This window comes from Telopea speciosissima, chromosome 7, assembly GCF_018873765.1.
Source record: "Telopea speciosissima isolate NSW1024214 ecotype Mountain lineage chromosome 7, Tspe_v1, whole genome shotgun sequence".
In the NCBI taxonomy this organism is placed as follows: Eukaryota; Viridiplantae; Streptophyta; class Magnoliopsida; order Proteales; family Proteaceae; genus Telopea; species Telopea speciosissima.
In genome coordinates this window covers 9,609,895-9,663,969 of record NC_057922.1, presented here as the reverse complement: position 1 = coordinate 9,663,969, position 54,075 = coordinate 9,609,895, and the positions used below count along the sequence as shown (strand labels likewise).

General features: G+C 39.0%; 6 protein-coding genes across 11 annotated transcripts; 1 reads left to right on the top strand and 5 right to left on the bottom strand.

Moving 5' to 3' along the window:
• Positions 1-3,008: 3,008 nt before the first annotated feature.
• LOC122668192 (MDIS1-interacting receptor like kinase 2-like) lies at positions 3,009-4,359 on the bottom strand. The gene is made up of 2 exons (XM_043864786.1): positions 3,729-4,359; positions 3,009-3,370 (listed from the first exon to the last, which is right to left on the bottom strand). The coding sequence occupies exons 1-2, from the start codon at positions 4,357-4,359 to the stop codon at positions 3,030-3,032; spliced, it is 972 nt and encodes a 323-aa protein (XP_043720721.1). The 3' UTR covers positions 3,009-3,029.
• Positions 4,360-4,725: 366 nt separating this feature from the next.
• LOC122668191 (probable leucine-rich repeat receptor-like protein kinase At1g35710) lies at positions 4,726-6,522 on the bottom strand. Its single transcript, XM_043864785.1, has 4 exons — positions 6,067-6,522; positions 5,829-5,913; positions 5,397-5,685; positions 4,726-5,284 (listed from the first exon to the last, which is right to left on the bottom strand). The coding sequence occupies exons 1-4, from the start codon at positions 6,520-6,522 to the stop codon at positions 4,726-4,728; spliced, it is 1,389 nt and encodes a 462-aa protein (XP_043720720.1).
• Positions 6,523-12,062: 5,540 nt separating this feature from the next.
• On the bottom strand, positions 12,063-17,302 carry LOC122667518 (chloroplast processing peptidase-like). 4 transcript variants are annotated; one of them, XM_043863801.1, is made up of 6 exons: positions 16,534-17,298; positions 14,960-15,028; positions 14,791-14,859; positions 12,858-12,944; positions 12,306-12,373; positions 12,063-12,184 (listed from the first exon to the last, which is right to left on the bottom strand). In XM_043863801.1, exons 1-6 carry the CDS (start codon positions 16,759-16,761, stop codon positions 12,127-12,129), a joined length of 579 nt encoding a protein of 192 aa, XP_043719736.1. In that variant the 5' UTR covers positions 16,762-17,298; the 3' UTR covers positions 12,063-12,126. The 4 variants fall into 4 exon arrangements, with proteins under 4 accessions (XP_043719736.1, XP_043719737.1, XP_043719740.1 ...); XM_043863802.1 differs by lacking the exon at positions 12,306-12,373 and having other exon boundaries at positions 12,068-12,184; positions 16,534-17,300; XM_043863803.1 differs by lacking the exon at positions 14,791-14,859 and having other exon boundaries at positions 12,092-12,184; positions 16,534-17,301.
• Positions 17,303-21,334: 4,032 nt separating this feature from the next.
• LOC122668190 lies at positions 21,335-23,497 on the top strand. The gene has a single exon (XM_043864784.1). The coding sequence runs from the start codon at positions 21,344-21,346 to the stop codon at positions 23,495-23,497; it is 2,154 nt and encodes a 717-aa protein (XP_043720719.1). The 5' UTR covers positions 21,335-21,343.
• Positions 23,498-24,161: 664 nt separating this feature from the next.
• On the bottom strand, positions 24,162-32,337 carry LOC122667515 (probable glucan 1,3-alpha-glucosidase). The gene is made up of 6 exons (XM_043863796.1): positions 30,654-32,337; positions 29,380-29,653; positions 29,013-29,148; positions 26,356-26,566; positions 26,025-26,231; positions 24,162-24,685 (listed from the first exon to the last, which is right to left on the bottom strand). The coding sequence occupies exons 1-6, from the start codon at positions 32,253-32,255 to the stop codon at positions 24,317-24,319; spliced, it is 2,799 nt and encodes a 932-aa protein (XP_043719731.1). The 5' UTR covers positions 32,256-32,337; the 3' UTR covers positions 24,162-24,316.
• Positions 32,338-34,583: 2,246 nt separating this feature from the next.
• LOC122667517 lies at positions 34,584-53,802 on the bottom strand. Of its 3 annotated transcripts, XM_043863799.1 has the most exons (11): positions 53,784-53,802; positions 51,983-52,419; positions 49,996-50,093; positions 49,873-49,918; positions 48,009-48,091; positions 47,777-47,841; positions 46,473-46,534; positions 45,253-45,312; positions 44,949-44,981; positions 34,961-35,026; positions 34,584-34,859 (listed from the first exon to the last, which is right to left on the bottom strand). In XM_043863799.1, the coding sequence occupies exons 2-11, from the start codon at positions 52,412-52,414 to the stop codon at positions 34,815-34,817; spliced, it is 990 nt and encodes a 329-aa protein (XP_043719734.1). In that variant the 5' UTR covers positions 52,415-52,419; positions 53,784-53,802; the 3' UTR covers positions 34,584-34,814. The 3 variants fall into 3 exon arrangements, with proteins under 3 accessions (XP_043719734.1, XP_043719733.1, XP_043719735.1); XM_043863798.1 differs by lacking the exon at positions 53,784-53,802 and having other exon boundaries at positions 51,983-52,465; XM_043863800.1 differs by lacking the exons at positions 34,584-34,859; positions 34,961-35,026; positions 53,784-53,802 and adding an exon at positions 41,701-41,725 and having other exon boundaries at positions 51,983-52,465.
• Between the last annotated feature and the right edge of the window lie 273 nt (positions 53,803-54,075).

The window sequence follows — 54,075 nt, the reverse complement described above, 5'->3', positions numbered from 1 at the left end:
GATCAACAAAATAAAATTTATAACAATTTATATAATTACCACCACTACTACTACCACTACTATATACATCAATGACTATGATATATTATTGATTTTGATTTTGTATCGTTCATGAAAGATCCCACATTGTAGTATTCCAATCGAGGGCTACTTATCGATTTTGTATTTCCTTTTGTGTCTCGTGCTCAACAGTTTTTTCATGGTTGCAAAAAGGACAGTTGAAGACAGTGTCGAGCTTTGGCAACTTCTTCTTGGGAGGTGGAATCTTCTTTGACATCCTCTTCCCTATGTCTCAAGCTTTCAACACAAACTTCTAATTACCTTGGATTCAGTATAAATCAAACAAATATGATCCTAAGTTTCTATACTCGTTCTGCAAGTGCTTGAATTGCAATATCTCATGATAAAGTTTGGAAGAATGATAAGCAAGGAGTTGCCATAATAATAATTACAAGATACTGTAGTTTGGGCCAACTTCTTTGCTGCTGGAATGGGCCTGGATATAAACTGACATTGTGATAATGATAGGTTTATCATGTTGGGTTTTGAATTGTTTAGAAGTGAAATCCGAGTCTGCATCAGATTCTTAAAGAGTTGAAGATATAATCAGAGGGAAAAGATCAGCAAAATTAAATTTTATATATATATATAATGTGTGAATTAGGGGTGTCAAAAAAGCCTGACCAGCCCTCAACCTGAAGAGATCTTGGGCTAAGCATTTCAACCCGTAGGGAAGGCTTGGGCTGGGATTTTCAGGCCTGATGTCGGGCTGGACTGAGCCTAGGCTGAGGCCTTGTACTGAACCCAACACAGCACAGCCCGACTCTATGTATACAATAAATGTATTTTATTATAGCACAAGAGAACACTAACTGATCATGTAGCCCTAACATCAGCCCCTTAGCTAATAAAAGTGCACACAAAAGTATTGGTTTGGATGCGATATTCAATTTTACTGGGGTTTAAACGGTTTTTTGCACACAAAGGCATTGGTTTGTGTCTAGGAACAGAAACCATGCTAACCACGAGACCAATTAGCGTTCTTTTTCCCTTTATTAAATTAAAATATTAACAAATAAAATGCCATATTAACATACACAGTAGTTTAAAATGTTTCCATTTACCACCAAAACTTTTTTTTTTTTTTTTTCATTTTGATTCATGTGTTATATGTAGCAATGGTTATTAACCCCCCCCCCCCCAAAAAAATGTAGCGAATAAGGTTTTATTTGAATACTTGAATTCACTCTTTGTTTATACCTTATTTTTGGTCTATTTCCATCAATAGACAAATATACCGAAATCTATTTATGTCAAGACTGACTTGTTAGTGAGTAACCAGAAAACGGTTGATGACTGAAAACAGTCAGAAGCAGTCAAACCGAAAATGGTTAGTTCGGTCAAAAACAGTCAATGACCGAAAACGGTCAATGACCAATAAACAGTCAGCAAGATGGTTACAACCAACTCTCAAAAAAGTGGGTAGTTGTGAAACTACCTGGTATGCCATGAAATGGGTTCCAATGAATTTGAAAAAACAAAGTGGGAAGGTGGTGTAGGAGGTTATGAACAGTTGCGTAACCACCTAAAGAGTTCAAATTGAAAATGAGTGAAAGTTGCTGAAACTACCCACAACTCAACATTTTGCTAGTTTAGTCTATATATAAGATTTTCATCTTTTACTTAAGGGAGATTGAACATTTGGAAGAGGCATCCTGTTCTTAACATCAGCAGGCTACTTAACATCATATTGACATCTGTAGGCCAAAAACGAAGACATCATGTTATAGCATTAGTAGGCCAAGGCAACCATGTGATCTACCAACATCTGTAGGCCAGGGGCATCATGTTATCAACATTAGTAGGTTTGAAACACTGGGTATCATGTTCAATATCAACAGGTCATTGGCACCATGTTATCAACATTAGCAGGCTAGGAATGGAATATTGATCTACCATTTTCTTTTGTTATTTTTTTCTTTTTCGTTTCTAAATCAATATCAATATCTTTCTATCTTCGTCTTCTTCTTCCATTGCAATTTTCACTTTTTAAAAGTCCTTGGATTTAAGGCACTTTAAGGCACTGGTAGAATCCATCTTTGCCTGCAACAATTTCTTAACAGTTTCCTCATCTAAAAACGGTCTCCAAACCAGAAGAAATTGGGGGAAACACTCTTGTACATTAATTAGTACTCCTTCAGTCATTGAAACTCCAACTCTGCTGTGAATGGTAATTTTGTGTAGTTATTGAATTCCTCCTTGTGGATGGTTATATTTAATAATTAAAATGTAGACCACTTGTGTAGTTTGCTTTTATGTGGGAGTCGTATGGAATTTGTAAATTATGTTTGCATGGGTGCTTGAATTACAGTTTTTAATGAGATTACTGGATTGAAACCAAACTTAATTCCCTTTATTATGGAGGTATTATGAATCTCAAATTCTCTGAGTGCTTGAGTTGAATGTGTTTCTAAGTGTGAAATGAATTGTTTCTCAATGAAAGTGATCTAACTTTGTCTCAATTATATCTTGGTCAATGCGATTTACTCTATCGTATAAGGGTTTGTTAGTTAATTCAAGTTTTCGAAATCCAATCATTTTTGTGAAAGTTATTTGACTACTGTATTTTTCAACAAATAAAATCTCATTTTTTTGGGGGTTGATAAGGTTTAAATGGTCACCGTTAATAATAAGATTCACCATTTGAAATCAAAGAATTCAATAATTTGGTGGCTGCCAAAATGGCCTAATTGTTAGGTCTTGAGATTTCAAAGAGGTCTAAAGTGTGCATTGTTAGCACAACAAGGGGGGATTGGATCATTTCATAAGGTGGCAAAGATGATAAAAACATACAAATTTATCACAACCTCACATAATAGGAATTTTCACAATAATTAATGTGTTTAAGAAGCATGACAAACAAACTGCCTTCTTCATTACATACTAGGCACAAAGGAAGGAAAAGGGGTACACGGGCTTAAGCAACACACAAATTCTTCATCTCTTTGACTAAATTCACATCTTAAGATTCAATGCGAGGAGTTGCTTTGGAAAACACTGCAAATTGATAGCTCTTGAGACACATGTTGCATGCTTGGCCGAGATTGTGGATTTTCATGCAAACAAGAAGAAGCCAGCTTCATAATCAAAGCCAATTTCTCATTAACTTGATTTATGGGGGGTGAGATGCGCTGGTCAATTATATCCTTCAATAGTATGTTTTGTTCAGAAGATGGCAATGCTGAATAGGATAATGATGACAAAGTGGAGATGATTTCTCCTGGATGCTTTCCCATCATCACTTCAAATGTTACTACACCAAAGCTATAGACATCACATTTTTCGGTCACCCTCATTGTGTAAGCAAGTTCTACAGAATAAGTAAAACAAATGAAATTAATAAAAATAAAAATTGGTTTCTCACACCAACAATATGGCTATTTTATACCATGTGGAGCCAAAAAAAATGGCATTTGAGATTTGGATAGATCTGTTTACTACCTTAGGTGTAACATGTAGCAAAAATAGATAATGGTTCATATTTATTTTGAACTTGTAAGGATTTGATGACTCATGAGTAGACTCGGGAGTCACCAACTCTACTTTCGTCAATAGACTTAAAGGTTGAGAGAGTTTCTAGGTATTGATGCATTCTAAAGTTTTTACACAATGATTGAATTGTGTGTGTGTGTGTGTGTGTGTGAGAGAGAGAGAGAGAGAGAGAAAACCTGGGGCAAAATATCCATATGTTCCTGCAAGAGCTGTCAAATGGGATGAATCAGGCTTTAGAAATCTACTTATGCCGAAATCTGAGACATGAGGCTCAAAGTCTGAATCCAACAAAATATTGTTGCTTGATATGTCTCGATGAATTATTGGTGGTGAGCAGTCATGGTGCAAGTAAGCTAGACCCTGGGCTACACCTTTAACGATATTAACCCTTTTAGTCCAATCCAATTCTACCGCTTCTTCGTCCATGCGTAGGATCTTAGACAAGCTTCCTTTCTCCACATATTCATACACCAAAAATGAGTGTCGTACATGGGAACAGAAACCATACAACTTCACGATATTTCGATGTCGCACTTCCGTCATCATAAGAATTTCATTTCTGAAAGTTTGTTGATCAGAAATCTCGCCATCTGAATAAGAGGTGATCTTCTTAATAGCTACTAGTTGACCTGTTGACAACTCTGCTTTATAAACACTTCCATGTCCTCCCACACCAATGCAATACTTGGGGTCAAATTGTTCGGTTGCATCAATGATGTCTTGGTATGCTATCTTCCCATCATAGTTCCATATAGTAAATAGATCTCTACGTTGTTCGTTTGTAATTGCGTCCTCATTTATGCTCATTCTTCGGCCAAAAAATAAAAAAGTTCCCCCAAGAAATGCAAATAGAAGAAACAACAATACTGCTATGAGAGGTATGATAAGATGCATGGTTTTGTGGCTCTGTTTTGGGATTTGTTTTTTGGTCGATGATGAAGAAATGCAAGGTCGTCGCAAACCTGTTACATTGCCGCACAAACCTTTGTTGTGAATGAAAGCTTCCATTGAGGCATTTTGAAAGGCTATAGTATCAGGTAGAGGACCCTCTAACTCGTTGTAGGATACATCAACGGTTATCAAGCTGAGCATTTCAGAGAAAGTAGATGGAATGGAACCAAACAACTTATTATGAGAGAGATTCAAAATTGTTAGCTTGTCCAAGCTTCCAAGCTACTGAGGGATCTCTCCAGTGAACAAGTTATCACTAAGGTCAAGTAGGATCTGTAAGGAAACTAATTTACCAATTTCACTTGGAATGCTGTCGTTGAATCTGTTCTTGCTCAAATTCAAGTAAAGCAGGTTCTTGCATTTCCCTAGCTGTTTTGGAACTGATCCCCTGAGATTGTTCATTGAGAGGTCAAGATGCTGAAGTTGGGAAACCAATCCCACCTCCTCAGGTACGGCTCCAGAAAGTAGGTTATCGTTCAACTTTAGTATCAACAATGAGCTATGTTTCCCCAATTCTCTTGGAATCGGGCCTACGAGGAAATTTGAAGAAAGATCAATTCCTTGCAGCTGAGTTGATGACTTTCCAAGAAGCTCAGGTGGTATTCGACCAGAAATCTTGTTTCCTGATATTTTTAGGTTTTCCAATTGTGGGCACTTTACCCAATACACTGAAAGCTCACCAGACAATTGATTGGAGCTAAGATCAATGTAAGTTAAATTCGGGTAAACACCGAAGACTTCTGAAATGTTCCCCGTAAGATGGTTATTGTCAAGACGGAGTCTGGTTAGGCTCGTGTAGTTTCATGCTTCTGGGAATCGGGCCTGTGAAATGGTTATCATTTGCACAAAATGTTAGGAGTGACCCATTATTGCATATATGTTGTGGTAAATACCCAGTAAAAGAGTTATTTCCAAGCTGCAGGTATTGCAATTTTGTAAGATTGCTGATTTCCTGAGGTAATTGACCGGATAATTGGTTATTCACAAGGAATATACCAAAAAGATTGGTCAAATTTCCAAAAGAAGTAGGAAGTGAACCACTGAGACTATTGCTTGACAAAATAAGTACAGATAGAGATCTCATGTTTCCACTAGAAGCAGGAAGTGAACCCCTGAGACTATTTTCACTCAAATAAAGTCGGCCAAGATATCTCAAGTTTCCAATTTCTCGAGGGATGGAACCTGTCAGAGAGTTATCCGACAATTGTAGGTCAACGAGATTGGTCAGGTTTCCAATTTCCATGGGAATGGAACAGAGAGTGAATTTGAATAGAGGTACAAGTTGTTCAGCTTCCCCAAATTTCCAAAAGAAGCAGGTATTGAACCTGTCAAATAGTTTGTGGACAAATCAAGCTGAACAAGAGAATCCAACCTCCCAAGTTCAGGTGGAATGGATCCAGATAACATATTCTGGAACAACCACAAAAAAGTGAGATTATTCAAGTTGCCCAGAGTGGAAGGGATGGATCCAGATATCTGATTCTGGAACAACCACAAAAAAGAGAGATTTTTTAAGTTGCCCAGAGTGGAAGGGATGGAACCTGATAGATTGCAATTTTGCACCATCAACACTTGGAGCTTCGTCAAGTTTCCTATCTCCATGGGAATTGATCCAATTATTTGATTATTCCCGAGACCTAGAAAAGTCAGGTTGTTCAGAACACCTAAAGCAGCAGGGATTGAGCCGTTAAGATTGTTATTGTAGAGATCAAGGTAGGTGAGTTGAGAAAGGTTGACAATCTGTGCGGGGATGGAACCAAAAAATGAATTGTTACGGAGATCAAGATGGATGAGATTAGGGAAGGATGAGAAACTAAAGTCATGGAGAGTACCTTGCAAATCCATGCTGCCGAGGTTTATTATGGTGACCACTCCTGCAGCGTCATTGCAAGTAATTCCCTCCCACTTGCATGGATTGTTGTTGCTGCTTCCGTTTGCCAATTTCCTCCATGAAGGGAGTAGTAGCTGGGAATTGTTATTCTGATGAAGGCTGGCCTTCCATTTAAGGAGAGCCTCCATTGCTTCTGGTTCATGGAAACCATAATTATTGGAAGCAGGGGAAGGAGCAGGGGCAACTCCGAATGAAGAAGAAGAAGAAGAAGAAGCATTAATGGAGGTGGCCAAGAGAAGGAGCAGTAAGTGGAGGAGGCAGAGTAGTAGTAGTAGTAGTTGTTTCTTTCTTCCAACAAAGGAAAAGGGTAGCAGTAGTGAAGAATTAGGTGCAAACATGTTTTCCAAGTAGTAAAACACACGTACACAACCGATTTTGCTGGTCCTTCCTTGCTGGGTGTTCCAAACTTGCGGCTCCAGATCCTTTAAAAAGATGCAGGTGGGCCATACCACTAAATATCCATTGGTCCTTGTATAGATGTGGGGCCACTAAAAATATTCGGGGAATCGGAGAATTTGATTTCTAAAACAACAAATACAAAATGAGAAAATGGAAAAAGTGATCATTTGATGAAATTTCCTTCTCGTTGATGTGAATGTGATTGGCCAACCTGGCTCTCAGCTAATGTGAGAATGATGTGTGGCGATGGATGTAATCTGCCGTTAGGGCTACGCAATTGGAGACAGATCTGACCTCAATTGGGTTTTACACCCTACCTCGCCCCATGAAAGGGTCAGATTTGTCCCCATCCGTTCCCATGTGAATAGCTGGCCAAGACTTTGCAACTGGGCAATCGTTTGACTGACTTCCCCTGTACTGATTTAATATATCGACTTAATGTATGATACCCCATCCCATCCCACACCCCCATTGTTGAAAAAGATTGATTTAGACTTGAAGCAAGGTACCTCACCAATAGAAAGAAATGACAGTTCACATTTTACTGCAATGTGAGAGCTGTGGTCCAAAACTTAGAATATGGTGGGTTATGGGCAAGAGTGAAAAGAGTTATACAAAACTGGTTGTAATCGATGGATGATTTGGTAATTATGTAACTGAGCTCCATTAGAAATCCATATAATTTGATGGGATTGCAATAAGGAGTCTATCCATTCATGGGCTGGATTGTTAAATACACTTCACAGAATGGTAAGGTTGTTAATTAAAGAGCAGAAATGTCTGAAGTACATATACTAGATCTATTACATCTGGCCTGAACAGCTAAATTATGAACAAGAAACACAAAAGCGCTATTTTGTTTACATAAGTTAAAGCTGTGGAAAACTCCCAAAAAATGCTTAATGTCCCAAAGCAGAGTAAACAGTTCCCCTGGCCATTCATTGGTAGATTGGGTGAGCCATTGGACTAGGTCCTTCCTTCTTTGTTTTCTATACTGTTAGTTTTCACTATTAGTAATGAACCTCAAAGTTGTTCGTCCTGTATTATTGTTGGGTCTGCTATTTTTAAGATTATTAGGTGGCGTTGCTATCTAGGTTTTGTTTTCTTGGGTTGATTTTGATTTTGCTCAGTCTGTTTGAAGTTGCCAAACGGCCAATCTGGGTTATATTTATGTTGTATGTTTCTGTTTTTCCTTTTTTTTTTCCCTATTAAGATTGATTGGATTGATTGTTCCTGTGGATATGGATGGAATTTGCTTAAGAGTGGTAACATCCCTTTCTTTGATGGTGTATTTTTTTTCTTGCCCAAGGCTGTACACTGTGGAATGAACCACTGAGAATGCCCAGCCCATTCAATATTCCAGAGTCTAGTATCATGCAACTTCCATAGAAGAACCAAAACTTTGGAGTTTGTTATAATATGAATAATATAATAGTGGACTAAGCACAGATTCTTGAAATTTTTGCAGAATAGAATTCCATCTCCTTGCTAACCTTTCTACAGGAATATATAAATCAATGAACAAGTGAAAATTTAGAACAGGAATGGTCAAACTGCTATACTTTAGGTCACATATTCTACCCTTAGAAATCCTAGACATATAAGCAGAATTGCTTTTTCTCAGATCTGTTCTCTTTCCGGCTTATTACTTTGCCCTTTTGTTTGATGTTGCAATATAAGTTAAATCTTGTCCATTTGTTTCTGATTCAACTGCCTCCATTTTATGCCATGTATTATTATTAAAATTTGTAAATGATTTGATTTTGGTTAAGTAAGTTGTGTCAAAAGTCAGTAATCTATGTGCATTCTGATGCCACAAACCTTGTTTCAAAACCCAAGAAAGAAAAAAGAGTTTCATGATTCATGGGATAAAGGAATTTGATACTTTCACAAGAAGGTTTATACAGATAGGTGAGTCTTTAGCTTAAAAAGGAAGAGCACCTGGGTTTGTTCCCAGGAGATGATGGTTCGAACCCATCGAGATTCATACAGTGTCATGTTTGGTTTATTTCTTTCCTTGTCCGATTAGGTTTGATTTCTACTTTCGAATTATATGTATTCCTCAGATTTGCCAAAGACTAATGGTACAAGGCCTTCCGGGAACAACAGTTTGTACTGGCCATTTGATGTTATCCATAAAGGGACCAAGCCTGGTTTTCCTGTGTTTTGGTTTGATATACAGATCATGTTTTGCAGAAATGAAAGACAAGAATTGGATATAATTTTTAGACAAATACAAAAAATAAAAGAAGAAGAAGAAGAAGAGAAGTAAATTCAGAGGCCCTTGCATCTCAACTATAGCTCTCCCAAACCTTTTTATTTTTTTGTACAATTACTATGGATGAAAGGGGCTCCAAAACTAACCAGTTGGTTAAACAATCATCCAATTCATACGCACAAAGCACTACCACACTGGTGGCAAAGAGAAATCATCACAAAAAATGATCAAGAAACATATTTCAAATTTCACTAAACATGCAAGACCATAAATGGTGTTTTTATTCTCAGCAATACTGGTAAAAGCTTCATTACAACCCATATTGGAGTAATGACACCCTCAACTACCCCATGAAAGATAAAAGACGAGAAGTTCACACAAACAACCCACTTAGAACTTCAACCACACAAAAGTTAAATACAAAAATCTCACAAAATGAGATTAAATCCACATCTCATCATACACCAGAGTCATAATATATGCAAATTCTTTAGCTCTCAGAAGCCATATATCTTGATCTGTTCTTTCTTAATAATGCCAGCCTTGGTATCACTTGGGGAGTTGAATAACTTTGCCCCCCACCCCACAACTTCTCGTCCGCCACAAGATTACCATCATAGCAAAACTCCTTCTTGAGGGCCTTGAGTATCTTCTCAGAATTATACTCCTCTTTCAGCCTTTGCACTGTTGTCAAGCTCTTCTTTCAATTCCTCTGTTGTATACTGATGTGTACGTTATCCTTTCCCCAAGTGGAGCCAGTCTTTAGCCTCAGCAAATGGATTAAAAGAAGGGATCTCCACGTCGAGTTCAACCATGTACTTTGAATGGTGAAAGATTTGAATCCTGTGAACATAATCGACACATTACATCTGTTAATATCAAACACAAAGGATTTGCACACTTGAAAACCATGAAAGTTCTCAAGGCCAAAAGGAAAACCAACCAGGCCATATAGCTAATTCGCTTGATCATCAATTTTTTTCTTTTATTTTGTAAAGGATTCAACAAGAAATCAAATATGATAAGCAGTAAGGATGGCAATGATCCACTAATCACCCAATGGACAAGTCCATACATATAACATTATTTTTTTTCTCTCTTAAACCCAAGAAATACCAGAATCCTCCAACTATCTTGATATTCATTTCTCAAACCCACTGGGCAGAATGGATTGGTAAAACAAATATGAATAAACAACCAACCAAGCCCATCTCCATCCACATCCACATGAACAATCAATCTTAATAGGGATAGAAAGGAAAAACAGAAACATAAAACATAAATATAACCCAGATTGGCCGTTTGACAGCTTCACACAGACTGAGCAAAATCAAAATCAAACCAAGAAAACAAAACCCAGATAGCAACGCCACCTATTAATCCTAAAAATAGCAGACCCAGCAATAATACAGGGCGAACAGCTTTGAGGTTCATTACTAATAGGGAAAACTAACAGTATAAGAAAGCAAAGAAGGAAGATCGAGTATGAGAGAGAGAGAGAACAGAGAGATAGAGATAGAGACACACACAGAGAGAGAGAGAGAGGCTTACATTATCATCTACACACAAACAGAGAGAGCGAAGCTGGGTCTCTCCCACAGTACAGAGCTCCCCTATTTCTTCTTCTTTCCCAGATCCAGATCAGGATTTTTGAATTCGAGGTTCGCCAGCAGAATTTCTTCACGTACACGACTTCGACCTTCGCCAGAACAGAGGAGGTAAGAGAGTGCAAGAGGAGGAAGACGATGGGGGTGGGTTTCTTCTGGGTTTTTGAATCCGACCTTCGAGATTCGCCAACAGGGTCTCTTCACAAAGTGGAAGACGATGAAGAGACCTATACGACTTCGACATTCGCCAGACCAGAGGAGGTAAGAGAGTGCAAGAGATGGAAGACGATGGGGGTGGGTTCGAACGAGGTGGAAGAAGAGAAAGCTTAGGGTTTTCAGATTTTGAAAATGGGACGATGGTTCCAAATCGTTTCATTTGTTTAGGTTGTAGACCGGTCCGGCTTGGCAAACATAGACCGGTTCGGTTGAGTTTGTCATATAGCTAAACCGTATTAACTCAAAGTTTTTAAAAATTACCGTTGGATCAACTTTACACGTGTCACGCTCAAATCACAGGGCCTGTTAGATCGCTGCTATACATGGCCGTAGAGGATCTGGATCCAGGAACGACAACAGACCCATATTTTTTTTCCGGGTCGTTGTCCGGCCTTTAAGCGGCTGCAGCTGCACAAGCACCAGCACCAGCACCAGGGCCAATGTCAAGCATAAGGAACGATAAACGTCTATGCAATTTTTCTATTTCAAAGAGGGGGGCAATGTGGTATTTTTGCACTCTTGCGTCTAAAAGCTGGAGCCACTTAACAATGTAGCATTCTTTTTCCCTTATTCTACCCAACCAAAAAAAAAAATCTTTTTCCCTTATTTTACTTATATCTGTTGAATAAAAGTTACAATATTTAATCAAAAATTTTCATACCACAAAAAACAATAAAACAAAAGCAAAACCAATAAAAAACCAGAACTTTATTCAATTCAGAGCCAAACCAAGATGAACACCAGAACAAAATCTACGACTCAGCTCAATCCAAGTCAGGCTGGTTGCCCCCCTGAAAATCACTTCTTTCTTCTAATGTGCGTTTCAAAGGCAAAAAAAACTCAAAAAATGGGTACAGGATTGATGTACATTAATTCCTATACAATTTCCCGAGTAGGGCAGAATCAGCTATGAATTGAAATGATATCAAACTCCTATTATTTACAAATCAACTCTTCCCAAGTTAGTATATGTGACACAACCAAGGTACTGGGTGACCCACTTACAGGCAAGCTTGGGGTAGGGTCAATAGAAGGATCTTGGGAGAACGAGCATCCTCCTTGGCTATCTAAAGAAAATTTAACAGCATAAGAAACCCATACTCAATCTACATACACTCTAAGCTCCAGAATACCAGCAAAGCAACTTTTTCAAGTTCAACCAACATCCATGTAAGATCTCTTAAGGAACCAAATGCATTGAAACAGTCTGCGTCTTCAAAACCTCATGAACCCCACAGAAAGGGGCAGTTTCTTGAATTATTAGAAACCCCCCTTATCGCCGAGGATCAATGTTATGGTCTGAAACATGTCACGTATCTTCCAATAATATTTCCAATAGGAAGAGGACCCCTGTGACCAATTCAAATCAGAAATTAGACTAAATGAAGAGTCAGGTCCTGCTAATTCTGTGCTTGAAAAGAAAATTTACAGAACTGGGGCTTCCTGGAGAAGCTGATTTTGACATACTAACCAAACATGAGAGTCATAGCTGTTGTTACGGTTGTCACCCAACACAAAAACATGGTGCGGAGGTACGTACTGCAAGTAAAGGAAACATAGATTTGGTACAGACATCCTCAAAGTTTGGGACCCAAGAGAAACAAAGAATAATCAAGAGACAGACCAAGCAGAAAGTGCACCTCTGAGGCTCATACAAATGACAATACATTCATGGAGCTCTCAGATGTCAACAACATGTAGTCCACAGGACGGTACTACCCCATAATGTTGTTCTAGAACACTCTACTGGTACATGAATGCTCAGAAATGGAAGGCAGCAAAAATAAAAGGGAAAGGGATCAACACACTGCCAGGGGTATATCATCTTACATGGGAACCAATGAGGGGGGAAGGAGAGTGAGGGAGTGTATTTCAGTTCGTATACAGGTGAGGGCCACATGGTTAATGGAGAGAATGTCAGTCTTTATGAAAGGGCATGTACTACCAGCAATGTGCCCTTCCTTTTCCCAAAATAAAATTATTCCAAAAAACATTCAGAGATGAGATAGGTAAAGGAACATACAGTAGCACCCAATTTGTACATTGGAGGTTCTGCTATGAAATCTTCATAACGGGCAATTCCATTGATATGAAGTAATCCATGATGAACCTGCATGGAATTTAGAACAGAACCTTAAATGTCGGGTAACTAAAAACATTGAAAGGAGTGCCGGCAATAGAGATTCTTGCGCTACATATTAACAAGGACCAAGGACTAAAAATATGGAAAGCATCCCGTGGATCATCGGCAACACTATTTAGATATGTTTGATAGTCACCAAGTCTTAAATGGCGACACACACACACACACATACACAAAAGAAAAAAAGTTGTCAATATGCTTCACTGTTGCATACCAAGATGAAATAGAAATAACGGCAAGTTTAAGCTTGATTTGGTATAATTTTGATTTCAATTTCAGGTTAATTTCATAAAATAGTCAACAATTAGATTTTTGGTCAAGAAATTGAAATTGTTTTGGTTGCATTAATCTGAAATATTTCATGAATAAAAAATCCATTTGGTAATACAATTTATGAGAATAGATACAATGAGGTGGGTGAAGATATATACCCTTTACCCATCTCCCTCTCCAAAACAATCACCGAACAGAATTGTATTCTGCCGTGGCCAGTCAACACTTGAACCAGCAAACCCCTGCAACCCTGAATTGGCATCTCTGATCACCCTACACCAACCCTTGAAGCACCCTTCACCATCAGACCTGCCGTTGTCATTGCCGCTGCTGCACCATCTGTGAACACCCTGGCTTCACTCCATGTCATTCCTGAAACCCCTCCCGGAACCTGCTGTCTCCGCCAACCCCCTATTGTTCTCCCTTATGCATTTCTCCTACAACATCCCAGCCACTAGCTCACTTCTCCTTTGACCACAGCCCCACTGCGACCCAGCACCGCTGTGCATCACCCTCTGCTACATCCCTCCATCGCCCTCTAAAACGCCAATAATCATCTCCATCGCTCCTGCAACCCCTGCAACTCACCATTCCTCCTGCACCCTTGCAAGTCTCCACCACAAACCCCACTTGAAACCGTATTTGTCCGCCTGCAACACACCTTTCCAAAACCCCCTTCTGCGTCTTCTTCCATTGCAATGTTGAGTTCTCCTTCTTTATAACATGTTACGAGTTATTTTAAGTGAAATTACATTGGTACCCATTTTTGAAGCTGTTGTAAAACATATGCTCTTTAAAGTCTCGCACGAAATCTAATAGATTAGAAGCAATTTCAATTCAAAAATTGAAACAACTCTTCACCTATTTCACAATTTCACATTCACTTTATTTCAATTTTTCATAATGAGATAAAAAAAAAAAAAAATCATACTAAACACCTAAATTTCAAACCAGCTCCTAGCGCATGATCCACATCCATTAAAACAAGAACACCAAATACTTGCTTGGGTTATCTGCCATCTTCTTATCGATCACTATAATTCATCAAAGTTCATAAAATTCTCATGAAACATCAAATTTCAAAAGGACGTCAGGCTGCAGGAGGGAGGATGGGAACCACCCAACCCCCTCCGCCATCTTCTTAGTGATCACTATAATTCATCAAAGTTTATAAAATTCTCAAGAAACATCAAATTTCAAAAGGACGTCAGGCTGCAGGAGGGAAGCTGGGAACCACCCAACCCCCACCCCCACCCCCAATCCAAAATTGAGAATGTTCAACTATGCATATAAATTAAATCAATACCAGCAAGTTAAAGAAGTATGTGTTTGAAGACAAATAATCCATAGGTAGGTTGCAGATTTATAATTGACTGTAATTCAGGGTGAATTTTTTTTCATTTATAGTGCTAGGGGTAAGGCAGGCTATGCCCCTCCCCCCATCTCCCCAGTCCGCTCTATTCCGTTATGTTTTAATAAAATTAACAAGGGCTGCCAGGGGTCCTGGAGTTCCGGGTTGGAAAAAAATATAGAGTAATACCTCAACTAAGTCACCAGCTTTTGCAATGATTCTCTTAATGAAAACATCTTCCTTCCTGAATCCCATATCCTATGGGGAGAGACAGGAAAGGGAGGCAGAAATTAAATAAAGATATGATATGCTAAGACAGAAGAATATGGATTCTTTTTTCCAATAATACAAACCGAACCTGTAAATTTTTAGGTGCTGTAAAAAGGACAATATCATCTACAGCAGGGCTTTTGAAGTAATATGACACCTAAAGAGAAATATAGAAAACAGAAATTTTGTTACAACTGCGCACAGCATATAAAAATTCTAATCATCAATACTCATCAAGAAAAATATTTATCAAAGACAAGATAAACAAGGCCTATCAGAAATCTCTAAATGGCTTATTTTGACTCCAGCCACATATAGCCAAAAAATTATTTCTTATCAATAGCAAGCAAAGTGGTCCTGCAACATCTGTTGAGAGTTTTGGAAAGATGATATTAGTGTTCAGCACTTTCTGCTTAAGATGGAAGGGAATCCATGGAATTTCAAACTTTCTGTACACAGACACTCTAAATTGCAAAATCACATTATTTTTCCTCATTATAGATTCCACCCATTGTTTCATGTGGGCAGTTCAGCTTCAGTGACATTTAGGGAGTGACCCAAAGATTTTGCAGTAAAAGATAGAAGAAATTAAAATCATAGGGGGAGTGCCTCCAATGAGTAACACACACCAGGATAAAGCTCAAGGCTTGGGAAAGCCAAATTAGAAAAGTTTTGAAGGTCTAACAAATATAGAATACAAAATTTCACAAGGATTTAGAACTCTGCTAGTCCATAGATATCTTTCCATTTGATACTCTCTATAAAGAAATCCTGACAAAAAAATACTTATAAGGGTAGGAGAGATTACAATTACTAAAACTACTTCAGAACATAAACAAATTAATAGGACCATCACCATTTCTAAGAGGATGCTTGGATCCTATCAAATTTGCCATATACAACCATAAAGTTAAAGCTCTTCAAAAACTGGCTAACTGTAAAGAGGTTCAGTGCCTCAAGGGATCTTAACTGAAGCACAGCATACTCACATTTCAGGCCTGAGGTAATTATTAAGATTGGTACTCCTGCGCTCCTCCACCACCCCCCCCCCCAAAAAAAAAAAAAAACATAAGAAAAGAGTAAGTAGCAGCTATTAGCCTATTAAGAAGATGATGGTGGAGAACAGATGCACCAATATATCTTACAAGAATCGTAGATAAGGAATGCATCTTAGAGAATAACTTGAACTTCTGCAGAGTTTGTGATACATCTGTCTTATAGACCAAAATAAAATCATATCAAGAAGTTGCTGTCTGGAGAATATAGTTCCACAAAGTAGAATCTATTTCTGGGTTAACATGAACCGGGTCCAACGCTTGGAGCAAGGTAGACAAGCTGCTCTTATGCAGCAGTGCTGGCATCTATTTTAGAAGATAGGAATCAATGTTCCACATACAAAAACCCTACTTTACCATTACTAAGAATCTGTTTCAGTTGCATATCAGAAGAGATTCCAATAACTAATAACTGCTTCAAATAATCTAGCAGGAATGGAGTGCGTAAAACTCAGTATGTACAATTCTAACTCGAAATGAATTGTCAAAGTTAGAATCATCACAAGGAAATTTTGCAAGGAAAGCTTGTAATCTTTACATATGACATTACAAGATAAAAATTGAGATATAATAGAAGAAAATCATTAACAAGAATACAACAGCTTACCATCTCGGAGATGATCCGATCCCCGACACGAAGGGTAGGACACATGGATTTGGAAGGTATGAACCGTATCTCCATAAACATCGACCATAAGAGCACCAACACCAGATAGCTCATAAACCCATCAAGATTGGGCCATCGCAGAAACGACAAGGCCTGATACGTCATCCATCGCAGGGAGGAAATGGTCGGAAGTAACCGGTATAACGCCGACGGTCTCAAGAAGCTCATTTCACAATTTACGGCAAAGAACAAGAACAGAAGTGAAACAAACACCAACAAGATGAAGCAGAGGATGATCTACAACGACGATCAGATCATTAACAATGAAAATGGGAGAAAAGCTTCAAGCTTTAAATGGTTTAAATCGAACATTGAGAACTCGAATTCGACGTAGCCACTGGTCTACAAAGAAATGGGTTATGTTGCAGAGAGTATAACAGACAATGATCTTGAGATTACTGCTTAAACTCCGTCGCTTCAGCTCGAGAAACAGAAACTCGAGCTCCTGATCTTCAGTGATCCACGAAGACGACCAAGAAGATTCCTCAGATTGAATCGTTAAAGACAAAGGCAAAGTTGATTGTTGAGCAGTAGAGCAGATAAGGAAAGCCAAGAAATTAACGAAGAGGAGATGAACAGGCATAATAATAGGGTTAGTTCTATTGGGATATTCCGTCAGTTTCATAACCTGAGACTGCTGTGATCAACATTGTTTCTGCTTTTTTTTTTCCTTCTGGATTCTTCTTCTCCTCTTAGTTTTAGCTCTTTCCTTCTAGAGTCTTCTTCCTCTTAGTACCCCTTGGCCCTTGGGTGTTAAACACAGCAAATAAGAGAGAGACTGATCTGTCCTTCTAGACTCTTCTTCCTCTTAGTACCCTTCAAGATTGTTAAACGCAGCAAATGTGGGGAGTTTCCTTCTAGATTCTTCTTCCATGATGACGGTTGAGGATCAATGTGTGCCTTCGATGGCTCGATTGACATCGAGATGCGAGCTTGGGTTCCTTGCTACTTAAGTTTTTCTGTTTCCCACTTTCTCTCACTCACGTCATTTTTTTTTCGTCGCCATGAGAGAGATGCTTCGGAGAATCTATTCACATTTATAAAATCCAAACTAAAAAACCAAAGGAAAGTTCCTGACGGGGGAGCGTGTCTCTGCGCGCGGGCGGGAACGCACACGGAAACATCAACGGGGGCATTATTTCACCATTTCATGTGGGTGATGCGGTCATTTCGTGCCATGTGTCTAAATGTAGGTACCATTCTTCCTATCAAAACTATTTGTCAATAATCAGTAATCGATATCGAACTCAGCCATTATTTGAAGAATCAGTATCAAATTGACCATATTGATCAATTGAGATTGGATCGACATCTATCAAGTGTGAATTGTGAATTGTGAATTCCAAAAATAAAATTTGTGAATTGTGATTCCTAACGTTCCATATCAATGTAGCACTCCATACTAGAGTAAACAAAGGAAAAAAATCAATTTTTAAATAAAAATAAGGGCAAAACCATCTATTCCCTCCGATGAGGCCGATTTGAGATTGGTATTGGTAGTGACCTATATCGTGCCTGATGCTACGAACTTAAATCATGAGTTCAACCGAGATGGATCAAGATCGGCCTGTATCAATCCAAATAGGATGGATTTGCCCTTATTTTTCTTTAAAAATCATTTTTTTTTTTTTTTTTTTTTACTGATCCATTGATATGCTAATACCAATGCGGATCCGATACGGATTCCTAATTCCATCACGTGTGAAGATTGGATTTAGAAAGATTTAAGAAGATTCGTTGATTGGCATTTACATGACATGATTGAAATTGCACTTCAAAGTAAAATTAGTAAGTTATATACTTATATTCCTCTTAAGCGTGATAGGAAATAGTACTTTGTACGTAATGCAGTGCCAAATTGAAATAGACATCAATTGTGTTAATGGTGAGCTGATTTTACTCAATATTAAAATTAAATTTCCTCTTTCTATGAGAATAATGAAATGACTAGTATAACTAAAGATTGTTAGAATCTCCAAGAAAAGAACAACAAATATGAACATTGATCATCTTTCATGAACAAATAACAACTTAAAACCTATTTCTCTAGAGAAAACAAATTGAAGATTGTGAAATAGATTGAGAACGGAAATTACAATTACTTTCAAGACTTGTGGATGATACAAGATAGCGACTGTTAATTTCTTTGAGAACATAGTAACAACAACCTAGTAAAAATTATATGGAGAAAATTTTTCTATTGGGGACACAGGGGCCACGTCCAGGCATAGTTGGGGGAGGGGGGGAATGATTGCCCTGCCCCCTATGAAAGGCGGAAATCTTCCCCCCCCCCCCCCCCGAGATGCCAATGCACACACTCTCATTGGTTGTCATGCTTGCGTGACCCCTGCACTCCCCCCATAGAAAACGCTCCCTTAAATTATATATATAATCTTCCCAATCTCAGATTTCATATTTAAGTCCTTTTTTCTTATAAACAAACTAGAATAAAATTGTGTTCCTCTTTTTGTTAAAATGATCGAATGGCTAGCATTACTGAAAATTAATGGAATCCCAAAAATGTTTTTCTGATGATTGTTTTTTCGAATTTGAAGAATCAATTCCATTGATTCAGAGCATCTCTTCCCCCTTAGTATCTATCAATTCTTTTGAAGGTTTTTTTTTTTTTTTCAGATTTGGTGGGCATCTAGAATAACTAATGAATTACAATCCTATTGTACCGCAATTGGTGCATTGGTCTTTGGAAGAAAAAAAAACAATAAACATCCATCATCTTCTACAAACATATAATAAATTAAAACCCTAATTTGTAAAAAAGAAAATTATGCAAGATCATGAAATGGATTGAGAAGAAACTTACAATTTTCTGAATTTGCAAATAATCCAGGATAGGTATGGGGACATGGTAATAACAATCAATGAAGATTAAATGTCTAGAAGCGTAATATTCTCGGGCACGAAAAAAAAACCAATTTAGTTTCAATATTTGTGGAAAACATTCAATCTCATTAATCTTATCAGAGGCATTCCAATAGAGTTAGTCCTATTTCGAATTAAATATGAATGCAACAATTGTTAAAACTATAAAATAAAACAGACCTTCCCTTGAAAAAAATGGTTATGTACCTCGCAAGATATATTATCTTGTACGCAAAAAAAAAATATTATCTTCTATTTAATGTATAGATTGGGGGGAGGGGGGGGTTAGTTGAAGCAAGCTTGTGGATTTTAGATGGGGCCAAAAGTTTTTGGATAGAAAGACACTAAAATCCCTTGGTTACATGTATACATAAAATTTACTATCAAAACAAACAAAATTCAATTAAAACAACTATAATATGCTTTAAGAATGAATAAACATAAAATTAGAAATCATTAATAATTATCGAATGTTATTCATGGTTCATTACAATGACATAGGATTGATTCGGTCAAAAATTATAAAAGTAATGTTTTCTAGGAAGTTTCCTTCTTTGAAATCGAAACTAGCTAATGTTATTGAAACTTAAAATATAGTCTAAATTTCATCGAAATTTTTTAAATTCATTCGAAACCATGCATTTTATACGGTTTGATCAAAACGATATCAAAATCTAAATGATAATCGAAATTTTGGTCAAAACATTATAATTCTTCAGTATCATAGGTTCTTTTGTTTTGACAACTTGCGAAACCAAAATATTTTAGTTGATTTCACAAAATTTCATTGAAATCTTATACCATAGGGATTAGAGAGGTTATTTCATGCCAGGAAGAGAGAGAGAGAAAGATATAAAATATCAATGTACCCTCCACGTCTTCTCAAAGAAAATTTTCCCTTTGTATTTCAAGTCCTTGATGTGTTTTTCACATTTTTCTCCCACTAAATGAGAGAGACGTTCTTACAAAAAAAAAAAAAAAAAACAGAGAAAAAGATAAAAACGTTGTTTTCTATTGCCATCAGTGCTGTTAGATTTTAACGGTGCAGTGCTACCGTCCCAGTGCAACATATGACACAAACTGATTGTGTGGATGAATATGTTTTGCACCATTACATGAATACCCAACCCGTTTTACTTATCGGATCCTCTCAAGCTGATTAGAATATAAAACCAAATCAGAGGAAAAAAGATTTGGAGAAGGCGATTTTCCCTCTCTCCCTGCTCATCTCCTTCCCATCATTGGGGAGATTTAGAAGAAAAAAAAAAAAAATCTGCAAAAATCTGCAGAATGTCAGTCAAAGACTCAAAATGCAGATAGAAAATGATGCTTTTAAAATTATTCTCATCAACTTTTCTAACTTTCAAGCCAGCACAACAAGAGAAGAAGACCATGTGAGAAGAAGATCATAGGTTCCCTTCTAACAGATCTTTGGTTTGAATCCCAAAAACCTTCGAAGGTTTTCCCTTCTAGAACAGTCCCAGGTCTGGTTTCAGATCTCTGAATGTCTCCAATGATGGGAAGGAGGGAAGAAGATAAACTTTTTTGGTTTTACATTCTAATCGGATTAAGAGGATCCGGTAAATAAAACGGATTGGGTTTTCATGAAATGGTGCAAAGCATTTTCATATACACAACAAGTTTGTGCCACGTGTTGCACTGTGAAGGTAGCACTGCACAGCACTGCCGGATTAGAGAATTGGAGATGATTTTTATCCCCAGGATTCCAACCTTTGGCTGCATCTATGAGCGACGCCACTACTTTGGATGTGGATTGGATATTTGAAGATCAGAGCATTTATGAGCCACTGACCAAAAACCAATTAACCTTTCTAATCGTCTTTACCTGCAATCAAATCGGAATCGGAAGATGAATTCATCTGTCTGGCTTCTCCTTCATGTTTTCATCATATTCTCTGCAAGGGCAGAGGATATCAGTGGCAGTACCAGCATAGTCTTTACTACTCAAGATAGAGCAAATTACGCTTTTGACATCTTCAGCCTCAGGACATCTCACCCACCAGACAACGACGATGAGATTGTACTCACAGATGGTCAATCTGTGAACTTCAATGGCTACTTCCCCTCTCTCTCTTCTTCAATCCTCTCTTTGCTCCTTCCTAATCAAACTCTCACCCTAGATCCCACTCCTTCACCTCCTCTGCAACTTCTCCTCTATGTCACAGAGAGACTTGGGTACTCAAACATCTATCTTGATGCTTATTATATCGTTGACTCCATCGACTTCAACCTCAAAAGAAGATCGGCTTTTGAAAGCCCTTCTCGAATTCAGGTTCCTCTGTTCCATCCAAAACAGACAGATGCCAAAATCTCCATGAAAGACCGACCTTCTATTGCAGGGGAGAATCTTATCTATGTGTCAACCCATGAAAATTCTGGGGTACCCAGAAAAAGCTGGGCTGCTGTATACTCAACCAATATCATAACAGGTGAGAATCGAAGGCTAACCCCTTATGGCATCGCCGATTTCAGCCCTTCCGTTTCTCCTTCTGGGGTTTGGACTGCTGTGGCTTCATCTGGGGAGAAGGGATGGGACGGAGAAGTTGAAGAACTCAACACGGATATCTATGTTTTCAAGACTCGAGATGGGTCTGAGAGGATTAAATTGGTCGATCATGGCGGTTGGCCTTGTTGGATCGATGATTTCACTCTGTATTTCCATCGCAGAAGTGACGATGGATGGTGGAGCGTTTACAGAGCGAGTCTGCCTCGGCTGAGAAGAATACGGTCCGAGTTGGTGGTGATTGAGCGAGTTACTCCACCGGGTCTCCATGCTTTCACTCCTGCTGCTTCACCGAGTAACAAAAGCTTCATCGCCGTGGCAACGAGGAGACCCAGCTCGGATTTCCGGCATATTGAGCTATTTGATCTTGTAAGAAACGAGTTTAGGGAGTTAACTCGGAAGGTCTCGCCCAATTCTCACCACTACAACCCGTTCATCTCTCCCGATTCGACTCTTGTTGGGTATCATAGATGCAGACGAAGCAGTAAAGAAGGAACTGGTGGTCCTCTTATGCTTGAGAATCTCGAAAGCCCATTAAATGATTTATCTCTGTTCAGGATTGATGGGTCGTTCCCTTCCTTCTCTCCCGACGGCGAACGAATTGCTTATGTGGGTTTTCCCGGTGTTTACGTAGTGAATCGTGACGGTTCCGGAAAGAGGCAAGTTCTACCCGGCACTGCCTTCTCCACTGCTTGGGACTGGAAGCGTAGAGGGGTTATCTACACCAGCATCGGGCCCATCTTTGCTGAAGAAAGCACAGACGTCGATATAGTATCTGTTGCCGTTGATGAGGACAAAAATGGCGAAATGGGTTATGCTCCTTACAAGAAACTGACAATCGGCGGCAAAAATAATGCGTTCCCGTCACCCTCGCCGGACGGGAAGTGGGTTGTGTTCCGGTCAGGCCGGTCGGGTTACAAGAACCTTTATTTGATGGATGCGATTGAGGGAGAGAAAAGTGGGCTCCGCAGGCTTACAGAAGGGCCATGGACGGACACGATGTGCAATTGGTCTCCAGATAGTGAGTGGATTGCCTTTGCATCGGATCGGGATAACCCGGGTGGAGGGAGCTTCGCTATTTATGTCATACACCCAAATGGAACCGATCTTAAGAAGGTGGTTCACAGTGGTGAGGATGGTCGGACCAATCATCCCTGGTTCAGCCCGGATGGGAAGAGTATTGTGTTTACGTCAGACTACGTGGGCGTGTCAGCAGAGCCAATAGCAAATCCTCATCACTTCGGGCCCTACGGTGAAATTTTCACTGCTAAGGTGGACGGTTCGGGTATCCAGAGGCTGACCCATAACTCGTATGAGGATGGTACACCTTCCTGGGGGCCCACATTCATCAAGCCTGAAGATGTAGTTGAGTCACCTTACAGCAGCGCTCGGTGCTTGTTTGATGATTGTCATTGGTTGGGACAGGCTAACAAGAATGAAGTTGGGAACTTGGAATCACATCATGGGTCTCAAGTCTGTCACCAAGTGTCAAAAATGTGAGGCTTGTATGTTGTGGGTCACTTGTAATTTCGTGGAGGCTACTCTACACCGGCAATGGATATGCAAGTGTAATTGTAGCAGTTTTCTGTACGGGAGTGTGGCCTACGCCAGCAATCCCATGTGTCTATCTCTCTCTTCTTTAAAACAAGGGGGTAGAGATGTCTTTTCACATGAAGATGAGAGAGATAGACTCATGGGAGTGCTGGCATAGACCACACTCCCAGACAGAGAACTTTTTCCCTTGTATGTAATAGGCTACACAGCTACAGACTATTTTGTAATCTTTCAATAGTGAATATACCAAATATGATTCTCTCTCCATAAGGGTACGTTTGGATTTTTAATTTCCTTTTTAGTTTTGATAGGTATTACTGGAGCTAGAATGAGAAATCTTATATTTCATAGCATTTGAACTAGAAGAGATTAGGAATCAAACCGTGAATCGGAAAGAGTTTTTTTAAAACTAGAGAAAATGAATTCCACATTCAGTATCAGTTTCAGATGAGCAGAGAGTCACAAGCCCGACTACCTGCTTCTGATCACAAATGGTGATATACTTATGATTCAAGGAATGAGGTCATATCCATAATTATAGGTTATTATGGTACTAGACTCATAATCAAAAAAGTGTTTGTGATTGTTCCATAAGAAATTAAACAAAAGATACAACTACTAATTAACAGCACATAAGCTGGAGATTATATTACAAATTTTAGCGTAGAACCATAAAATAAATCTAGCCTAGCATCTCTAACAAAATCCCCTGAACAAGAAGGCATTTAATATTGCATAAAAATTACTTAAAAACCCAATTCTCAACTACAACATCTTTACAGTCCAATCATCCGCAATCCGAAGATTGGGCTTGCGGATGGTAAGTGCAGCAGGGCTTCGTCTCCCTCGAAGACTGAGGGGTCCAGATACAACATCAGCTCTGTAATTTACAGGTTCAATAAGAGCACTTTTTGCCCTAGAGGAGAGCCCTAATATTATAATCCTCTCAATGACACACTCTGATGAAAAGAAAGCCTTGCCTGACGTGGGAGGTGCCATATTAGAAGATGTAAGTTTGCCATCTGAAAACACGAAGCGCCGATGGATGTAGGCCCCTTGCTCAAATTCAAAGCTCTTCCCATCGTCAACATACAGCTCCCCTTCTGCTGCTAGGGAACCATTCAAAGCAATTACCTAGAAAAACATTTGAAATAGAAATGTGAGGGACGATAACCTACATTATAGCTATCTTTAGTAGTCGGTACAGCCATTATGTACGCAGCCTTACCCCTGCTTTCGCAGAGAGGCTGTTTCCAGACTCAAACCCATGACCACTTGGTCACAATGGAGCAACCTTTACCGTTGCACCAAGGCCAAAATTGGCATTGTCAGTTCCTAGAAAAGCTTTTTCTATAAATGTGATTCATTAGATTCCAAGACATGCAGAACATGTAGAATGAGAGAATAACACCACAATAAAAGGCGATGAGAACCCACAGCAAAAGACAAAAGGATATCATATTTCTTTTTGGTCAAAGAGGGATCCTTAGATCAGAAGTTACATCAGTTATTCAGGTGGAGTGGTGGACTAAATAGTCAAATGAATCCAGTACATGAAAGCATAGTTGTCAAGGCGCCTACGCAACCCAAGGCGTTGGAGGGCCACCTAAGCACTTAGCAACAAGGCGCTGGTGCCCTAGTATTTTTTATGTATCCATTACATCTAGTATTATTTTTGGCACGTCATTATATCTAGTATAGCAATAATACAATTATGATAACAGCATTACAGTAACAACAATACAGATTGAATCTATGAACTAAATTGACATTATATCTAGGAACATCATTACAAGATTATTTAGAGGGGAAAATTACCACACAAAAAAAACACGCAAGTAAACAAGAGAAGGAGAACTAGCGAAGTTTGATTTCTTTCTTAATTAATTTATTTTTTTCGATACTAAATGATCCCATGCTTCTAATCTATACACAAACTTGTACACAAGCCAATAAAAAATGTTAGAAACAACATTATTTAGAGGAAAAAAAACGTAAGTAAAAAAAAAAAAAAATCAACTGTCCAGTTCCCAAGGAACCCTAGGTGGCCCAAAGTCCCTAGGTGCCTGTCTTATTAAGTTAGAACAAGGCAGACAACCACCAAGCCCTTGAAAACCCACCCAGACGCCTAGGCAACACCTTGACAACTATGCATGAAAGTCACATGTTGAGATAAACCCTTTCCTTAGAAAATGAATCACAAGTTCAAAAAGCCATACCAATGCAAGAAAAAAGTTACCTGTTTGGCTCACAAAGGAGGAGAATTACTAGTGAGATCACACACATTTAACTTTGGAAACAGAATTGAGATAAGAAATGCTCATAAGACCAATGACAACAAAAACAAGAGAAAATCATAGAGATAGAAAATGGGGGAGGTTCCCTCAATTATCAACACTCTACAGGCAATATTCTTGTAGAGTCTTAATGTTTTGGAAGAGAATTGGAAGAGACTTGAGCATCAAAGACATACCAGAGTGTAAGGATCATTCACCATCTGCGTGGAGCTTCGGCGAAACCTGTCTTTCCTTGGTACAATGGTGCCTGCCTTCTGGAAAGCTGGAATGCTTTCCTCTGAAACCTCAAACTTGTGAGTTACACCTCCCTTGTAAACAATTCCTGTTCTCAGGTCATACCATGATTGTCCGCCCGGCAAATACACTGATACATGTTTGGCCCGCTGATCCAAAAGACAGCCCAATCATAAAATATCAGTTTGCAAAACACCCTTTGAAGAAAAAAACAACAACAACACACACACACACCTAGAAAACACAGTTAAGGAGAAACGGTAGATAATGCACCTCTGTATAGATCCCTTGAACCAAAAGGCTGTTTCCAACCATGAAAGCCTCATCATTACTGAAAGTAGCTTCATCTGAAGGAAATTCCATCCATAAAGGACGCAAAACAGGAACTCCACTTGTGTTCGCCTCTCTGAACAATGTATAGAAATATGGAAGCAACGTGTACCGTATATGTATTGCATCCCTCATCAATTCAGTATTCTGCTCTCTGTCATAACATCAGGAATATGGTAAAAAGCAAAGACAACCTATTAACCTAAGACTGACATTATTGAGGCATCCATCCACATCAAAATATGTTATGAGAGCTGGTCATCTTAATAGGCTCCAGTTAAGAGTTGAAATGCATGCATTCATGAGAGAGAGAGCTTATATCATAATATAGGGTACCAAATGGTAAAATTATCCTCTCAGGTTTTATAAATTTTCTCACAAAAATGTCAATTTAAATAAGATGAGACCTAAAAATAGGGTTTGCAAACAGAAAGTACAAAAGAGTTGAACTGTATACCCTAATATAGGGTACTGAATGGTATAATCATTCTCTCTCAATTTCGTAGAAATTCAGTAACGATGTATCAACTTAAATAAGAAGCTGAGGCCTAAAAGAAGAGCTTGTAACAGACAATTCAGAAACCTTCAAAACACAATTTTGAAGCATTTCAAAAAGCGCAAGGTATCTGTTGATTATCATTAGAAATGTTCTTTTTCTTTTTAATTTCCTTATTCCCTCTTTGGAAATAAATGGTTTTATTAATAAAATAGTATAAAGGTGTACTACACTTCTAACTGTCACACAGCATCACTATATGTAGCGACAGTTAGTAATCACTACCTGCCATATGGCAGCACATGGGTGGCTCCATGTGATAGAGGTCCCCATCCCCTATCTCACTGGTAAAATTCCAGACCATATGAGAAGGGAAGTAGTTCAAAGTCAATGTAGCATAAAATTATGAAATTGTCACAACAGGGAACTGAATGTATTAATATAAGGTGGTATTTGGGTAATTTTAACATTTTTTTGGTCATTTTGGGCTGAAATTTTAACAATGACCTACTAGTGAGGCATCCAATATCACATGGGTCCATCCATGACCCACCCTTTGACAAGTCAAAAGCACTAAATCTCTCTAGGCTTTTTCCACCCAAAAAAAAAAAAGGGACATTGATAATCTGTAAAAGATCAAAATAGTGCTCTAAAAATAGGGTTTCTAGCTGAAAACTCAGCCGACCTTCTGAGCAAGCTTTTGAAATACCTTAAACCTGTCGTGGCGTTGCCTATTTTATACAAACATTCCCAGATGGGAAGGATAGCTGATAAATATTGTACATTTTTTTAATGGATAAACCAAAAGGATTTAATGAAAGAGCAATGTGCACTATACTTTAGCTTTATATAATACCTATTGGAGCTATACCAAAATGTAGGCCATCTGTAAACAAAAAGGGATTAAGTATGTTATGACTTAATATTAAATTTATGCAGCATAAAACTGACATCACAATGGCATTTCATACCAATAGCCGTGAGAAACAGTTTGGAATCTGGAGCTCTATGGAGTTCTTGAGTATTGAACTATTTAAAATAATTTTCCCTGGATATACGGGACTCATAAGGAATGAGGTTCATGTGTCAGTCCTGGGAATATGCAACCCATAATAGGATCAAAGCGCATAAGAAAAACTAGGGATGGAGGCAACATTATCTTTGATATATGGATATTTATTCTATTAATATTAAATCTCTCTTTTCTTGGGCAACATAGATGCAGGTATTTGTAGTACAATACTTTTGTTTGGAGTCAAATATTCGTTCGCAGTACAATATTTTCCTTTTTCTTCTTTTAAAGAGAAAACAAAGGTGGAGCCAAAGAGATTAGAAGGGAATTAATGTGGAGACAATGCTTGATTAGTTTTCCTGTTAAATCTCTTCCATTCCAATTAAATAAACAAACTTTTGGGCATCTAGGTTAGGGTTTATTTCTGCATATGGTGGATATACATTTAGGCTGAAACTTGGCACATGACACTGATAGATCAGCCTCCAACTACCCCCGGCCTGACGTCGGGCTGAGATGGCCTCATCCCAAGCCCAGCCAGCCGGGCTCGGGCTTTGAGTAAGGGCTGGAACCTGTATATAATTTTAAAGCTCTAAAAATAAAATCGAAGCTCTTAATTGCCCTAATGATCTATGTGGCTTCATTATTTTTTGTACGTCACAGATTCAAGTCTCCAACTCTAGAATTTTTAGTGAAACCCACATACCCCTTATTCCTTTATATATGATAATAAACAAGTCTAGCTTAGGGTCAAGTTAGGGGTTGGGCCAGCCCTAGCCCGGAGGCCTTACTCCAAAGCCTGACCAGGACCTACCTCAGGCTGGGATTTCTAGGCCCAAGCCTGGCCCATGGGCTGAAAACTGCAGCAAAGCCCGGAAATTTTCAGGCGGGCTCGGGCTTTTCAGGCCCAAGTTGCACGCTAATTTCTCCTGGTGTTAAATACTCAAACAACAATGCCATTAGAAGCATGAAATGTACGGAAAAGTTCAACCATAAAGACAAATAGTGTCATGGATAAATAAGTGTTTCTTAGATTATGGAATTGCTTTAAAAAAGAAGATAAAAGATACAAACTACAAGCAAGGTTCTTACCCGAACAACCAAGGTTCTCGCCTTTTAGTATCATGATGTGCATGACCTCTAAAGAAAGGATAATAAGCACCTAGTTGGTACCAGCGAACTAACAATTCAGTCTCAGGATTCCCAAAAAATCCACCAACATCAGCACCTGCATTAAAAGTACATTAAAATGACTGTCAGAAGAAGATAAAGGATCTCTCACACCTTTACTCCCCCTCCCCCAAACACCCCCAGGTTTTTATTTTTTCTTCGGGGGGGGGGGAGGGGGGGTTGGGAGGAGATAAATGAAGGCTTTATTGATTAGTGCAACAAAAAAGTCTACCTAACAAGAAATACAATCCTTGCAACTAATTGATTAAATCTTATGAACTCTACTTACCAGAGAATGACATCCCTGTAAGACCAAGGGTCAAAAGCATTGGAACAGATGCTCTGAGGTGATCCCAATCTGCTGAGTTATCTCCTGTCCAAACTGCTCCACACCTTTGACTGCCAGCAAAGAATGCTCTTGACAGAACAAAAGGCCTGTCCTTACCATCCCCTCGCTTTAAAAGTCCATCAATTGAAGCCATGTGAAAGTAGTAGCCATAGGCATTATGTAGCTCGCGGTGTTCCACACCTCCATAATGTAGAGCATCCCTAGGCATTGTTACCTGCTCAAGAGAAGATAGTTATACAAATGCACCATGGTCATTATAGAGAGCTGTACTCTCTCACTCTAGGTTCACCAAGTTGGTCTTAAGCTTCCTCAAGGTACCAAACCCTCATCAGCACTGAGTTCTGGTAGCAAATCCACCAATCATTCTGATATACTCCATCAGACCTCATCTTGTAGGGAAGATATTGAGATTATTACTAACTAGGTCATAATTAAGTTAAATCCACTAAGACTACTTCTATGATAAATTATTGCATCAACAGCTAAAAGTGGAATCATAGTTGTCAAGGTGACACCTTGTTCTTGTCGCCTTGCGTCCAGGGCCCCTCCTATGCCTAGGGCCGCCTAGACGCTGTGACAACTATGAGTGGAATCACACCCTACATGAAACATCCATAAGATGTGAACTTCATGGATAATGTGCTTGCTCTAAGCACCTGTTCCACAAGAAACTCTCACATGGATTTGGACTTTAATGTGCAACAAAGATACCCATATCCCACATGAATATATATTTCTTAAATATGTATTTGGGTAATTTCCAGTTTCTGTGAAACAGTTACTTCCATCGTTTTCCATGGAGAAGGTTGGACCATGCAATTCAAGAGGCATCCTGAAGCCAGTTTGCAGTAATTGCTTTTGAATTTCATGATTAGATAGGTATGGTGAGGCACATTGACTAAGTGTTCTTTATGGGATTACCTACACTGGTCTTCAGCAATTTGGCTCTAGTAAGAGGCTGCTCGTAGTATATTGCCCTTACCCATTTCTATTTTGCACAAATAAACATATTTGTCAAAAAGCTGTGTCATTTTTGTCTGCTTTATTTTAAAGCTTATTGATAAATAGTTCTCTCAAAGTGTTATCATGAATGCTGACAGTGAGGATTTAATGTTCTGTTGTGTTTCTCCACTTTAATGGTTAATGAGATGTTTCACATATTATTATAAACGAAGAAAATTAAAAGAGATCTCAAAGGAAACTAGATCACATACCTCAGGGCCATTAAAAACAGAAGGTTCATTCATATCGTTCCAGATGTACAAGGAAGGAGTTGAACCAACATAATTATGGAAAGAGAACTTCTCAGCCCACCACGATCGAATTTCTGGGTTTAACATGTCAGGATAAGACGAGGAACCAGGCCAGCACCACCCTTCAAAATCGTTCCCACTAGCATCTTTTGCATAATACCCCTTCTGTGTAGCCTCTTTGTGCAGGGGGAAAGATTCATCCCGTTTGATATGAGGATCAACAATTGTAACCATATGCCTACCCTTTGCAGCAAGCTTGTTTTGCATCTCCTCAGGATGGGGGAAGAGCACCCTGTCCCAGGTGAAATATTTCTTCCCATCTGTGTGATCAACGTCAAGCCAGAGCACATCATAAGGAATATCAAATTCATCAAATTTTGAATCGACATGCTCAACATCCTCCTCATCCCTGTAGTTCCATCTGCACTGGTGATATCCAGTGGCAAAATGCTGTGGCATCGCAAGTGTCCCAGTAACACTAGCATACTGCCTCATAACATCCTTTGGACCCGGACCGACGAAGAAGAATGCATCAACAATGCCGGCCTCACTCATCCAGAGCGTATCAATACGATTTAGAGATGAAGGAAGAACGATTCCTGACTCAGAGTCCCAGCCAGAGCCCAGAACATCAATCTGCATCTCAGCTGCATTCAACCAGAAAAACCCAGAAGTCCCCTGGACTTTGCCGTGGGAGAGCATGTAAGGTATCGACCCATAAAGTCCAAATGGAGAATCATGGAGGTACTCGAAAACATCAAGGTTGAAGAGTCTGTAAGGCTCGGAGAACTCAATCCCTGGCCCTCTAGTAGGCATCAATGCAAGGCTTGAAGCATGTTCGGGGATCCCATAAACGATATCCGCTCCATAGAACGAAACATCGAAACTAATCGATTGAGGGCCATAAGGCCTGGTATCAGTGTGGCTCCTGAACCTCTCCTCCCAATCTTCATACTCTTTCTTGTTCCTCAACTGCTCAAAATCAAAGAGCCCATGCGAATTCAACGACAAAACTCGATCGCCACCTTTCTTACGAACGTAAACCTCAAAAGGATCGTGACGAAGGACGGCTTCATAAGCATCCGAGAGAAAAAGAATTGAAGAAGGAGCAGAATCACCATGGAGAACCTCCGTCGAAGCCCTCTGCAACCATAGCTTCTTCTCATCAAACTCAGGAAGAACCACATCAGGTACCTCGAATCGCTTCTTCGGTGGATCCAAGTTCGGGTCCTCATCAATCTTCAACCTCAATATGCCATCCTGATAAGCAGATAACGTAAGAATCAATGGTTTGGAGGGTTCCTCTGGTTCTTCATTAGTTTCTCCTCCTGCCATCGCTTCTCCGGAATTCTTAGGGACAAGCTTGGCGGTGAGGTCACCGTCGTTCATGGAGACATCGGTGGCAACGAGAGAGCAAGAAGCAGCTTTTCTTGATCGAGCTCTCTTGCAAAAAGGGGTTTGGTTACAGTTCCTGAACTCATCTTTCTTCCAAGAGAAGACCGAGCTCTGTTGCAGTAGTAGCAGTAGAAATAGCAAAGCTGCAGCTCTTGTCGTCCACGCCATGGCTGAATTGAGAATCTGCAGAGTTGGTTGGACTATTATTTAATCAGCCATCGACTGTATCTTTCTTCTTCACTTCCACTGATTCGGTCATTTTTGAAGCTCTTCAAAAGTCCAAAACCTTTGGAATTTCAGAAATTTTTTGGATCATCTTTATTGAAGCGTCATATCATTACCTTCTTACCATTCAACCATTCAATCATCTTTTGTCACGGGTGAAAATCTAGACCGTTGGTTTCTTGTACCATGGAGACCGCTACGCCTGTGTTGAAGAGCTATCAGCCATGGCCCATGGATGGAGAAATAGCATGATACGTTCCTTCCTTGAAGCTAAAATGAAATAGTTCATTATTAACCTCTAGGGGTTAGCACAGTTGGCTTGGAGGAGACATGAGAGTCCGCCTCAAGAAGCGTGGTCTCGTGATCAAACCTTCGGCACTGTATAATTTCTTAGGATTACCCACCTGGGGCTCATTAGGGCCCAGACTTTCCCGGTTTATGCATAGCGCGGCTCCCTCTTAAGCCTATCATGGTGTGTGCAGATCCATCAATCTGACAGCCAAGATCTTCCCACAGTTTTCACTCACAATAATTAGTTTCTAGTAAGATACGTACATATTTACACTTGGTCAAGATGAACTCAAACCTCGAAACAAATGATCAAGTTAATTCCTTTAAGTTTAGAATTCTGAAATGAACTCTTTTAGTCTCTCGGCATTTTCTTGTTGGCTTTGATGGAACCTCAATATTCTGCTCTTTGATGTCGTTAGTAAGTAGCAATAGTGACTCATACATGGAATTTATCTGTGGATGGCTCCAGTCTACTACCACAAAGGAGCGCACCTGATACCCAACATCAGTCCAGCTGAAACCTTCCTTTAGCACTCCTTTTTCCCTAAAGTTTTGTCATCCCACCTCCCACTTCCCTTAGTTATATCGTTCAACGCAAAATCAGCTTCTTTCATGCACGCAGTCACATTCTGTGTAGAACATTACAAGTGGATCTTGGACATGGATATCAGAGAAAGGGCTCAAAAACTTCATGGCAACCATAATAAATGCCACGCTGAGAAATAAGGAAGCCAATCTTGCAAATGAACTGAAAATGGGGGCAAGCGTTAAATGATTTTGCCGCTGGTCTCCTCTCATTATATTTACGAAAATCATAAGAGATATAAATGCGGTCCATGATACAATATTCTACCATGGCATAAATTTGAAACCAGCCTTCCCTTCATTTGTGAAGCTTAACCCATCTGGCTTATAGGGTTATCAGTGGATTCCTACAGAAAGGATCAAGAGAGTAGCGGTCTTTATGGTACATATCCATGAGTTGTTCACCAGAGCTTATGCTCCTCTATCCGCAATAGTTGGACGAGAGACTTGAGAGAGTATAGGAATCATGACCCAAGTCTTTTAAATTACCGCTGCAACTACAATATGTTTGAAAAGGTGGAAGGCCTCTTCGTGCAATCCATTCTGAACACGGTATGATATTATTGGCACCTAACATATGAAAAATCCAATAAAAAGGTGCTGCTAACTCTCAGCAGAGAATTCATCAAACAGGTGGCATGTGTCAAGCACAATCACACACCTGCAGTGGGGATTCAATAATGTGTTTCATAGATTGCCTAGTTTAAGCGAACGGGCTGCGGGCATTAACCATCTTGGCCAAATCAGTGAAATTTAAGCTTACACTTTGCTCGAGAAAGAGAGCTGCTTAGCCTTCTAGTTCAGATACTAATTAGGAGTAGCATCCACACACGAGTAAATCCAAATATTTGAACAGTGTATGTCTTCAGTGCCACTTCCAGTACCGGAGTTTCTGGTGTTCCATTCAGTTTAAAATTTTCCTAAAACACCGAACCAAATCCAACCCCCAACCCCCTACTAAACAAAAAACAAAAGAATAGAAAAGAAAAACCAATCCTCTAATGGTCCTCAGTCCCGCTCCTTTGTGGAATTTCAGGCAAAAACAAGTGAGAACAGCTTCCCCACCTGGTTTAACCATCCGCTTACCAACCTTAAGAGCTTTGTATGCCAGGCGCACAAAAGTTTTGCTCCTCAAAAGCAGCACATCCGATGGGCTCAGTGCAGACTGTTCCCCATAGCACACATAATTCCATTATTGTTCTTATGGCCATTGTACATAGCATAGATGAGTGCTTACACCACGATCTTTGGGATGTTCATTATAACATCAATGAAGACGTTGATGAAAGCTGCAATTAACATGGCAATGCAATGACATCATAGCATAGTAGCAATGTAGGTTGAGCACGGAAAATGCCAATAACTTGAACATATTCTACACCTGTAACTTATATCTGAATGAATATGCGCACAGCCTCAAGCTGGATAAACTAGTATGCAAAATACATTTATATACATGATGCCGAGAACGGCTGTGTTTTCCACTTGCATGTGAACTGCGGTTTGGCACTTGTAGTGTGAACCAGAATCAACATGAGCATAAGCTTTTTCCATAAGCACCAATGGCATCATCATCTTTCGCCTGACAAAGATATGCACACTTCCCAGCGAACACTAACAATCTGGTCATCTTTCTCCTAACAATGATTCAAGAAGAGCAGCCTCTTCCTCCTATAAAAGCATAAATTAACAAAACAAAAGGGATAAGAAATTATCCACGATCCCAGTTGAGTGATGGCTTTTATGCGCAGGTTAAAACGTTAGTCACATACCACTAAAGCATTGAATTCTGTCTCTTCATCTATTGCACCGATAGTGGCAGGATCCTCTAAGAGTTCCTGATATACAAGAAAAAAGTAGCAGAGGTAAGAGTGGAAAGCAAGCTGGATCATCATATATTTCTTACCTATTTTGTTTGCCCATCCTTTAAAAAATTCAAAGCCACAACAGTGAACAGTGATGAAAACACACACACATGCACACAAAAAACACACATAGATTTAGTACAGTATAATAATCCACAAGCAAATTTGAGGTAGTCTGGCATAACAATAAGGACTTGAAAACTGGTTCAATTTTTTTTTGGGTGCAAGGAAACTGGCTGAATTCCAAAGAAGGGGTATCTACATGCGGCAGAAACATCTGCAACCTTGATTATGGAACCCATATCTCAATGCACACACACATGCTTGTATTTGCATAGATAAATACAAAGTAAATATAGTACACTATCCACGAGTAAATTTGAAGTAAGATGAGCATAACTATGAGAACTCAAAAACTAGACTAAGATTCCAAAGCAAGAGAAATGCATCTACATGCGGTAGGAATTTGGGCTCAACCTTGATTATGGGACCCACATCTCTATGCACACACACTTTCTTGTTAAAGCCTGAAAAGAAGCCCATAAGGCACATTTACAGCTATGACCACTGGATAGTAAAAACAAAAGGGGTGAAGTTGCGAAATCAGGCATAGGTTATATGAATAGCACTGATCATGGACCATCCGGATGCTTATGGGACAGAACAGACAGATTGATTAGTTCCTGTTGCTTTCATCCAGCCTAAAGACAGCCAAGTTTCATTTAGCTATATTGGTGCTGCACTACTTAGTGCGTAACCTTGTCTCCCTACCCTAACTAATGTAGTACAGGTTTGAATATCAAATCAGTAGCCAAAACAAGATCTTTTCTCAGGGGACAAGGCTCAGATTAGGGTGATGTAAGTTAACTACAAAATAGGTGGTTGGAATGGGTCTGTGGGTGAGGTTGAGTGTGGAATGTAATGGAGGAAAGATTTGCTGAAAGTTACAGTCAAATCAGGTGGGTAAAACATTAGTTAATGGGTAATCCTAGTGACAATAGGAATGGGGGTATTGGTTTTAGGGTTTAGGTTATGAAATTAACTTACTGATTTCAGATTTGATGTAATCTAATATCAGTAGCTTAATTAGGTCAGGTAAACAGAATCGGTTATGTATGATGGAAAGTCTAAACAGTGTTTTAATGGAGGTAGGGGCAGAATAGGGAAAATAGTAATATATTCAAATCCAGCCACTAGAACAGGGCCTAATTTGAATCGATTCCTAGATTAGAGTTTGAACATGTGGTAGAAATTTCAGAAAGATCGGGTGACTGGTTTTCTTAATCTCAAAAAAGGCTTGCTTATGAACCTTCTAGAATCTAGGGTTCTAGTTGCAGAAAAACTAAGTGTTGTGGAGATGAGGATGTTGAGATGGATGTGTGGCAAAACTAGGAAGGATAAAGTAAGGAATGACCATATTAGAGCTGATTTGGGAGTAACCTGATACGTGATAAGCTATGAGAAACTCGTTTGAGGTGGCAGGTTCTTAAGAGGCATTGGGATGCTCCTGTTCGAAGGAGTGATTTGATTCAGATTGAAAGAACTAAAAGAGCTAGGGGCGGGGCACGCCTAAAATGACCCTAGGAGAAGTGAGGAAAGACATACATAACTTCTTGTATCAAGTATGACCTCAAATAGAGCTGATTGGAGGGCAAGGATCCATGGGGGTGACCAACAAAATCTGATGGAGTTTAAATCCAGGACCACCTAACACTAGGTTTTAGAAAACCAACCACAAGCCAAAATCATGGACAAGGGAAATAAACCAAATTCGAAGAAAATTCAAAAACAGAATGAAGGACTTAGATGTCAATAAAATTTTGAACAAATGCTAATCAGCTATACGAGAATAACATACCAAAAATTCAGACCAATCTGAAGGTCAGATTTTAAGATCTAACAGAATTCCAGTTCAGCAAGTAACCTCAAAACAGAAATAGCACCAGCAGATCAGAGAATCTGATCTGGCGTGAAGTCTGGTCAAGGCATACAGTGGGATGAGAGAACAGAACTCCAAAATCTCAGATTAATCCAAGGCCTGGATTCTGAAATCAGATAGTCTCCTACTGTAACAAGGGAATCCAAAATAAAAGAACAGCAGATGTCAATCTCAGAAATTTAAATTGGCAAAACAGTGATCAAACAATGTGTCCAATGATAAGAAACAGCAACTGATGATCAACTGAAATCATAAGGCTTGCTGAAAATCAAATCAATAATTGAACATAACTCAGGATACTTAATTGAAGCTGATTGAAGCAACAGCAATATATATTGAGAGATGAACTATGGATTCACCACCATAGAATTAGGTTATAATCACTACTAACCAGCTGTTGCATCACCACAGGATTTCAGGAATCAAAAGCTCATAATGAAGTCAAATCGTGGGCTCCTGCCCAGCAGCTTCTTTATTTACAAAAAGGGAATAAGATTCCCACTACAACAGTAAAATAACAATCAAATAGTGAATAGAAAGCCCCGCTTGGTCGGCAGTCCTATTTAAAATCTTGATTACTTAAAGGGTTTTTCTTATTGACACCTCGAGAGGTGTCAAATGCATTTTAACCACTTTTTATTTGCCCCTGGATTCTAATGAGTGTATACTTATTAGAGGGGCAAACTAGTAAAATCATATTTGCTAATTGTCTCTTCCAGTCATGGTTACGGAAGCCTGCTACTCTGGCATCGGAGGCGCAACCCTGGCAATGAAACCAAAGAAGAAATAGGAACAGATCTGATGTGATGCCCACCTCATCTTCCTTGGTGACAAGGGAATGCAAAATCCCCACTGAATTGGTTCTTCTAAAGCTCAGGTTTTTCTGTAAAATCAGAAGCAAAAATTTCCCCTTTCCATTTCACAGGATTCTGCTTTGGAAGTTATTAGGTACCATTCTTGTCTCCAAATCCCAATTGTTTTCTTGGTACCACATTCTTTCTTTGCGAAACCAGCATATTTGTTTTCTTGCTGCCATTTAAAGTCCTTTTGTTGTGGGATTTGAACGGTATCTGGTAAAAGCACTGTAATTTTCTTACTACCATTAAATAAGTAATGGTTATGGAGGCCTACAATTCTGGCATCGGAAGCACAACCCCAGCAACGAAACCAGAGATCGATAGGAACGGTTCTGATGTGATGCCGACCTCATATTCCCACTGAACTTGTTCTTCTAAAGCTCCAAATTGTAAGGCATTTTGAGCTGCTTGAAGTTGGGAGGTGGAGTTCCTTTCAAACCCAAGTTGGCGACTTGAATCTGTGGCCTTGTCGCCAGAGCAGCAGACATGGGGCAGGAAGAGCCAAATGGTTCATTTCCCCCGAAAGACCATTTTAGGAACTCCTGATTCTCCAACCCTCGTCCAAAATCATTTAGAATTTTCAAGCCACTAGGATCAGTGCTGGCACTAAAAACGGCTGAAAGAAAACAAAAAGCCCCCGTGAAAACCAGGATCGTTGGCACTAAAACCCACTTTGGTTGTTTATCAGTTGTCAGCTACCAAACGCCGAAACAGAGTAAAGCAACAACTCAATTAAATAAATTACTCCGTATTGTTGGTAGAGTGAGGACCATGAGGCCCACGACACTATCAAGGATTTCTCTTCTAGAGGTATGTATGTAATGCAATGCAGATAGCATCGATAGTTGAGAAGTCATCAGGCGCTGTGGAGATGATGAGATCTGTCAGATGGGAGGCATCTTCATGTCACTGACACAGTTGATGGAGAGGCTCAGGTGTGTGAGACGCATGCAGAGCACGCCTTGAGGATCAGACCTTCGCAACCCATGCTGTTTACAAACACGCACCCCATTCGGGACACTGCTCCTGCAATCTTTTCCACTGCCACCTCCAGCGACTTCTATGTTCCCCGGTGAAATCTTCTATTTTCACCAAATAACTTATTTACCCCTAATTTTGCGGTGTTCCATTGAATAACCAGAGGGTAAAAAAGTCAGGTTACAATAGTCAAAGTTCACCATGAGAGGTGTCATTCAGACAAACCCTTAAAACTCTTAAAAAGTAGAGTTCCAACTACTTAAAAGAAAGTGTCTCAAATAATTAAACACTTTAGTAGTTAGGATAGTGTTCTAATTAGGTGGGACTCTAGTTCAACTAGGAATAAAGAATTAACTAAATAAAAACAAACAAATAAAGAACCAAAATACTATCCCACAATGGAGTACACTGAGTTCAGAACTGAGTCAAGTCCATAGCAGTCATGGCAACAAGGCGATCCGAGACGGTGGTGGAAGACAAAAACCAACGCAACACCAACTAGGTGCCCTTCCAGCAAAAGGCACCTGGACGTTAGGCAACTCCTTGACAACTATGGTCAAGTCAGCTGAGTTGACTCTTTTTTCCTCCTTTGGCATTCCTTGGAATACCATTGATCTACATCAAAATCACATGCTACCGACGTTGATAGCTTATGCAGAGATCCTAATTTCAACTTGAGGCACCACTAGGCATTGGCTAGGCTCCTTGCCGATCCTTGCAACCCAATATCCTTGAATATCTCTAAACGGTAACAGTATTCACAAACTACATGATACTTCTTATCACACTGGACCTACTATCAATGAAGAATTTGAGTGAAATGCCTAGGTTCATAAGACATAAAAGTCAAACAGATGTATCAATCGGACAAGTACGAATGTTTCTGTTTTTAAGACATTTCCAGCAGACAACTGTTCCATCCCTCCACAAATTCATCAAGCTAGATAAGACGAACTTTATTGATGACATTTTAAAAACCATTGATTTATCCTAAATCAACAATCCTATGTGATTTTCATACAATAGCTATTTAAAAGAACTCCAACCATCTTTAATTTACTTATCCTTCACCAAGATTCACCGATCATCTCCCACATAATCTCCAGTCTAATAAAGATGGCAATGAATTCAGGTATACAAAAATCTCAGAAAATGAAACATCTACATGTCTCCACCTGAAACACCACACCTAGTCCCTTCAACATTAAATATCCACAGCCCCACTTTATGCCTTTCTTTAGTTGCATCTCAAAAAATCAGGAAGTTTAATCCAATGATGGATCATACACCCAAGTGGTGATCAACTTCTGCCAAAACATTAAGAGAGTAAATGAAAGCCGTTGCATTATGGTTATGGCTTAAAGAGTTGTTTATCCTTATATCATTTTTTAAGATTCATCTTAAGACTAAACTCGGTTGCAGTACATGCAGTTGTTTGCTAGAATCACCTCAAAAGGAATGGCATTCAACCCTCTCCCACAAGTACACAGCACTTTCACCCAAGCGCTGATGAACCAAGACATTTCCCTCCAATTCTTCATCAATAATTGGCTTAGTTCAGAAGATGCATGATAAAAGTTAGTGACTTGTGTTTGTACTAGAGCATTTGATAATATTTTGCAGCAAATGTGGGTAATGGAGCCTAGTCAATGGTGCCTCAAGCTTGTATTAGGACACTAAGAAATACACAAACCTAGATTTGCACATGCTACAGAAAGTAATGAACATGATGCTGCTCAATATCCAAGAAAATAAATATTCTTTTCTTTTCTTTTCATTTGAACAAATTTAAAACACTTTCTCATTCACTCAAAATAAAAATACAAAAAAGCTGGCCTTAAAGGGATTCTAGTTGTAATGAAACCATAACTGGAAATGAAGTCTCATTCAAAGAGAGACATCTGTTTTTTTTTTTTTTTTTTTTTTTTTTTTGGGGGGGGGGGGGTGTCCTGGACAGAAGGATCACCATGAATCTATCTCTATGATACAACCCTGAACCCAAGACCACACAACAAATGGTGATTTGTGACTCACACTAAGAACTTCAATTTGCCACAAATAACTCCTCACCAGTGCCTCAGTCAATCATCATCGGGCATGATGAAAGTATTTTATTTACTCCCAATCATCTTACCTCTGTTAGGACCAAAAATAAATTACCCCTACTTTCATTTCAAAGTTTTATCCTCTCCAGGCTTGCAACCATCCATCTCAACATCGCCATCTTTGCAAATTCACTCTGTTCACATCCAGTTTCATGAAGACAGTTGTCTTGCAGCTTTTTGATAAAAAATTTACCCAAAATTGATTGATATTGCATCCGTCTCAGAACACTCTGAAAGCTAGCTTCACTACTTCCACCCACACAATGTCTATGCACAAACACAACCCCCCCCCCCTTCTTTTCTCCCTCTCTCCTCTCTTGCATCTCAGTTATGCAAACCCTATTCCAGCATCCCACTTTATTTAAAACCATAATAGCTGTTAATTTTCATGTTCCATTTCACCACTTCAATCCAGGTTATGTCCAGCCTCGTCCTTTAAACACATCAAGTACACCACACTACATAATGATTTTTAGGGCCTTTGATGGTCTGGCCAAATGTTCAGTGCCACTCAGCAACCTGATGCATCCACCCTCTTTCATCTGGGCTTGGACCGACAGTTCGAAGTATCAACATAATCTAATGGATGATTGAGAACCAATATAGCAAAAAAAGTGCCAATGTTAAACCCCCCCGTCTCCCCCCCCCCCCCCCCAAAAGAAAAAAAATTCTTGAACCATCAGCAGAAAACCCGGGGAGAAGTGCCAATGGTAACCCTCCCCCCCAAAAAAAAAATTCAAAAATCTCCACTGGACCTCCCCTCTTCCGACGATCTGGTGGAAACTTACAAGCTCTGCAATATTTATGGCTTTCTGCAATTCTTAAATGACAATATCAGGTCAAGGATACTGCAACACATGTAATATTTTACATGCAGAAACAAACAATGCCTTAAATAAAATTTGAAAATGGAAAAGGAGGGGGGAGAACCAGTTTAAGGTTGACTGCTGGTGCAGGATTATCATTGAAATGAAAAGAAAATCAATAAGGAGATTTTGGGAGATTATGCTTATTGCTAATTCCTAAAAATATTTCTCCATTCCAAATATTTTCAATTTGACCTTGCTCATCAAGAAGCAGGCGAAGAAAATAAACCAAGTTTAAGACGCAGATTTAGCCAACCACTGGCATTAGAAACAAGCTCAATCTGCGGAAATGAAAAAGGATAGACAGCCAGAGAAGCAAGATGGCAGCAACAGAAGCAAGATATACTGGATGGAACACTTCAATCAGCAAGCCGATTGTATGGACTGTTCGCATCCTTGGAAATGGTCTCTCAAAAGATTTACTTGGACTTGTTAATTTAGTACTTGACAGAATTAATTGAGTTCTGGTAAGTAATCTAATGAGATTATTTGACTCTAAAATTACTATGGCATTGTGGAATGTATTGATTTTTGTACGTTTCAAATATTGAACAAGATACACTAGATCGCTTCCAGTTTTATTTATCAGATAATTCTATGGTCTGTTAAGTTCATTTAACTTGCTTAGGGAGTTTTTCTCATTGGGGACAGAGTTCCTGCATGCCTGAACCAGGAACCTCTTCCTGCCTGCCATTAATAACTGTCATGTAGCAGTTCAGTTGGAGCCCAAATTTGGTGGACATGTTGTCCACATCATCATTCATCTATCCATGGTTAAAATTTAAACCAATCTGACATCTCCATGTTTAATTACAGAGGTTTAAAAAATCTTGAAAAGTTTAGGAAATGAACTCAACAGGAACCATTGGAAAATCAAGGGGGGAAAACCCATACATGGTGGGCCATATGATTGAGATAGGTCACTAAATTTGACAAGCTACTTATCAGGGGATCTCAAATATATCAAATGGGCAGCTTGACAAATTATCAGTCCACGTGGCTGAAAAATAGCAAGCATTAAGGAAACTATTCCAAGAACAAGCATGAAGGAAACATTTTCCCTTTCATATTGAGAAAAATACTTCCATCACGTCCACTATTTGCGACCATGTGGATTAGTGATTTAGCAAGTTAACCATTGGATAGACTTAAAACTCCTACTGAAAAGCCTCTTGTCAAGTATGGTGGCCTATCTCAACCATATGGCTCACCATGTATGGACTTTTTCCCTTGATTTTTCAATGGTCCCTGTTGAGTTCCATGTTTCGCTTGTTCACTTCTTTAGACTTTTCAAATTTATTCTAAACATTGGTAACAATAAATGGATGTTCAGATTGGTCTCAAAATTGGAACATGAATAAATGATAATGTGGACAACATGTCCACCAAATTTGGGGCCTACCTGAACTGCCACAAGGCAGCAATGATGGGCATGTGGAAAGGGAAATGAAACTGGGTGTTTCGGAACTCCACCCCCTTCAATAATCTAGGCCTTTTTCAGTAAACTAAAACGCTATGTTGCTAAAAGGTGCCAACTTTAAGCCCCTACTAAGCGGTTCAATAGCTCTCATCAACTACCTTGTAACTAAAATATTGTTGGCAATTCTATTTGCCTACCTGCCTTACTCAACCTGTCCTACGAAGGTAAGGGTGGCCAATAAATACCCTCTTAGCTAAATGGGTACAGATAGGCCATCCTTACCCTCCCCATTTACCCCTTCACCTGCCTAACTAAGGGTAAATAAGTAATTTTATATATATTTCATATTTCCCTATATATGTAATATTTGTGTGGTGTTGCTTCCCTTTGAGCCTTGGCCCATTTAGAAGCCTAACCCAAAGCTTGGTCCTTAGCATGGGACTTTAGCCTGTAGTCCATTAGTCCAAACTCCAAATAAACAAAAAGGGGGGAAATCCAAAGACCAAAGAAGAAAATCAAAACCCTAAATCTCGTCACTTTCAAAGGCTCCTCTCCATCCCAGATTGGAATGCTTCCCCCTTCGTCACTCTCACAGTTGGCTCTCACATTCATCTCAAACCCTAACACCCTCTCCTCTCCCTTACTCTTTTTCTCAACAGATGTTCAAGATGCTAAGTGCAATGACCACCAGTGAAGTGACGACTACTAACCTGCAACAAAAATGGCAATTACAACAACGATCTCAGGTATGGTTTTTCCATTTATTCTAATTGTTCTTCTTCATTCATTCATTTTCTCTTCTTAGTTCTCACTCAGCTTCCCATTCCCTCCCCAACCCCTCTTCAATTTATTTTATGGGTCGAGATTTCCTTGATTGAAACCCAAAGTACTCCTCCAACCTTCCCTTTGTCATCAGTGAACAAAGAATGCAGCAATCACTACGACATCAGAAGAAATGTGGAATCCCTTCCATTAACAATTGGTATGTCATCTTCTGCATCTTCTTCTTGTCCATATCCATTTCAAAAAGCCGAACTCTTTCTTCTTCCTCACACGTTTATGTGGTTCGTAGGGTTAGAAATCTTTTTTTCTCTTTATAAACCTTGCTTATTAGATTTAAGACTAGGTTCTTCTAATAAAAAAATTAACTATATAGCTTTACCTGCCTTTTACACTTCAGGTATTGGGAATTTTTACCCTACCAGATAAGGTAAGGGTAGGGTAAATCCTAACCCACCTAGGAGGGGTATGGGTAAGGCCATTACCTGACACTATCTTACCTATTGTCACGTCTAACCTAAATCATGGAGCCATGTGCATAATAGTGCGTAAATAAAAAGAAAATCAATGCTCACAAATCCAAATATGAGACAAAGATATAGTCTTACACCATATACAACAAATCCAAAAAACAAATTCCTAGTAATTATTTCTAAACCCCTTTTGATCACAAGTTGTCATTGGACACAGCTTAGGAACCAAAGTGACATCATATCATAATAGAATGGCTTGTCTCACATGCTGCACAGAGCCATAGACCACAGGAGGCAATATAAAGTATAAAACCAACCAAGATAAAGATAGTAAATCCACAACCAATCCTCATGAAGATTGTCAATAGATACTACAAAGATGGTGAAGTTTTCCTTCTTTTTTGTACTTTTTCCTTCATTTAAACTCAAATAAAATTCTAGTATGGGGAAAAAGAGGAAACTGATTCAAGTACTTACATCATCTGCAATTTGTAATAGGCCATTCTGGTCCTGCATGAACATAAACAGAGGTTCCTTAGTTCATTTTGTTTGCCCTTGTTCCAAGACTCTAATAACATTATAAAAAGAAATTGTTCCTGAAATTAGCAAACTAAAATGTTAACTTTCCTTCGGAAGAACAACAGTGAAGAAACTCAAGTTATAACTAATCATATAAAAAAATACATTTTGAATGTAAACAAGAGTGTCAACACTAGTTTACCAACTAATCAAGAGAACACTATAGTCCCTCAGACACAGAGAAGTAAAGCTTCTGTTTTACCTTTACAGCAACAAATAGAAGTGGATCAGATGGTGTATAAATCATATATTGTGCACCATCCTGCAAAACAAACCTCAAAAGATTGAGCTACAAGTCAGAGATTTCAGCACAAACCAAAATATCAAATAACCTACCAATCTTTAAAGTATCATTTCTGTAAGTTCCAACCAAAGAAGCATTAAATGAACCATGTTTTCATAATGATGAGAGACACTCCATTAGAGAATACAAGATGTTAAAGATACTGGTGTTTGATGTATACCATGATAGGGGGAATGTCCCTATCGTGACTGGACATTATCTCTTAGCTTTAGGCTAGGATTCTATTTCCTAGTTAGAGTAGGACTTCTTAGCTCTTATTGCGGGTACTGGTTACTGATCTTGGGTTTGTCACACGGTAGCAGAGCAGTAACCAGTACTTGTCATATCCTTAATATTTCTTTTGAGACTTGAGAGTCTTGTTAGGGTTTTCAGAGCTAAAATTATGGACATACATGGGAATTTATGCAAGGTATGATTGAATTATTTGACATTTGGTCTATCTAGACCAGCTTCTAGGTATCTAATGGTCGGATTTGCTATTTGACCCTTCTATGTGGCGGAATTAGGTGTCCTGATTAGAGACACCCTTACTTGGTCTCCCGACCAGGGAAACTTTTGCCAAAAATATGTCGAAAACAATTTTAACACTGAAAAATAAACAAAATCGGAACAATCCATGTAACCCAATGTTTTGAAATTCTGACCAACCTGGACAATCAAACTTGTCGACCATGAAGCAAGCCCCTCATTGTGTTTTGTTTGGTAATCTATCCAAATTCTGAAGATCTCTATGAATCTAAAATTCAGGTAGATTATATTGGCAAACCCCAAGCCAGTCTTTATATGGTACAAATTAGAAAAAGAGAGGCGGGGTTGTCCAACCCTAGATTCTAGACCAAGGGGGGATAGCTCACTTGGCAAGGACCATACCTCACAATTAAGAGGTCCCGAGGTCAACTTTCTTTGGGGCCTAACTATCAAAAAAAAAAAAAAGAGCTTCTAATATGAGGGCAAAATGTTAACGTAATAATCAACCAAAACTCCAAATCAAACCACAAAGTCCATGTACAACTCCCACCCCTAAAAAAATCATTTTCCTAGCCAGAACCTAATCATTTATGTAGCAAAGATGAACGGTCAAAATTATCATAATAAAAATACCTAGCATGCTTACTTACCTGATGGAAGCAAGTAATCTCTAAACCTTCACTTGGTATGCCATCAATGTCTTGACCATCATCTGTATAGAAATTGCAATAATCAATAACAAACAAGATTTTTAGTAGTGCTAGAAGAGGACTAAACTAAAGAAGTTCAATCAACAGCTTCCTATGCAACATGTCATCACCTAGTCACTGACTAGGCAAGCTTTGCCTCAAAAGGTCCAGATACCTAGTCATCGACTTACTTCAGTAAACTTGACACGGAGGAGGAGGGCTAACATAGAAGTACCAGCACTGAAAGGTCTTATGTACAAACACTATATCCAGAATGGTCCAACTACATGGACATTTAATAAATTTAAAATAAAAAAAACTCAAAGAGTTAAGACAGTGAAGGGAAAATGGGAAATATAGGAACCGCAATAGGTGGAGGTGCAGCATTTGAAACACTGAAGGGCAGTAGATGACTCGGATTCCAGAACTGGATTTCAAATTTGAAGTATTTCTTCCTTGAGACTTACATTAAGAACTCTGGCTGGACAAGAAAAACTTTGTAAGCAAATATAGCCAAAAGTTTCTTTGGTCAGCAGACCATGTAAGGGGTCCCTGGTCAGAACACCTACTTCCACCATGTGGAAGCAGCAGATGATAAATCTGACCGTTGGCTACCTAGAAGACGTACTGGATAGACCACGTCAAATTTCAGACCCAAACTCAATCATTTACCCCCTGTAATGCCATGCCCTCCCATGTATGTCTATGCACCCCCTTGATAGTCCCTCACACCCATGTCATATTTCTAGATTTTTCAACGATCTGTTTCACCACATGGCCAACTCCGTTCAGGCAGAAACTTGACATGAGAACAAGGGACCTTGCGGTCCACCTGCCACAAAATTTCAGCCCAATCAATCTGCCACGTGGCAGAAGTAGGCATCCGACCATGGCTTGGTTATGTGGACTGACATACCACAAAAACCTTCGCATAAATAAATATGCAATAATTATCAATCACCGATATAACCTGTAAACTAAGGCACATTTCAGTAATATTTCCTGGAAGTATCCCAAACTTTCATTGTGTTCCCAGCAATGGAGCTGCCCATTGTCGGGAATTTCAGGTACATTCTGAAAGCTTCCAGTAATCACCACACTTGTATGCAGACTAAAGGCTAGAGTTTGCAATTCATAATTTATCCAGAAGCCTCCGTTTTAAAATACAAGTCCATCACGAGCTGAATAGTGCTTGATTCTACAACTCCATCATGAAAAAGCATGTCAAAACCATTCGTAAATAAGAAAGAGCAGAGAACTACAACCTGCACGAAATTCAAATATATCCTCTTCTGAATAGCAAAATCCTCCCCGTGCTGTATAACAAAATCTGATTGGGAAACACAAGAAAGGAAATCATTGACATTGAGGGTAACGAACTAAACTAAAGCAAACACTAAAAGACCAAGATTTTAAGAAATTCTGAATGAACTGAACCAAATTGAAGAAGGTATACATTACAAATGTCTTAAGAGAAGGCAGCCTTAATAACCATACCCAGTAAACACCAGATGCATATGTATCTTTGCAAGAGCATAAGCAGCAGCAGGAAGAATAGCCTCAACCTCCTCATCACTGACCTGCAAACTTAAGCAGATAAATGGCAAAGAATGTGGAATGTTGCATACTTGAAGATAGTCACCTACCAATAATAACGAATAAATTGAAAAACTCTGAATCCATTTAGAATTACAACTAACAACCATAGTTGTCACGGCGTCATGGCGATCCAAGTCGGTGGAGGGGTGTCACGTCGATATATCGACATGTCGCCCGAGCATGTCGACCATGTTTTATTTTTTATTTTCTCTATTTTTAATGTTTTAATAGATGTATACTCAAGCCATGTTTTATTTTTTCTCTATTGTTTCACAAGTTTTAAGAAGAAAATTCAGAAATCGAAGAAGAAATCGAAGATGGGAAGAAGAAATTGAAGAAGAAATCGAAGTGGGAAAGAAGAAATCGAAAGAAATCGAAGAGGGAAAGAAAAAATCGAAGAGGGAAGAAGAAATCGAAGATAGGAAGAAGAAATTGAAGAGGGAAAGAGAGACAGGAAGAAGAAATCAAAGAGGGACGCCATGACGTAGGTCGCCATGCAACCTTCTCCAGCGCCAGGACGCCGCAGCCATGGCGACGCCATGACAACTATGCTAACAACCCATCATTATGACCACAAAGTGAATTGTTCATCTCCTAGTCATGCTTGAAAGCTAAAAACACAAATGGGCCACAGCCAAGAAGCTAGCAATGGTATTGTAGAAGCTAAGCCAGAAATCTGACAGAACCTGGTCTCAGGCCCAATCCATCTACACCCTTCTTGTTGCTGCAAATTTTATACCCACCACTGCAATTACTTAAAAGGAACAATTTTACCAGCTATAGGAATTAGAAATTCCACTTTGATAAACAAGGTTGTACATTGATAATGATGGAGAAAAAGTACTTGAAGTACTTAAGAAGAATGGCAACAAAGAGTGTGAAAGTGAAGTACTTTGTTAAGGTAATCCACCATCATTGTCATCACTATATATGCTCTCTAGTATCAAGAAAATGTAAAGAATCCATAGTATCAGTCCCCGATCCTCTTTGTTTGGCTTCACACCAGGAAGAAATTTGTAAGAGATTCAGGCTTCTTATGATCAAAAGTGTTTTCAGAGAAATCCTCATAAACCCCTTTTGAACTGAAGCCTAATTTGATCTCCTGCTTAAATACATGGCCACTTGCCTTGTTCCTAGTTCCTACCAATTTATGGGTATTGGTGTCCTCCTTATGGACCATGGGGCTAGATTCCGATATATAAAACTCAACAGCTCTTGAGTTTAGATTTTAAATCAAAAGTTGCAAAGTTCAAAGTAGTATTAAGAATTATGTGAATTTAAAAATCGGTAAGAATTAAAAAAAAAAGTTTGTTATCTGAATTCCAGCTCCGTCCATTGTTATTTAGTACAAAGGCCTTCTGTTTTTTACTCTAAATAATCAATAACATGAAACTGATCCATCAAAAAATACTGGCCGATACCACCAATGTTCCCTCAAATATCTGCCAAGGGTTGGGTCAGATCATCTCAATCCAGATTGGATCAGCAGTGTCCAATCCATTTGTGCTACTGAGCATAAAACCTTTCCTGGAAGAAAAGGCATTTATGTTAGTCCAAACTGATCCATTACAAAGATAGATCCTTAACTACTATTCATTCCCCTCCCTGGTATATGAATGTGCTTCACTCATTCGTATGAAATGTTTAAACTAGACCATTTGCCCTTCTTCAACAAAACAAAATATATTCAGTAAGCAGTGCTTCTATATCTTATCTGTACACACAAATAAATGTAAAGTTAAGGTCGAAGCAAGAGTCATACAGCTGACCACCCCTCAATGTTTGTGCTCTTCAATATCTGAACAGGCCTGCAGAAGTAAAGCTCATCTATTAGTAATTTCCACCATAATCACTTAAACAGTACAAAGGAGGAAAAATCACTTACGTATCTACTGGGCACAACAGCATACACTCATCCCCTCGAGAAGTTCTGAATACTCTTCTTATTATGCACTCCAATGGCAAATTACTTGTAGAGTCAACCTGCCCATGGCCTTGTCAGATTCCTCATACTAGAGGAAAACTAAATTTTAAGTAACAAAAAAAAAAGACTAAATACACCTATTTTGTGAATTTACTAGAGCAAGGTTTAAAAAATTGAATCAGAATCTGCCAATTTGAATCGGAATTGACTGACCCCAATTCCAATTATGCCCAATTCTCAAACCCACTTTTGAATCGGCCAAAAAAGCTTAAATCTTTGCTTCTTCTTTTTTTGTTACTTTTTTCCCCTTCATTTAGCCACTAAAATAGCAGAAAATATTGAAATTTACCACTTGCAGAAAGATCTACAAGACTATTGAATCAAAAACCAAAAAAGATCTGTGGAAATCTTTGTTTCTTCTTTCAGATTCCATTTTCTAGGGTTCCAGCCAATTCCGATCATATTTGAATCGGAATCGATGGAGGCTGATCCCATGTCCGATTCCAGGTTTTTTAACCTTGTACTGTAGCAGCAGTAATTTCTCATGCTTCCTATCAAAAAGTCGCAAGATTTCATAACAGCAGGATTTTGGGCAAAAAACACTGTTACTGCATCAACGTTCCTGTTCCATACTTCCATGAAGCAATATGTGCCTTTGTATTATTATACGCTTTTTCCTTATGTTCAGGACATTTAGACCAGGAAAAGAAGGAATAGGCATGCTGCACACATCTGATAACAAAGTTGCGCATTTCAGGAATTGGAGATTTTATGCACATGCTCAACTGGTTCACCCTATTCTTACAGAAAAAATCATTGTTTTCAAAATTAAATAGTAACCAGATTCATCCCTTTCTTACAGGAAAACATCATTGTTTTCAAAATTACATAGTAACCAGACAATCAATTTGGTAGAATGTATTTATTTTACATACACACGTAGTCCCCCCAAAAGCACACCAATTTGTGATGAATCAGTGGGGAAGAAAACAAAACATAAATAAATTAAACTAGAAAATAAGTATCCTCATGAATCAGAAGAAGCCTGTGACTGGAACATTGTAAAATCATATAAATAATGTATGACACAGTAGTCCTCAGCAACTTGAAAAGTCTACATTTTCTGTGCAGCTGCTCATCCATTTTCCAAATGAACGTAAGTGAATTGGAGTTTGGAAAGAGCATTCAGTTGTTTGAGTACGTGTACTTTCTTTCAGCTTGTTGCGTAGTTATTGAGTGTGAACTAATTCATTTTATTGAGATTACTGCTTTTCTTGTATCATATATGAAGGTTTGAATTTTCAGCTTTTTAAACTTTTTTTATCCTCCCCCCTGGTGGAGAAACAGTGGTCAGTCGTTATAAGTAAAACAAGAAACATTTTTGAGTTCTTCAAATTTTTTTATTAATTTTTAAACACTTAAAAATTGTTACGAGAGAAAAATAATTCATTAAAAAGATCAAGAAAGTTTTTGAGTATAGCAGAACTATCAAAAGGGAATTTTTTTTTAAAATGATGATTCAATTGCTTTCCCAGCATAGTTATCTTTTTCTCGGTGAGAACTAAACAACTTATGGCTTATTTAAGATTTACACGGCTTCTATTAAAGATTGGCATAATTATAAATATCTTAAAAAAAAAATTCTCAAAGACAAGCGAGTCTCCCTTCTTTTTTTTTTTTTGGGTAAGAAAGCGAGTCTACTTTGATTGCAATGCAAAAAGTGGTCATTCCTCATGAAAATATTCTAAGACACCCCTTCTTAAGAGAGAAGGTTCTTTTTGCTGATATTATTACCAGTATTCGCTCATACAATGAAAAAGTTAATTCTGAAACATAGGGCAAACTATGATGAATGTATCAAACCAAAAAACTAAATTATAAAAAATACCCAGAAATAAAGAGGTCATAACGGAGTGTTATGGAGAAAGAGAGTATGAAAACTACTAACAATGGATGCAATTCGCTTGGAAGAAGCCATAAGCACCTTCCCATTATCATCCAGCACGAACCCAGCAGGGGGTTTTGGAAGCGGCAACAGTTGATAAGGTTGCGACAGAGCGCCTGAATCAGCAGAATCGCCATCGCCGGTATCCACATCCACCGTCTTCGGAGCACTGCTCTTCTTCTTAGGCGGTGCTCGTTGTCGCTTCTTGACCGAGGAACCATTTTGCTGCTTAGCAGCTCCGCATCGAGTGACTCTGAAGCTATTGTTTGTAGAACTGCAACTACTACTGCCGCAGATTGAGATTGAAAGTGAAGTGAAGGTAGGGAATGATTGCTTAAGATTTAAAGAGGAGTCAGGAAGGGTTTGAAGGGGTGAGCGATTGAGAAGCCATGGACGAGCACAGAAGAAATGCGAGTTACTTGTAGAAAATACCATTCTCTTTCCCTCCCTCTCTTCCTTGTGTTTCGCTTGGTTTTACTGTTTTGTTGCTTCAAGATTTTCAGGTGGATCGATCAGTCGGTCTCAGTGACTGGGAGGAACCCAACACGAGCCCGTGTGCCCAGTGCCCGTTCCGCAACTCGTTCAGATATTTTCCCTGTCTTCCATATCTTTATTTCCGAAAATACCCTTTTCCATTTACGTCTTTTGTCTATTATCTTACAGAGATTATTTGTCATCATACCCGATCTGACCAAGCTCCAAATCACCATTTTACATTGCCGAGGAAATTAACCCATTCAGAGGCTCAGCGAACTCGCAGAGACATGGAAACCTGGGCCGACGGCACTAAGGCCACCATCTATGTCGAAGACGGATTCGAGTTCGACGAATGATATCTTGGGGATCTACACTGCAATTAAGAGGTTTTGGAAAATATGGCACGAGGAAATAAGCAAATAATGCATTCCAGGGAGATAATGAAAGCGAATGCAACATAGTCTCGAAACTTGCAGAAACAGCTCAGCAAGGACATCCCTGCATACTTTTGGAGAGGAGACAGCAATGACTGATGAGAGTGGACCCGATTTCCAAGGGGTCTTTTGTCTGCAAGATACCAAAAGTAGGGCACACTAATAATAACATGGTTTAAATACACGTATCGCCTGTAATGCACCTAATATTTCTCGTACCCTTAAGTTTATGATAAGTTCACATATCATCCCTCCCAATATTTCACGTATCATTTCTATTTTACCCGTTAATGTCCATTTAAGTCCACACAAAGTGTTAAATGCTATAAAATGACCAAATTACCTTCTTTTCTATTTCTTTTAAAATTTTGAAAAGACTTAATTACCCTGACCTATTTGCTAAAATTTGAAAATACCAAAATGTCTTCATCTTTCCCAAATCATTATCTTCTTTATATACCCCAATACCACCACCACCCACCATTAACACCATCACCACCGTGAAACCCCACCTCCAACACCACCGCCACCCACTACCATTAATATCACCAACCATCTTCTTCCCCAGATCGTTTCTCCAAAACATGAAACCCTAAACCCATTTTAGGATTTCAAAACCCCACTGCCTCTTAACAAGGAAATAGCCAAAACATAGCCCCGGATCGAATATATGGAGAGAGAGAGAGAGTATGGAAATTATCTCGGCCTCTTCAATACCACCAACATCGGCAAACAATCCAACCATGTCATCGCAATCGAGATGGATTGCCTCCAAAATGCAGAGTTCAACGAATAATAAGATAATAACAATTTAGAAAATTCACTGAATCAAGTGTAAACAGTGGGGACTGAGGAGCTAGGGATTCCTGGTCTTTGCTTTGGGTCGGCCTCATCTCTTTCTCTCTCTTTCTCTCTCGTTCTCTCTCTCTTGAGTCTTGCCTTGCCTTGCTTTGCTACTTTGCAGAATCCCTAAAATTTTTTGTGGGTTTTCTCGTCTCTGAGCTTCTTTTATTATTATCTTTTCTAATTCGACACACCTCCTTCTTAGTCTGCCACTGTAATCATAACTTCTCATTTTTCCTCTGGAAAAAAAATACACTCTCTCTGCATTGCAATACCCCAAGTGACTGGAATTCACTCAGTTCTCTGTTCCCTCTTTATTTACATAAATAGAACAATTGAAAG

Bases quoted from the DNA above. Each gene is read 5' to 3' on its own strand.
- LOC122667517 (XM_043863799.1), bottom strand. From the start codon at position 52,414: ATGGTATTTTCTACAAGTAACTCGCATTTCTTCTGTGCTCGTCCATGG. The intron at 45,313-46,472 runs GTAAGTAAGCAT...TTTGTTTTGCAG, and splicing joins AGATTACTTGCTTCCATCAG to GATGGTGCACAATATATGAT. The intron at 34,860-34,960 runs GTATGTGACTAA...ATGCTTTTATAG, and splicing joins CAGAATTCAATGCTTTAGTG to GAGGAAGAGGCTGCTCTTCT.
- LOC122668192 (XM_043864786.1), bottom strand. From the start codon at position 4,359: ATGAGCATAAATGAGGACGCAATTACAAACGAACAACGTAGAGATCTA. The intron at 3,371-3,728 runs GTTTTCTCTCTC...CTTATTCTGTAG, and splicing joins ATATGGATATTTTGCCCCAG to AACTTGCTTACACAATGAGG.
- LOC122668190 (XM_043864784.1), top strand. From the start codon at position 21,344: ATGAATTCATCTGTCTGGCTTCTCCTTCATGTTTTCATCATATTCTCT.
- LOC122668191 (XM_043864785.1), bottom strand. From the start codon at position 6,522: ATGGAGGCTCTCCTTAAATGGAAGGCCAGCCTTCATCAGAATAACAAT. The intron at 5,914-6,066 runs GTGCAAAATTGC...TGGTTGTTCCAG, and splicing joins CGAAGCTCCAAGTGTTGATG to AATATGTTATCTGGATCCAT. The intron at 5,285-5,396 runs GTATTTACCACA...GAGCCTAACCAG, and splicing joins GGAAATAACTCTTTTACTGG to ACTCCGTCTTGACAATAACC.
- LOC122667515 (XM_043863796.1), bottom strand. From the start codon at position 32,255: ATGGCGTGGACGACAAGAGCTGCAGCTTTGCTATTTCTACTGCTACTA. The intron at 26,567-29,012 runs GTAAGAACCTTG...ATGTTATGACAG, and splicing joins CGAGAACCTTGGTTGTTCGG to AGAGCAGAATACTGAATTGA. The intron at 24,686-26,024 runs GTATGTCTTTGA...ATGTTTTTCTAG, and splicing joins TGAATGATCCTTACACTCTG to GTAATTGCTTTGAATGGTTC.
- LOC122667518 (XM_043863801.1), bottom strand. From the start codon at position 16,761: ATGAGCTTCTTGAGACCGTCGGCGTTATACCGGTTACTTCCGACCATT. The intron at 15,029-16,533 runs GTAAGCTGTTGT...ATTTCTCTTTAG, and splicing joins ATCGGATCATCTCCGAGATG to GTGTCATATTACTTCAAAAG. The intron at 12,374-12,857 runs GTATGTTCCTTT...CTTTACTTGCAG, and splicing joins TGTACAAATTGGGTGCTACT to TACGTACCTCCGCACCATGT.